The 72,089-nt window shown below is 41.9% G+C and overlaps 1 protein-coding gene across 1 annotated transcript; it reads right to left on the bottom strand.

Annotated features, from left to right (window-relative positions):
* Positions 1-38,677: 38,677 nt before the first annotated feature.
* On the bottom strand, positions 38,678-68,326 carry NREP (neuronal regeneration related protein). The gene is made up of 5 exons (XM_047778434.1): positions 68,198-68,326; positions 67,764-67,805; positions 66,391-66,459; positions 45,244-45,321; positions 38,678-40,466 (listed from the first exon to the last, which is right to left on the bottom strand). Exons 3-5 carry the CDS (start codon positions 66,391-66,393, stop codon positions 40,335-40,337), a joined length of 213 nt encoding a protein of 70 aa, XP_047634390.1. The 5' UTR covers positions 66,394-66,459; positions 67,764-67,805; positions 68,198-68,326; the 3' UTR covers positions 38,678-40,334.
* Positions 68,327-72,089: the final 3,763 nt, after the last annotated feature.

Genomic DNA, 72,089 nt, shown 5'->3' with positions numbered 1-72,089 from the left:
ATGCTAGGCAGGGAGCAGCTCCTCTCTTGGGGACTTAATGTCCCTGATTTGAGTCATAACTTCATCCAGAGACCAATCATGTTCACTGACCATCCAGTGCTCTCCTATACTTTCTGGGGGACTTTCACCTGCATCGGGGCCTTGTGACGGAGTTCTGGCAGTTAGGGACGAGAGCAGAAGTGATAGGCGACTTCTGACCCTGGGTTCCCAACAGTCATGTGTCTTCTGGATCCATCTCCTCCGCTGAAGGATGAACAGGGGGCCACTTCCTGAGATGCTACCAGCACCAGATGAAGAGAGTTGGGACCCTTGAGTCCCTGGATGACAGACAGCCCTGCCGACCCCCAGGGACTTCAAGTGAGCAAGAAATAAACTCTGGTGATGGTCCAGACCCTGAGATTTAGAGGTATGTGTGTTGCTGCCACTAGCAGAACTGCACTCTGACAGTGTTTACCCTTGAGCATCCCTAGTCTCTGCTAAGATGTGTCAGTGGTCCATAGCCATCATTCTCCTCTTTAGAGAACACAGCTTGGGGCTCCAGCTCAGAGCCCTTTGATGGATAAATGCTGGAGTCACACGCAAAAGGAATGGGCAACACGGCTGGAGGAAGCTATTGCTTTAATCAAGGTAGTTTATATTTCAAGGAAAATACCAATTTATTCTAAGACATAAAGACATTCATTCATGATGGAGTTCCCGTCGTGGTGCAGTGGTTAACGAATCTGACTAGGAACCATGAGGTTATGGGTTCGGTCCCTGCCCTTGCTCAGTGGGTTAACGATCCGGCGTTGCCGTGAGCTGTGGTGTAGGTTGCAGACGCGGCTCGGATCCTGCGTTGCTGTGGCTCTGGCGTAGGCCGGTGGCTACAGCTCCGATTCAACCCCTAGCCTGGGAACCTCCATATGCCACGGGAGCGGCCCAAGAAATAGCAACAACAACAACAACAACAATAACAACAACAAAAGACAAAAAAAAAAAAAAGACATTCATTCATGAAACTCAATACATCTCTTGGGTTTTCTCATAGAATATTCTTACATAGGGTAAGGGTTTGGACTAGATGCCAGCCAAGGTACAGTTCAGTTCTAAGCTGGAGAGCTGAAATCATAACATGAAGATTCGAGGAAATCTTAGAGTCCATCTAATTGGGCCAAATGCCAGACTTTAGTGATGAAGAAACTGTGCCCAAGAGAGGTTAAGATTTTTGTCCCAGACCCCATAGATTTTCTCAATTCCATTTTCACTGCTCTTTCAATATATTGCCTTAAAAGTATAGTACTTAAAAACACACAAACCAACAATAACAAAAAACCCTCCGGAGTCTTTTTGCTTTAAAGGTGAGCTGATTCTTTTCTCCTGGACCCCTCTCCTCAGGAGCAAAGAGGAGTAATAGAGAGCATGGCAGATGGAAGAAAGGAAAAGCACAGGAGCAGAACACCTGCCTTATACCAGGAGCTACAGGTACCTCTCTTGGCCCCAAGTCCCTGTCCCTTTTTTTCTTCAAGCCCTCTTCCTCCCACAAATAGATACGCTGCAAAATCAGCCTGGAACAGAGTCCTTATCTTTTTCTCATTCCAGTTTAAACTTAGTACAGTGATTTTTTTTTAGTCCAATTCAGCTATAAAAATTCTGCTTTTTAATTTCAACCTCAGAATATTCTTATTTTAAGGTTCTTTTCCTAGTCTCCACCATCTCGTTTTAACCATTGAGGGCAGAGCTGGGAAAGCGGAATCTGCCAGCTTAACAAAATAATGACTCCTAGATAGAGGGCATCCAGCAGCTCATGTCAATACTTGCCAAGCCTGAACCCGTGAGAGCCACTGGCCAGCTCCCCCAGGGACAATCAGGGCCCCCGAGGGTCCTCGCTCTGTTGGGGATCCCACTTCTCAGGACTATTTATCCCTCTCGCCTTGTACCTTCCCGGGGAACTAATGTTACTTCAATTTGAAATCCCATGCAACGACCCGTGGGTCCCCATATCCCCTTCTTCTGCAGAAGCCTAAAAATCTCATGATTGATCCTTGACTGGATTTCATGAGAAACTAGGGGAGTGAGCCTTGCCTTTTCACCTTCTCTGCCCTTCCCTAAAACCCTTTCCCACTGGTGGCCACTGGGGAGGAAGAAGATGCCAGGCTTCCCAGCTCCCATTTCACTAGGCAAGTCGTAGAAAACCTCGGGCTTTGGGAAAGTGGACCTGAGTTGACATGTACCTCCTTCCACATCGGGAGGAGCTACAGAAGGGACACTGACTGCTTCTGTAATAGTGAAATCTACCTATCACCTACTGTGTGCCTAGACTGTATTTCAAACACCCTACCCATTACCTCACTGAATCCTCACAAGGGCTCTAATGAGGTGGGAATTCTAAAGAAGGTGATGTCTTTTTCTTGTTGTGTAGACACTGAGATCGGAGTATGGGGAATCTGGTTTCATAACTTCTGCGGAAATGCCTTGTCTCTTGTCTTAACACCCCGGGGGGTGGGGGGTGGGGGTGTCTTTTGTCCTCAGTTTAGAGCTGTCTCCAAAATTACCCGTCCCTGCCAGTCAGCAGTCTTGAAGGAGCAGGAAAGTGTTTTGTTCAGTAAACCACAATTTGTGCTACAATTACCATGTTGCTTACAATAGAAATGTGAATGTATGTGTGTCTCTGTTTAGCCCTCTTCATTGTGTTTTTTTTGTTTTTTTTGTTTTTTTGTTTTTTTTTTGGTCTTTTTGCCATTTCTTGGGCCGCTCCCACGGCATATGGAGGTTCCCAGGCTAGGGGTCCAATCGGAGCTGTAGCCACCTGCCTATGCCAGAGCCACAGCAACGCGGGATCCGAGCCATGTCTGCGACCTACAACACAGCTCATGGCAACGCCGGATCGTTAACCCACTGAGCAAGGGCAGGGACCGAACCCACAACCTCATGGTTCCTAGTTAGATTCGTTAACCACTGCGCCACGACGGGAACTCCTCATTGTGCTTTTTAACTATGAGAGTAACAGAGACTATAGCAACAAATTCAAGCAACACAGAGATACAAGAAATAAAAACCAATTTCCTGTTAGTTAATTGCCTCATCCCCTGATGTTTAAATGCTTTCATTTGGAGTTCCCGTCGTGGCGCAGTGGTTAACGAATCTAACTAGGAACCATGAGGTTGCGGTTTTGATCCCTGCCCTTGCTCAGTGGGTTAACGATCCGGCATTGCCGTGAGCTGTGGCGTAGGTCGCAGACGCGGCTTGGATCCTTCGTTGCTGTGGCTCTGGCGTAGGCTGGCAGCTACAGCTCCGATTAGACCCCTAGCCTGGGAACCTCCATATGCCGTGGGAGCGGCCCAAGAAATGGCAAAAGGACAAAAAAAAAAAAAAATGCTTTCATTAGTTTGCAGCCTGTGTGTGTGTGTGTGTGTTTTCTACCTACATCCTTTTTTTTTACTGTATGTACAAACATAGATTACATATTTGTTTTTTATAAAAATGGGATTATACCATGTATGTCTCTCTATATGAACATATATACTATACATGTGTTTTACACATAAATATATAGACACACATACTATATGTAATAGATATTTGAGTCTTTTTTTCGTTTAACATAAAACTATGTCAGTACATTCAGATCCACAGCATCTTTTTGGTGGTCCTGTAATATTCTTTGGCATGAATGTTCTATGATTTATTTGTCCATTTCCCTCTTGACAGTCTTGAGTTTACCTCCAGTATTTTGCTGTTACAATGTGTACACACACACACACACACACATACCCCTTTCCCTCTAAAAATCAGAGCTTTTCTAAAACAGAATCCCATACATGGGATAGCTTGGTTGGAAAAAAGTGTTTATTTTAAATTTGATAAATTCTACCAAATTGTCTTTCAAAAAGGTCACAGCCATTAACAAAATATAAAGGGCTTTTCCTCCTTATCCTCCTTATCCTTATCCTATATGTCATCAAAAACTTACTCAATTTTTGCCAACTTAACCAAAAAAAAAAAAAACAAAAAAACAAAAAAACAAAAAAAACAACAAAAAACCTATAACCATTAGTGATTTGAGCATCTTTCAAATGTTACTGACCATCTGTAAATTCTTCTCTAAAACGTCTCTTATCATTTGCCCATTTTTCCCCTTTCATCTTTTTATATTGTTTTATAGGAGCAATTTAGTTATGATGGATGTTAACTCTTTGTCTCTTCTTTGTGTTGCAAATATTTTCCCACCGTCCTCATTTGACTCTTACATTTATTCATGTGAACTGACTTTGCCAAGTATTAGTTTTGGCTTCTTAATTATTCCAATCTGTCAACCTTTTCCTTTATGGCTTCTGGACCTCCGGTGGGCCTCAAAGGCTCTCTCCACTCCAGCTTTGTGAAAATATGGAGAGTGTGCTTACTTACCGCCCGAGATGGTCCAATTCAAAGAAGCAACAGCAAAAGAGTTGAGAGGATGCCAAGGAAAATCGCCCTGAGCCCTGTGAGGAATCTGCCTAGCCCCCACATTTCCCCTCCACTGTACTTTTCCAGCCTGTGGTTATTTGTTCTGCCTCTAGACAGCCCTGATATTCCACCAAGTTCGCCTCCTTTCTCTCTCATTCCTGTGCAGAGAGCTGTTTGGTTTTCTGTCTTTGCTCTTGATTTCACAGACTATTCTCTGCACTAAGTGGGGCTCCACTGACCTGTAGGTCTCCTACCCTAGGACTGAAGGCAACATTATTAACAATATTTGCCTCTTTCTGTTCCCTCTTCCTGCTGCCCCCATCTCCTTCCTGGAGTGAGCAAGCAAGGCAGCCGAAAGCAGGCGTTTGACACATCTGCCCTGGGTTGGCTCGATACCAATGGGAAAGTTTGATGTTGCAAGCTTTTAATAGCCACTCGCATTTCCCTGACTTACAATCGTGCAGGCTTCCTTGACTTCCTTCCAATTCAATAAGGACAAAGAAAGCAAGCTGAGTTTGCCGCTGCTAGCTGCTCCGGTCCTGGGAGAACCAGCCCCAGGCAGGCAGATGACATAAGAGCCTTTGTCTTGGGCCCCTTTCTCTGCCCCAGCTGCTCCTTCCTGCCCCCAGCTGCCCCTTCTCTCTTGGCTCACTGGGTACAAGCGCTGTCAAGTTTCTCTCCTGAATGGGGTCAACCACAAACCAATGTCAAGGGTTATCTTAGGAGGATTTTGCCCCACCACAGTCTCTGCCCATCCAACATCAGTTGTGTTCATTTCTTAAACATTCTATCTGAGTACACTTAGTATGCCTATGCACAAATGCAGCTTCAAGACAAGCTCCCCAGCTGCCCTTGCAAACACATTTCAGCCTGTTGTACCCGAATCCTGTGCAGACATCTGGCGCCCCACCCATCTCCCTAACTTTTCCAGGTGTTTGCGGGGGGAAGATAAGTGCAGGAGGTGGAGGATTGAGCCCAAGAACTCAGATTTCAGGTTTCAGTGAGCAAAACCTGGGAAGCACAGAGCGGGGGGTACCTCTGGACTCACTGCATGGGGAGGCTGCCACTTCCTGACCTCTGTCCTGGAAAAACACTGGTTCCCTGGAGCCTCTTCTGAGGAATACTGGAGAGCAAGAGACGGAGGGTGCTTTCAACACTTCCCTTTGTCTGGCTTATTTGTACTTCCTCATTTTTTCTCCCGTAAATTCTAAGTATTGTTTCTAATAATAAAAGATGGTTTTATCCTAAATTTTAAAAAATGTCATCCTCGGAGAAGCTCTCAAAACTCCCAGTAAGAGTTTAAAGGAAGCTATGTGGACATTTAAATGAGTTAATAAGTCCCCCAGCTCAGAAGCGCTGGCTGAATGTCAGTTGTTATCATTATCAGTATTATTAGTTCTACTATTATTCCGAAGAAGGAACATATTAAAGGTAAGAGTAGAGCTAGTGTTGAGTGAGGACCAGATAGCTGATTCTAGGATTAGAAGGTTCTTCTCATGAACTGTGGAATCGGCTCAGATTAGCCGCATTTATATTTGGCAGCTGTATGAGTTTTTCAACAACTAAGGTTCCCAGCAGCATGAAAGATGCTACATCTTGATGTTTCTCCCTGTGGTCTGGCTTATGGACAAAGAGTTCAGGGGTGGGAAAAATCTTTCTCAACATAAAATGCTAAAGCAACACTAGAAAAATCAAGAGATAACTAAGAAAAGACTAGAGAAGAATGACTTCCTAGCTGATCCGGAAGCAAAGAAAGATCACTGGTCTAGTGACTCCTGAGAGGCATACTCACCATCTGTAATTCCCACTTTAGATATTCTGTTCCTTTACCTCAACAAATACCATCAAGGGTTCTGATATTTACATTGGAAAATATGGCTACCACATGTCTCCTTAAGCACAGGAAAATTTCTAAAAGGATGCATGACTCCCTCTGTTCAATATGTGCTGGGAATCTCATATGCACAAAATATTTTGAAGTTGCCTTTCACCAAAAGGAGGAGAAAAGCAGCAGCTCGGTGGCACACACATTGTTGAAAATGCATTTCAACCAGAAGATGCCACCGCCTCGGTGGCTTCGTGCCTCAAGCTCACTCACAGGGCTTCCGCTGTTTGGGGTGCCAGGAACCCCACTAGGGATCCAAGTTTTCAAGGCTAATGAAGATGATTTAGATGTGACGTGTGGAAGGGCTGTGTGGCATAAAGACTTTGCTGTATGAAATCCTGGCACAGCTGCTCAGAGAAATGTGAGTGGGTAGGGAAGCTGGGGGTGTGAGAAGGCACGACGCCATCAGGCAGAGCTGGCCCTAAAGAAGGAGCTAGAGTCCAATTCCCTTTTTTGTCTTCACTTTTATCAATTTCATCTTAAAAAAAAAAAAACTCCATTAAAAAAACTTGGCAATTCATCCAATAAAGCGTGCCTCTAGGCCGAAGTAGTAATATTTACTTTTTAAAATGTGGGATTTAAGATAACAGGGTTAACAAGGGACAACATCATCACTAGAACAAATGACTGTTGATCACCTAGTTAACCAAATACACTTGAAGCTGGGGACAAAAATAGGCAGACTGGGACCCAGTCATTCCTTGTCTTCATGAAGCACCAGGAAAACGTGAATAATTCCAGAGGGAATATTCATTGGCCATGTGCTTAGTGTTAATATTCATGAGAAACCTAGAATGTTCCAACACAATAAAAGCAAGGAGGTTCTGATTGGGGGGAAAAAAAAGTGTGGGCTTTTACCTTTAATCTTTGCTCTTAAACCTAATTCTTCAACCCTGTTTGGAGACAGAAGCCCACTACAATGCCCAGTGCCTCTCCAGGCTCAGCCTTGTGGTTTGATAGCCTAACTTAACAGGTGACCTTCTCATGCTTCATGATTTCTTTAGGCTTCTTTCTGTAGAAGGAGCAGAGCCAAGGCTCTGCATGGAGCGTGGCTTCATGTCCCCTGCTATTGCCTCACCAGGTTCATTTCTAAGGTTAAAGCAGCAATTTTAAAAGTTGTATTTTTCCTGAAGATGTTATTAATGCTCTACACAATGTTAAAACAAGAATGATCTGAACTGATTTAAACCTTTGGGGGTTTGCTGCATTTCCAGGAAAGCCTGTAATGATGTGTTCAGGGTAGGAAGGGAGTCTTAGTATTCACGAAGAAGATGGGTAATGAGAGGTCCACTCATGTGTGTGTGTGTGTGTGTGTGTGTGTGTGTGTGTGTGTGTGTGTGTGTATTACTCCACTCCATCAACAAGGTATGAACCTTGATGGCACAGGAGAAAAATGCATCCTATTTTAAGGACCCCTGAGACAAAGGAAGAGTTTATACTTGGAGTTAGGTCCATAATTTCCTACTGCCATGGGTTAATACCATGTATTAATACCATGTATAAACGGAACTTTTCTAGATTTTTAATAAAATCTAATGTTTATAGGAACTGCTTTATTATGTGCTAAGTACTACTTATGCATTTTCTCTTTTCCTTCTCATAAACATTCCCTGGGGTCCGTTTTATTATTATCCTCATATTATGGATGAGTCAACGAGGCAAAGAGAAGTTAAGTAACTTGTCTGTGGTCACGTAGCAATAAATGGTAACAACGGGACTCAATCAAAGATAGCAAAGTCTGTGCTCCTTGGAGATTCTTTTTGGGGGGGCCTCTCACAAAGAACTTTCTCACACGTAATCTCAGGTATGCTTTGAAACAGCCTTGTGCATTAAGTATTATTGGCCTCATCTTATGAATGAAACCAGTAAGGCTACGGCATAGATTTAGGTCCATTAGTTTTTTAAGTAAAGCATTTTTTAAGCCAAACAGTTGTATGAACCATTAAAAACTCTTAAATATAATACTTTTAACACTGTCTATTTTAAATACTCATCACCTAAGAAAATGTTAATGTTCAATTTTAACACAAAATTTTGCCAACTCCCATTCTGGATAGGTTGCCAAACTTAACAAATAAAAATACAGAATGCCCAGTTCAATTTGAATTTCATATAAACAGCAAATGATTTGCATAGGTACACTTATACTAAAACAGTATTATTTATCTGAAATTCAAATTGAACTGGGCATTTTGAATTTTTATCTGGCAACCCTATTTCTGGAAGATATATTGAATGGGCAATAAATAAGGAAAGCTGAAGCCAATTGAGAAAGATTAGGAAATGATGCTTTTGTCATCAGCAACATTTGTACTAAGCACATATCTGTGGATGATGCCTGTCTAGCTACTGTACAACTGTGTGGTCTGGTTTCTTCCCTCCTGGACTTTACCAGTCCAATCATTATAATGTGAAAACAGTGATGATGACTCTTTCATATGTTTTTAGTTCTACCTACTAAAAATTAATAATAGGAATTGCCATTTGTATAGTTTTTGATGATTTGTACTAATTTAAGATTCACAAACTCTTATGAGGTCTGTGGGTATTCCCATTTCACAGAAAGAGAAAAAGACTAAAAAGTTACTTGTCTAAGGAAACAGATAATAAGAAGCAAAACTGGTTTTTGGTTTTTTTTCTCTTTAGGGCCACACCTGTGGCATATGAAAGTTCCCAGGCTAGGGGTCGAATCAGAGCTACAGTGGAATTCCCATAACCGGGGTTTAAGTCTCCTGATTCCAGACTCACTCATCTTTCTGCCACACTCTACAGGACCATGCTTCTCAAAACACCATGGAGGTGAGAGCACAGAGAAGGCGCTGCCAGACAGAAGTGAATACCCTGCCCTTCTGAGTACCTTTATGATGATGCCAGATCCTGAAGCCCCGGATGGCAGTAGAGGATGATGCATCTCCAAGGAAGAGTTTTCAGCTTGACCTCAAGCCCCTCAGACTCTGCTTAATGAAGCAGGCAGGACTGGCTTAGGTGAACAACCTGGAAGGCAAGTTTGTTGGGAGCCAAAGGTAAGTAATCCAGGAAAAGCTTGGTCCTATAGAGGTGGCCTGACCTCCATCTATGCCAGTTTTTCTAAGTGGATATGATAGTTAATTTCATATGTCAACTTGACTGGGTCACAGAGTTCCCAGATATTTGATCAGATGTTATTCTGGGTGTTTTTGTGAAGGCCATTTTGGATGTGTTCAATGTTTAAATCAACAGATTGAGTGAAGCAAACTGTCTTCCCCAGTGGATGGGCCTCATCAAATCAGGTGAAGGCCTGGATAGAAGAAAAGGCTGACACTATCCCGAAGAAGAAAGAATTTTCCTGTCTTTGGACTCAAAGTGAAACAGAGACTCTTTTGAGTCTCAACGCTATTGACATTGCACTTGAAATACACCATCAGCTCTCCTGGGGCTCCAGCTTGCTAACTGCAGATCTGGGGACTTATGAGCCTCCATAATCATATGAGCCAATTCCCTATTTTATGTAAGTATACATATATGCATACATACACATATATGTGTGTATTTGTGTCCTGTCCTGTTTCTCCATAACAAATGCAGTGGATGTCCATGCAATTTTCCTAAGTGAATATCCACATCACCTCTGCATCAAGAAAAGCGACTGGGGAGTTCCCATCGTGGCACAGTGGTTAACGAATCTGACTAAGAACCATGAGGTTGCCGGTTCGATCCCTGCCCTTGCTCAGTGGGTCAAGGTTCCGGCGTTGCTGTGAGCTGTGGTGTAGGTCGCAGATGTGGCTTGGATCCTGCGTTGCTGTGGCTCTGGCATAGGCCAGTGGCTACAGCTCTGATTGGACCCCTAGCCTGGGAACCTCCATATGCCGCGGGAGCGGCCCAAGAAATGGCAAAAAGACAAAAAAAAAGACAAAAAAAAAAAGAAAAGCAACTGGGTCTTCCCTTTCTTAAAAACCCAGCATGGCTTTATTCCAGAGTCACTCACCCTGTCCTTCCAGGCCTGTGGTTAAGAAAACCTACATTTCAGGATTATTCACGGAGCTATCAATCTATTCTTTGGGTCAGAGATTTTTAAACATTATTTTTATCGTCTATTATTTTAAGCTTACAAAGCCTCTCAATATTAAAGCAGACAAAAAGGGAATGAACTTGAATGAGGTTGGCAACTCTGGGGGTGGGTGGGGTGACCTAGAGGCCCTTCCAGTGCTGGCAGGTCCTTGCTCAGGGCCTCTGAAGGTTTTATTTTCATGGAATAGGACATTATTCTATATATTTCTTAGCATACTTTTCTTCTTGAAAAAGAAATGCACTGTACAAGTTACACAGGCTTACTGTAGAAAATACCGATGTGCCTTAATAAAAGCAAAAATTACACAGTATCCGAAAGTCTATCCACTGGAGAAAACAAATATTTTCATATTTCTGATTTTTTTATGGCTACCCCCCCATGAAATATGGACGTTCTGGGGCGAGGGATTGAACCCATGTCACAGAAGTAGTCCCCAACACAGCAGTGACAATTCTGGATCCTTAACCCACTGAGCCACCAGGGAACTCCTCATGCTTCTGAATTGTTAAAACACATTTCCACACACGTGCATATTCCCATTATAGTTGCATAACAGACATAGACCAAAGCCCTTCTTAAACAATTCCTTTCAGAACAATTAACCATACAGAACTGTAATGCATCCTTTCAACAGGAAGTAGCAGAATACAATTATCTTGACTGAGGAACAATTTTGTCTGTTTAAGCTTGCTTTTGATCACACAAACCAGAGCCTTTACCTACAAATAAATGAATGCTATCCTCTTCCTAACAGTTACCAACACTATAAATTCCAATAACGCTGATAGTATTTTTTTCAGATTGTCTAGAGTCTTTGGTACACTTCTCTGAATATTTCTAATTGCAGTAAGTCATGATTCTTTAGGAGTGAATCAAATGTCTGAAAATAGGAGTTCCCACTGTGGTGCAGCAGAAACGAATCTGACCAGTACCCATGAGAATGCGGGTTCAATCCCTGGCCTTGCTCAGTGGTTTAAGGATCTGGCGTTGCCCTGAGCTGTGATGTAGGTTTCAGAGGAGGCTCGGATCTGGCGTTGTTGTGGCTGTGGTGTAGGTTAGCGACTGCAACTCCAATTCAAACCCCTAGCCTGGGAACCTCCATATGCTGCAGCGGCAGCCCTAAGAAGCAAAAAAAAATAAAATAAAATAAAAATAAAAATAAAAAATAAAAAGTCAAAAATAGCCAAATATCCAGAAAATAAGTAGAGGGACTAAGTTGAATAGCATAGATGGACGGCCCATTTGTGGTTCCAAAGCCCATATGAAAAAGGATGAATCTGTTGGGGTTTTTTGATGTTGTTGTTTTTACTTTCTTTGAAGTCAAATATATAGAGAAAGACCAAAAATCTTTTCGCTGGCATCACTGTTATGATATACCTGTCACCTTCCAGGGACGCTCTGCGAGTGTATTGGGGGCCTTCAATTCCCTCCCTGGGGTACCTCTCCAGTCTTTCCTCCCACTTCTTGCCATTTCTGCTTCTCTCGCAGCCCGTCTGAATCTCATGAGTCCCTGCTCTTGACATCCACCCCTCCCCACCTGTAGAAAACACACTCATGTTGAACTAGTGTTTCTCAGACATCAGCGTGTATCAGAATCACCCTGTGAGCTTGTTAAAGCACAGCTCACAGGGCCCCACCCAGAGTTTCTGAAGCAGTAGGTCTGGAATGGGGCTGAGAATTTGCATTTCTAACACATTCCAGGTGATGCTTATCTGGGGGCCACACTTTGAGAACTACTGCTTTACCGTGCTTCTTGAACTTGGCTGCTACCATCACCCGAGGATCTTGTTAAATGCAGAGCCGGATTAGGTCTGGGGTGGACCCCGAGCTTCTGCTTCTCACAGGCTCGCAAGGACCCCACTTTGAGCAGCTTGTTTGTGAGGCTCTGCTCAGGATACCCCTAATTTTTAAGGAAGAGGGCCAGCCCTCTCCTCGGCATCAGTGATTCCCCAATTGTCGGCACACTGGAATCACGTAGACAGCTTCAAAAAATCCCGTTGCCCATGTCTCATCCCAGAGATGGGAACTGGTCTGAGGTACAGCCCAGACTTTGGGAGTTTTAAAAGATACTCAGGTGTGATTCTAATAATGCAAACATGCTGAGGAATCACTGCTCTAACAGCTCAAGCTAGCTCCCATCCTCCATTAGATTTTCTTTATAGCTATTGTCAGTTTGTTGGCTTATTTTGTCTTTGCTTCCAACCAATCTGCCCTGTGGGCTCTTAACCCCACTGAAGGCAGGGATGGAGTCTGTTGCCCTTACAGTGTTTGACACACATTAGCAGTGAATGAATGCTGAATGAACAAACAAGGGACCAAAATAGAAGTAAAAATGAATTTTTGTTGTTGTTGTTTTAGGGCTGCACCCACAGCATATGGAGGTTCCCAGGCTAGGTGTTGTGTTGGAGCTGTAGCCACCGGCCCACACCACAGCTCACAGCAACGAGGGGAGTTTTAATCCACTGAGCTAGGCCAGGGATGGAAGCCGTGTCCTCATGCATGCCAGTCAGATGCGTTTCCACTGAGCCATGACGGGAACTCTGAAAAATGAATTTTAAAAGCTATTACTCGGGTCACCAGTCTCCAGGAAAGCAGGGTGTCCTGAAAGACCCTTTACCTAAAATAACCTGTCAGATTTTTTCTTCAAAAACTTATAGGGACTACTGCCCTTTGCATGTTCAACTTTCTGACTCAGTTGCCCTGTTGAGTTCCATGAAGAAATTTCTCTGATCAGCTTTTATTTCACCCAGTTGACTTTTCACCTTCCCACCAAGCTTGCTAAGGAATCCAGCTCAGCCAGAATCCAGTCAAAAGCCTGTTTTCTCCTGGAGTTCCGAGAGAGCGGGAGCATGGCCCATCCCGAGTTCATGCACTGACCTTCTACTGCAGGGGAGGTCTGTCCTTCTGCACAGGATGTGAATCTTTCACCCTGTCGCTGAGGGGTCTTATCTAGCAGTCAAGTATCTCTGAAATGACGGGGGCAGGTCTCTTTCCCATCATCCTCCTTGCTCAGCCCTCTCAGCAGCTGCAAACATAGAGGCATCAGCTGAATGCACACACCTGAAGCCTGGTTCTCAAGGTCCCGTGACTCACCACAGAGCACAGGTTCCTGCAGGTTCGTTACAACAAGCATCACTTCTCAGGGTCCAGCGGCTTCATGGTCACCCCTGAAAAGGGCGAAATTCCTTCACTCTGTCTTTATTCTCAGAGAACCAGTAAGTCTTACGGTCAGGCCTTCTGCCACTAGCTATTCTATGCTTGTTTCCATGTCCTCAGGCTGCTTCCTTGGGTTTGGAACAGATTTGTGTAAAGTCCTGACTTCATACCTGAACCCAAAGAACAGTGCCTAGGCCCTGCAGCATCACAGGAGTTAGAGAAGGGAGCCACGTGTGTCAAAAAACCAAATCCCCACTAGCTTAAACAAGTAGGATTCACCTTTTTCCCCCTTCATCCAACAAGACTTTTGGCAAATGCTGCAACTCAAAATACCATTAGAGGCAAGAGCACTTCTATTTTTTGCTCTCCTGTCCTTAATTAGAAAACATCTGTGGAGTTCCAATTGTGGCTCAAGGGATTATGATCCTGACTAGTACCAATGAGGATGTGGGTTCCATCCCTGGCTTTACTCAGTGGGTTAAGGATCTGGTGTTGCCGTGAGCTATGGTGTAGGTCACAGACATGGTTCAGATCTTGCATTGCTGTGGCTGTGGCTGTGGCTGTGGCTGTGGCTGTGGCTAGCAGCTGCAACTCCAATTCGACCCCTTGCCTGGGATCTTCTATATGCTGCAGGCATGGCCCTAAAAAGCTAAAAATGAAAAAAAAAAAAAAAAGACATTAGCACCTCATGGTTACAAGATGGCTGCTGTATCTATGGGTTTCAGGCAGAAAGAATAAGGAAGAGGAGAGCCTCACCTCTTCCAGAATTTCCAAGAAACTCAGAGTTAATGTCATAAGGTTACCCTTAGCTGCAAAAGAGTCAGGTAAGGAGTATTTTCAGTTGGGCACAGGGCTTACCCACCATTAGCATAGTGCCTAGAGCCCTCCATACTTTTAGGAGCTTGCAAAAATGCCCTCATTTTAGTTTGTTTTAGAATCAAAAAGAAAAAAGAATACATTAAATCTGAGTGTATAACAGTGAATGTAGCCTGGATTGTATTTGCCTTTATACCAATGCAGTTGTAAAGATTAATTTTAGCTTTGAAATGGAGAAGAGGCCCACAAAGGTCAAAACATCTATGAGGGTTACAACATAGCCCTGACTGAGATGATCCCACTGGATTTGGAGCTGGAATAATGCCACACTAGCACATTACTGTCTTTTTTTCCTTCACTGCCAACCAGCCTTCATAAGATTTTGAGCATTAAGAAACATACAAATAATAGCATTGTTCCCACCAGTAGATATTGCCTTCTATAAGTATCTGCTAGTGATTATTAGTTTTTCTGAATGGTATATGAGTATTTTTTTTTCTCTCTTTTGAATAAGAGCCTGTTGTGCAATGCTAAATTTCTTGACATCATCTTCCAACCCAAGAAATGTTAGTAGCTTCTGATTGTTAGTTTTTCTGAATGGTATATGAGTATTTTTCTTCTCTTTGGAAATGATATTGTTGTGCAATGCTGAATTTCTTGACATCATTTTCCAACCCAAGAAATTTTAGTAGCCTCAACCTTTGGCTGCCCATGGTTTATCATTGTCCAATCTGCTAATCCCTTTCCTCAGTGTTTTGCCAGTAAATTGGGGATTACTCAGACCCGTGACCACCACAAGGTATGTGCTTTTTAATGACCTGAATACCTACACAGTCTGTCACCTTGGCCCTTCCCCAAAAGACTATTTGAGGAGTCATCAGGCTTTAGCAATTACTGTATTTTCATTTGTGTGTAGAAAAGAACAGGTTTTTCTCTTCCCCACAAGTATTTGGCCACCAACTGCCAAGAGTGTCGCTCAAGAGCCATTTGGAAGAGCTGCTGGTCCTTAATTGTTTCCAGATGACATTTCAAATGGATCAAGTGGTTGAATTCGATATCTATTCTCAGAGTACCAAGGATAAGCTTAGCATCCCAAAGTACCCTATTTGAAACATTTTACAGTGAGCATGTGCTATGTCCAGGGAACTCGTCCCTAAAGCAGAGGCTTTAGTGACATACTAATGCAAAATCCTTGAAGCAGGGCATCCTCTGGTTCAGCTTGGTACCCCTGTGGCATAGGGGTCATAGCCTTACAAGCCCCTCATGGAATCTTGGCCCAAGTGAATTAAATCACCACCTTAAATGAAGCTGACCTTAAAACCATTTTATGTTTCCAAAATCAATTCAAGATACTAGGTTTCCTTGGGAAAAACAAACTGCCATTATGTATGACCCTGGCCAAAAGGAATGCCAGTATCCAGTTAAGAAAAATATCATCAATACCATGTTCTCTTAGACGAAAAGATATGCCTGGAATCAGCTTAGGAAGAAAAAAGTACGTTAAAAAAAGAATGCTTTCTGAGACGTGAGATTAATGGGTAACTGGCTTCACATTCTAAACCCAGTTTCTCCATCCAGAAAATGGAGGTGCTATTGCCCACTTCAGAATAGGCTGTGGTGGAGACTAATCAAGATAATGTTTGTAAAGCCGGAAGGCAATGCCTTCATAGTCTAAGACCTAAGTAGATGGTGTCTGTGTTATTGTTACTCTCATAGTTGCTGCTGTTATTATGTTTACAGTGAAGCGCAGTTAGCAGTCTGTCTTATGGTTGTCATCATTACAGTAGGGATGTTAGAAGATGACAGCTGGGAAAGAAGAACATGAGAAAAGCATATACTTTTGAGTGATGTCTTTCCTTATCCCTAAATGTTCTTCTTTATGGGGAAAGATATTTTTTCTTATTTGTTCACAACTTTCAGCCACTATCAAGAAACCCTTTGGGAAAGCCATCTTCTGAGGCACAATTCTTTGGCTCACTACTAAATCCAAGAATGGAGTCTCTTATGCACCAGACATTTTATGATTTTTTCTTAAATTTTTTTTTTTTTTTTTTTTTTTTGCTTTTTAAGGCCATGCCTGCGACATATGGAAGTTCCCGGGCTAGGGGTCAAATCGGAGCTGCAGCTGCTGGCCTATGCCACAGCCACAGCAAGGCAGGATGCGAGCCGTATCTGCGACCTACACCACAGGTCACAGCAATGCTGGATCCTTAATGCACTAAGTGAGGCCAGGGATCTAACCTGTGTCCTCAGAGATACTACTTACGTTTGTAACCACTGAGCCACAATGGGAACTCCCTTTAATTAATTTTTAATTAATGAATCAAATAAATTCTTTCCAGTGGAACTACTCCCTTTCGTGACACAACTATGTGTCAGACTTTGAGAAATGAAGCACAGACTCGTGGGACTGCCTTGCTGCAGGGGAGTCATTCCTGTGAGTGGGTGCGGGGAGGTCCTCCAGAAGGTGGGACACACTTCTGCTAACCATATGGCCAGGACAGAAAGTAAGTCACACTGTGATCCCATCTTCATAAAGGAGGATTCTGCCCTTTCCTGGGGGCCGAGCTGAGGTTGGAGGTTAGATGACACCAAGTTCAGCCCCATGTGTAGCGTGCAGGGGGCTCCTTCACAGCAGGGTGTAGGGAGCTCAGGACTGAGACAGGCTGTGGAAGCCCCTAGGAGGAGATCCCAGGAAATAGCCTGTCTAGCAGCCTATTGTAAAACGTCTCTTTTTCCATTATGATTTGTCTCCTCTTCCACCTAATACGTCCATCGTTCTCGGTTACGAATTGCTGCAGCAGCTCTGGTACTTGCAGGAATTTTCCACATCCCTACAGGAGGGTCCAATGTCAATACTTCAGGAGGGAGCAAGCTATGAGATGGCAAAAGGTGCCAGTCTTTTGGTCTTGGTCAGAGCAAGGAAGCTGGCTGAGAGGTGCAGGGAAGACCAAGTCATTAAATGGATTAAAAATCATCCGAAGCAAATTCTTCAAAGTTCACTAGGGGTGGTGGGAAGGTAAAAAAGAACGTGAGAACACCACGTCTCTACCTGGCACGGGATAGGATTCCAGACTATCACTGTGTTTGTTTACTGTCATTGTCGTTTGAATTAAAAGGAAAAATTACCTCCAAAGCTGGGGAGCTTGCCAACTGGGCCTGTCTTTGTCTCCTGGGGCTACAATAACAAAAACTACAGACTATGTTACTTGAACAACTGCATTTTCTCACAGTCTGGAGGCTGGAAGTCTGAAATCAAGGTGTCAGCAGAACTGCTTTCTCCTGAGGCCTCTCTCCTTGGCTTGCAGACGGCCTCCTTCCCACTGTGTCCTCATGTCGCCCCTTCTCTGTGCCTGTACAGCCCAAGCGTCTCTCCTTCCTCTTATAAGGATACCAGTCCTATAAGGATGCCCTAACAACCTCACAAGCATCTCCTTAGAGACATGTATCTCCTAAACCAGTCACATTCGGAGGTCCTGGGAGCCAGGACCTCAACATATGAATTTGGGAGGAACACAGTTCAGGGGTTAATATAGACGTCAAAATGCGATAACATCTAGGCCTTAAAGTCTAGAAAAATGGAGGGAGAGGCAGGTGATAACGTCAGGTTAACAGCCTTCTCCTCTTTCTTCTGATCTTATCCCTGCAGATCTGCAAGGTCTGACATCATTTTTATTTATTTAAAAAAATTTTTTTTATTTTATTTTACTTTATTTTGCTTTTTAGTACTGCACCTGCAGCATATGGAACATCCCAGGCTAGGGGTTGAATCGGAGCTGTAGCCACTGGTCTACACCACAGCCACTGCAACATGGAATCTGATCTGTGTCTGCAACCTACACCACAGCACACAGCACCGCTGGATCCTTAACCCAGGGAGCAAGGCCAGGGATCGAACCTTCGTCATCATGGATGCTAGTCAGATTTGTTTCTGTTAAGCCATGATGGGAACTCCCATTTTTATTATTACTATTATTATTATTATTATTATTTTGTCTTTTTAGGGCCACACCCATGGCTTATGGAAATACCCAGGCCAGGGGTCAAATCGGAACTGTAGCTTCTGGCCACAGCTACAGCAACGCCAGATCTGAGCCACATCTGCGACCTACACCACAGCTCATGGCAATGACGAATCCTTAACCCACTGAGCAAGGCCAGGAATTGAACCTGCATCCTCATGGATGCTAGTTGGCTTCATTATAGCTGAGTCACAATGGGAACTCTCAGCTTGACATCATTTTTCTTTTTACTTCATTTTGAACTGACTGTGTTTCTGAAAACCCAAGGCTATTTCCTCAATGCTAACTTTCTGGAATATTTTAATAGAAAGGTCTCCATTAGGGGGTCAGCAGAACAGTGTGGTGGGAAGGACGGGGGGTTAAAATCAGGAAATGAAGGAAAACTTCAGTTACCAGGCCAAGGAGGAAAAGTGTGGCTAAGATTAACAGGTTTGCTGCACACAAATCTGCTTTCTGCACCCAACTTCCCAATCTCCTAGGCATCCAACACGTCATTCAAACACACTCAAGGCAAAGCCCTCCAACCATGCTGGGCATTTCTCTGGCAGGTTTCCTGTTCTTCTCATTAATAGTGGCCAAGAAAATTACACAAAGTATCCAGGATGTTGGCAAGCTATTTGTCTCACCATCCACTTCAAAGTCCCTCAGAGTTATCTACCTTTTTCTCTGGAACAAATATTTTTTGGGTTTTTTGTTTGTTTGTTTTTGCCATGCCCTTGGCATATAGAAGTTCCTGGGCCAGAGACTGAACCTGCGCCACAGCAGTGACAATGCCAGATCCTTAACCTCTAGGCCATCAGAGAACTCCAAGAACAAATATTCTTGATGAAAGCATCAAGTATGACCATGCAGTTATTATTAATGGCAGCCGAAAGCAAGTTCTGGATTTTTAGGTCAGAAGCAATCTATCTTTTAGCAATTAACAATTAATGGCTAAATACTAATAAGATGGTAGGCACAGGCTTATTTCTTCAATTTGCTGATACAGTAACAACAACTACATGTATTAAAAATGAACTTATTTCCACTGAGTGATGGCCCTTCACTCTTGTTCTTGTTCTTATGCTGTACCCTACCTGTTGCTGCCCCAGGTTCTCCTCCAGTTTCCTTGATTGAAGATGACATCAAAGGAGACCCATCTGATTCACCAAATCATAAATCTAGATGGGAGCACAAGAAATGGTTCCATTAAATCTACCAGGAAAACTCCAGTGCCACAAAACCATCAACATTTTCCAGGGTAGAAAGGCAGTGTTTCCTGTGTATTTTGCTGTCTGAAAGGTTTTCCTGTGTCACGTCACTCCCCTGACAGTGTCTGATCTTGAATAACTCTAAATCTTACCAACTCCCCTGCCCCATATCTAGTCTCAGGAAGAGGCCTGGTATGCCAACATTTTCCAGGAAAATACACAGACCGAACTCTGAATGGTGACCTTGGGTCCCCCTTGAAATCTTGATTTCCAGGGTTAGTCATGGCTACAGCTACAAGAGCACTTAACCTATGGCTGATTCAAAAATTCTTGCCTAATGGATGACTCATGTGATCAATCCCTTGACATCTGGAGATGAATGCTGGTCATAAATGGAAATTTCCCAGAGGAATCCTCTGCAATTTTTTTTTTCTGATGATATGTTAGAAACATGGCTGGTGGCTTATTTCAGGCTATTTGCCTATCACTTTGCTGTGCTTTTACATGGACTATCAAAGCACATTGCTGTGTTCCCCTCTTTCTGCAGTTTCCCATTCTGCTTTCCTTTTCTCAGTCATCACGTCTTTGAGAACACCATCCACCCAACAGTGCCCTCTGCCTCCCATCTGGCAACTTAGCAGGAGGATCAGTGGTGCTGGCTCTGGATTCCTGCCTTGTGCTATGGGCCACATAGGAAGGGAGATTTGCTCGGTGATGTGCTGTTTGCAAACAAAGAACCCAAGGCGTGATCACTGAGGGGCAAGGGCTTAGGAAGGACTTGGGCTGTCCCACGTGCAATAATGACGTGCATGTTAAAAGCACCTTCACTAGCCCAGAAACCCAGGGTTTCTGAGCAGAAGGTCAAGGTGGAAATGCGTCAGGAGTCATCAGCATAGCTGCACTGTGTCTCCCACTGCTGCCAGACATAGGCCAGCTCAGACCCTTATTTCACAGGTGAGGAAATTGAATCCCAGAGACAGAGGGTCATTTGCCCAAGTTCACATTGCTCATGGCTAGAAAGTTGAGTCTGTAACTCAGGTGCCCTGATTTCCACCTCAGGATTTCTATCACAGCAGCGTGGCTCTCAAGGGCTCCTCCACCATTCCACCCACCCCACAGGCCTACCCCAGCCTTCCAACCGTACACGTCAGCTCTCTGCAGGCCAAACAGAATAACAGGTCTGAGGATGTGAGCTGTGAAGCCAAAGAGCCTGAGGCGACTCTTCTCTCCCTGCCTCAAGAATTGTCCATTCCCCTCACCAGCCAGCCTGGAGCAGCTAAAAGGCACAGCGTGGCTTTGCATGCTCACTCCACAGGGAACAAAGGAATACAAATAACAACTTATATTATGCGTCTCCAAGTTGCCCTTACACTCCTTGGCCCAGCACTAGAGGCATCCCTTAGCCTGTCCCCTGTCTTCACCCAGCCTGTTCTTGTCAGTGCTGGCTTTTGCCTCTTGCTATCCTGGTGCCCTTGGCCTTCACCTAAAGCAGCCGAACAGCCAGACTCAAATTCTTTCCCCTTGCTGCAGAGGGACCCCCTCCACCTCCTCTCTGAGGTCATCTAAGGACTCCCTGAGTGCAGAGCATGTAAGGCCAGGGGTTGTTTCCTGTGTGTGTGTGTGGCTCCCAGACTCTCCTCCCCTAAAGTCTCCCAGGCTTTGTGTTTGTTTTTCATTCGTTAAAGTTTTATTGAAGTAGAGTTGACTTACAAGGTTGTGATCATTCCTGCTGTACAACAAAGTGATTCAGTTTATATATATACATGGACACACACATCCATTCTCTTTCAGATTCTTTTCCCACGCACAGATGATCACAGAATATTGGGTAGAGGTCTCTGTGCTAGACAGCAGGTCCCCACTGGCCAATCAGGCTTTTTAAACTCCATCAGACACATTTTGTACTTTGTCGCCTCTGTGCCTTCGCCCATGCTGTTCTCTGGCTCGGAATTCCATCTCTCATTTCTGCTTCTCAGAATCCTCCCCAAATATCAAAGCTCAGCTGAAATACGACCTTCCATTAAACTCTCTAATCCTCTTTATTCTAATGCTGTTGTAACAAACTACCACAAACTTAGTGGCTTAAAACAACACAAATTTATACTTTTATAATCCTGGAAGTCAGAAGTCTGAAATGGCTTTCATTAGGCTGCCATCCAAGGACTGGCAGGTCTGTGTTCCTTTTGCAGGTTCTACAGAAGAATCCATTTCCTTGCAACTTCCAGCTTCTAGAGGCCACACGCCCTCCCTGGCTTGTGCACCCCTTTTCATCTTCAAAGCCAGCAGGGTTGCATCTTTAAATCTCTCTCTGCTTCTGCCATCACTCTGCCTCCTCCCTGTCCCTCCGGCCTCCCTCTTTTAAGAATCCTGTGATTACGCTGGGGCCACCTGGATACTCCAAGAAAGCTCATCTCAAGCTCCTTACTTAATCACGTTTGCAAAATCCCTTTTACCATGTAAAATAACGTATTCATGGGTTCTGGAGGTCCCCCTAACAGAGAATCTAACTTTTTCATTTCTGTAACCTCATAACATTATATGTGAGTATCTGTATTACTGGCTTCATCAGAGAGTATCTGTCTCCTTATAGTAGGATAAAAACTTTTACTTTTTCTTTTTATGGCCACACCTGTGTCTTAAACCCTTTTTTTGTGTGTGTAAATTCTAATAAAACTTTATTTTCGGACACCGATATTTGAATTTCATGGTATTTTCAAATGTCGTGAAATAAGTTTTTTTTCTTTTTCTTTTTGTATTGAAGTTGATACATAGCATTAGATTAGTTTCAGGTGTACAACATAGTGATTCAACATTTATGTACATTATGAGTCGATCGACATGATAAGCCTAGTAACCAATCTGTCACCATAGAAAGTTATTACAACGTTATTGACTATATTTCCTATGTCGTTCATGACATCCTGATGACATATTTTATTTATTTATTTTTCTTTTCTTTTTTTTTTTTGTCTTTTTGCTATTTCTTTGGGCCGCTCCCGTGGCATATGGAGGTTCCCAGGCTAGGGGTCAAATCGGAGTGTAGCCCTCGGCCTACGCCAGAGCCACAGCAATGCAGGATCTGAGCCGTGTCTGCAACCTACACCACAGCTCACGGCAACGCCGGATCGTTAGCCCAGTGAGCAAGGGCAGGGACCGAACCCGCCACCTCATGGTTCCTAGTCGGATTCGTTAACCACTGCGCCACGACGGGAACTCCCTGATGACATATTTTATAGCTGAAGTTTGCACCTCTTAATCCCCTTCGCCTATTATGCCCTCTCTCATCTGGCAATCACTCTGTATCTGAATCTGTTTCTGCTTTCCTGTGTTTGTTTTGTTTTTTTAGATTCCCCATCTAGGTGAAATCATACAGTATTTGTCTTTCTCTCTCTGACTTATTTCACCTAGCATAATTCTTTCTAGGTCCTTCATGTTGTCACAAATGGCAAGATTTCATTCTTTTTATGGCTGAGTAATAGTCCATTATATATACTTCTCCCAACAATTTCATTTCTAGGAACAGTTTAACTTCCCTTCCCCACTGTAATCTCCACAAATAGACAAAAAGATAATTTACACAAGGATGACCATTGCAGAGATATCTATAGTAATGCATAATTGGAAACAACCTAAAAGCCTATCAATATGGCACTGGTTAAGTAATTTATGATTCAGTGAAAAACAGAATAGTAAGCAGATACACAAAATCAGAGGGAGATGCATAAACCAACATAGAAGAAGTTCACCGACATATCATTAAGGGGAAAAAAAGGAAGTTGTATGCAGTACCTCTAAAACAATTTGGTTTTTGAAAACAAATCATGGTATACATCTAGTAAGTTATACATACAAACAGAAGATCTAGAAGAGAAAGAGCTTATCACCTGCCTATGTTATTTTGGAACATTTTCATCCTTTTTGAACATTTGAACTTGATTTTACAGTTATGTTTTGCTTTTATAATTGGAAGAAGGGAGAGAAATCTATTCTGAAATTACAGCAACAGATGTTATGTGAATTCTGGGACCGAGGGAGGTCAAAAATGGGCATTAAATAAGAGACCAAAACACAAGACATTCTTTTTCAGACGAAACTGAAAGCCAAGAAGGAAGTGCTACCCCCTCGTTAACCTCTTTGAAGTCAACGGCTTTACATTTACTTTCTTTTCCAAAAAGTGACAGCAGGCACATAAAAACGTTTCTTAGTGATATTAGGATGTCAAGATTCCACGGCTCTCTACATCTGATGCTTTTCAGGTGCTTCTGCAGCTTGACAATAAGCTTAAGGAAATCTCCCAGAATTCCCAGGGTAAGGAGTGAGGAAAAAACACCCTTTTGGTTTTGAGTTGGATATAGGATTACAGGTAATATTAATAAAGGGATATTTTAAAAGTGGATTTAATTACACTGTGGTGAAAATTTCTCTCTCTCTCTTTTTTTTTTTTTTGGGTCTTTTTAGGGGCACACCCATGGCATATGGAAGTTCCCAGGCTAGGGATCAAAGTGGAGCCATAGCTGCTGCCCTACACCACAGCCACAGCAGTGCTGGATCCTAGCCACAACCACGACCTACCCACAGCTTGCAGCAACACCAGTTCCTTAACCCACTGAGTGAGGCCAAGGATCAAACCTGCATCTTCATAGATACTCATTGGTTTCTTAACCTGCTGAGCCACGACAGGAACCCCTAAATTTCGTTTTAAATGGCGGCATTGTGAATTTAGAAAGGCTTTTAAATGTCTTCTTTCTTTAAGTCTCTGGGTCACCGTATGTATACTTTTCTCCTATATTCTAGAATCTAATCAATTTAGAGTTCTTTACACATGATAATTCTTTGAATTGCGTTTGGCCACCAAAACAGTAAGATGCTATCAAATGTATTTTTGTATGTATGATTCCATATGTTTAAAAGTCAACATGCAAATATATGCAAAAATTCTAGAATTAAAAAAATAAATCTCCCTGAACTTAAAACCAGGCCTTATGGGTGGTTCCAGGTGTTCTGAAATTGGGTGGCTGTGTGTGTGGGTGGGCGGTGGGTGGTGAGCACCAACAACCTCACTTTCTTCCTTGAAGTTGCTGAAAACCAATTCTCCAGGAGACCAAGGAGATGCATTCAGTGAGTGCTCAATTATGATTTTCTAATTGACAATTTTTCACAGATATTCCTTTCTTTTTTTAGCTGCACCTGCAGCATTTGGAAGTTCCCAGGCCACAGCTGGGGTAATGCTGAATCTTTTAACCCACTGTGTCAGGCCAGGGATCGAACCCGTGCCTCCACAGTAACCCAAGCTACTACAGTCAGATTCTGCACTGCACCATGGAGGGAACTCCCATAGATATTTCTTAAATAAATATAATTCCATTTACTTTAGACAACAATACTGTCCCTTTTATCCCTGGAATAGAACCAGAAGATTTTACCTTTATACTCTACCTAGTATTGTGATTCCTCCCTTACAGAATAATAAATCTAATTATCTGTTTATTCAAAATTTTTAATTTAATTTGATACTATTCCAAAACACTGTTGTAGAATTTTCATATTATCTCTGACTTCAAGTCATGGGCAGACATCCAAAATTCAATTTCTTATTTGTAATACTAGAAGGTCAATGAAAAAGAACACAGGGATCTGGTCATGATCAAAGGTCTTTCAGCCTGGGCAGGAAGATGGTTATGTACAGATCTTATGAGACCAAAAAAATCAATCATGTGCTCACTTTGGCACATGAACAGCGAGTTGCAGATTTCTGAGTAGACACAGGAAGAAATAAACAATGCGTATGGCTTGAATCCAAAGATGTGGGTCACATGGCACACCTTTCTTGAAATTATGGAATCAAGTATAAATAAGGTGCGTTGCGTCTCATCAAGGTCTCACCAAAAACTGGTCATTAGTGAACCAGGATAGTACTGACCCTCCTTAGAAGGTAAGCATCTTTCAATCTCAGAATTGAAAATTGAATAGAGAAATATCATAGAAAACTAAAACTCAATAATGTTAGTATTTTTGCATCCAGAAAACTTGGAATTCAATATTTTACATACCTTGATATTTGGGAATTGTATTTGAATGATAGCTTTGTAACTTCAATGTAAAATGTCTACGTAATTGATTCAGACTTCTGGTTTGCAGGGGAATTCTTACTAACTGTATAGTACAATGTTGCAATGCTTAAGATAACTCAAGGTTCATGATATTTATAAACTTAATTTACCTAGATTTATATCAATTACTTAGTACCGGGGAAAGTTTGCCAATCAGGCAATCCAATTACTCTAAAAGGAAATAAAATATACTGAATTCATAAATGCAAAGTAAAATATGTGAAAGTGTTCAATTAACCAGTTTCGAATGTGATCAAGTATTGTTCAAAGGTCTTAGAGTAACTGCTAAAATTGCTAGGCATAACTAGAATAACAGGATTTGTAAATTGAACTTGAAGCCTAAGGAAGAATGAGGTTATTAAAAAGCCATGACTTTCATAAAGTATCTTTTTTTTTTTTTGCTATTTCTTGGGCCGCTTCCGCGGCATATGGAGGTTCCCAGGCTAGAGGTCGAATCGGAGCCGCAGCCACCAGTCTACGCCAGAGCCACAGCGTCTGCAACCTACACCACAGCTCACGGCAACACCGGATCGTTAACCCACTGAGCAAGGGCAGGGATTGAACCTGCAACCTCATGGTTCCTAGTCGGATTCGTTAACCACTGCGCCACGAGGGGAACTCCAAGTATCATTTTTGAAAACAAAATAAATACCTGGATAATCTTTTCTACACAGACAAGCTATCGCTGAGTGAACCAAAACCTCAAATCAATTTGTCCAAGGTTGGGATGGACCAGCAGCAAGTGTGAAAATGACAAAGCCTCGAGGTTGACTCTTTGAAGCTCTAACGGAGTGCTCAAAATTCAGAGCCTGCCAAGAGCCACTGCAATCTTAGACTGATCAGAGATGTTGGGTCCAGAGAGAAGAAACGTGTCACCTCCCTCCACTCTACAACGATCAGATCCCTCGGCATATTACGTTCACTCCTGGAAACCTGTCTTTAGGGTCAATTGTTGCTAATTGTCCTGAGGGAGACTGATCACTCACTGAGGTTCCTTTTAATTTGTTTTTGTGGATAATGGCAGATGCTTTGGTAGATAATAGAAATGGGCAAGATTAGTCACCTCCCCACAGTTACTACCAAGTTATAATGAAAGCAAGTCTCCAAACGAATTGTGCCCATGTCTATTAAACACATATCTATGAATAAGTAGGCACAAAACAGTTCATGCAATGTGAAATGCCAGCTCTCTGTCCTTTGATATAATCTGACCATAATTTTTATGCAGAAGTGTCTAGAGGCAGAAGTAACAATATTTTACAGGTAGAAATCTGTACCTCTTAGGGAGGAGCTGGCTTCCAAAACTTACAGGCCTCTTAACAAGGGGCCAGCCTTGGACCTGTGAGGCAGCTTAGCAAAACCTGAAAAAAAAAAAAAACTTAAGAACAAAAGCCTGTGTTAAATATTGGCTTGGGAATGTTATCATCTTGTTTACCTTCACTTTCTTCATATGTAACGCATAAGGCAAGGAGAATAAAAACTACATATTTTTAAGGTTGTCATGAGAACTCAAGGGAATAGTGCATATAAGGTACCTAGTGTCAAGGAGCCAGCACCTATTAAATACAAACTGTTGTTGTCATTGTTTCATGTGATTCCAGAGAGAGAACTGGACTTTTTGGGTGAGACACAGAAATAGGAAAATAGTGAGTCAATTCAAAAAAGAATTTTCTGGAAATTAGAGGATTACAAAAATAGGTGAAGCTATCTTTTGCTGAGATAAATTCCTCTCAAAGTCAGTATCCAGGATGAAGCTATCTATGGCCTTATTAGAAGTTTAGCTAAGGTTTCAGAGGACATTCCTGCTGAGGGCAGAATATTAGATGTAGAGAGTCTTTACTTCTTTCCATCCCTCAAGTTCTGTAATTTTGGCCCCTTTTCTTTCCTTGTAGGTGTAACTGAGACACGATTATGCATGTGTGGTCACAGGAAGAGGGTTCTCCAGCTTTGTTGTTTTTCAGATTGAGGAGCTTGGTCTACAGAGATCAATTTTTCTCCATCTCTAACCCTGTGTCTTTTTCCTGAAAAACAGAAGCTCTTCTGCTGCACCTTTATTCCTGTTATAAGCAGTGGAAATAATTTTCTGCTTTCACATTTTCTTTGAGGGGCATCCACATTCACCAGACTGACATTTCCCATCCCCTGGTTTACATCTGTGGTCACACACATCTTCAAACAGCCCTCACCCGATGTTTGCCTTACAGCATAGGTCTGTATCGAATCAACAGACCTTGTTTCTAGGATTAAATTTGTGCCCCAGGCAACCTCTCTAGTTTTCTGCCATTTGTATTTTTATGCCATTTGACTCTTGCACAATTTTTGTATGTTTACTCACCTCCTCATTCCTTTTCTCCTCTGGGAAAGGCTGCACCCAGCTCTTTATTTATGAAGCCCCTGATGCAATACTTCTGTCTGTACAGAAATCACTTCCTGACGTCCCCCAGGCTTGAATCATGCGTGGACCCCGCTTCTGACCTCACTCTGGTTATGTCTGCCCACTGTCTCCATTTCTTGGTTATATTTCACCTCAGGATTCCCCTAACACCCAAGCCTGTTACTTTTACTGTAACTTTTAACAAATTACAATCAATTTTTAACCAGCTCATAATGTTTCCTGTGCCCCTGCTTCATGCATGAAGTGTCAGAGGAATCCTTTGGTCCTGGATGAATAGACTAATCACAAAATGATATAAATAATTTATAAACATTTAAAAATGTTCATCCTCACTCATACCAAAAAAAGCCAATAGAGGCAATGAGGTTCTATTTTTCACTTACAAAATTAGCAGCTCGGAAACCAGGTGAGCGCCCAGGTCTGGTGAGGGGGTCCTTAGACAGGAATCTGTGCCTGCCCTATTGATAAGAGAGTAACTTGCCACATGCCTTCGGGAAAGCAGTTTGGCAAAATATAAGAGGAAACGTGACAGAGGCATATGTAGCTTTATGGGCGTGGAAGTTCATCATGGCATTGTTTAGAGAGTGAAACTAAGACAATAGATAAGAACATTTGCTGTAGTTGAATATTTTGCAGCCATTCAATATGTTTTTTTCTTCCTCCATTTTAAAAATTAAACTTACTATTTTGAGAACACTGTAGACTCACATGCAGCTGTAAGAACGAATCCGGGGGGATCCCATTTGCTCTTTACTCAGTTTTCCCAGTGATACCATCTTGTAAAAGTGCAGCACAGCATCACAATCAGAATGTTGACGTTGAGACAGTCAAGATGCAGAACATCTCCAGCCCTACAAGCCTCCTTCCTATTGCGTTTTTATTCACTTGTATTCCTATTCACTCGGTCCTTCCTGCACCCCCTGGTTGGCCCTTCCTCTGTTCTCTATGTTTATACTTTCATCATTTCAAAAAAGTGATGTAAATGGAAACATATCATATGTCAGCTTTTGAGATTGGCCCTTCACTCAGTGTAATTGTCCAGAGATTGACCTAGGTTGTTACGTGTATCAATCATTCATTTCTTTTCATTGCTGAGTGGTATCCCATGATATAGGCTTACACTGTTTCGCTAACTCAGTGAGGGACATCTGGGTTGTTTTGTTCCAAGCTGTCATCAATCAAGCTTCCCTAAATAGGCACGTTTGGAGTTTACATGAGCAGAACATTTCTCAGAGATAAATACCCAGATGTGCAATTGCTGGGTCATGTGTTACTGCCACACTGTTTTCCAAAAGGCTTACCTTTTTCCCTTCTGGCAGTGTATGAGTGATGCAGTTTTCCCTCATCCACATCAGCATCTGTTGTTGGCACTATTTTTTACTTTCATTATTCTGATAGGTATGTAATGGTATGTCATTGCAGTTTTCATTGGCAGTACCCTAATGGCTAATGATGTTGAATAATCTTCATGTGCTTATTTGCATATTTTTTACATTGAAATGTCTCTTCATCCTTTTTACCACTTTCTAATTGGATTGGTTGGCTTTTTACTGTTGAATTTTTTAAAAATTGAGATATAATTCATTATAAAAGTCATCCTTTTAATATGTACAAGTAGTTTTAAGTATATTCAAAAGATTGTGTAACCGTCACATTTTATGTAATTATAGAACATGATAACCACCCATTTCAATAGCAATCCCTCTCTATTCTCTCCTTCCTCAGTCCCTGGCAACTTCTAATCTACTTTTTATTTCTACAGATTTGCCTATTCTGGACATTTGATAGAAGTAAAATCATACAATCTATAAATTTTTGTGACCGGCTTTAGTGGGCATAAGGCTTTCAAGGTTCATCCATGTTACAGATCTATCAGGACTTCATTCTGTTTTTATTGCTGCAGAGTATTATATTGTGTGGATCTACCATGAGCTACCACCTCACACCAGTCAGAATGGCCATCATTAAGAAGCCCACAAATAACAAGTGCTGGAGGGGCTGTGGAGAAAAGGGAACCCTCCTGCACTGTTGGTGGGAATATAAACTGGTACAGCCACTATGGAGAACAGTTTGGAGATACCTTAGAAACCTATACACAGAACTTCCATATGACCCCGCAATCCCACCCTTGGGCATCTATCCAGACAAAACTCTACTTAAAAGAGACACGTGCACCCGCATGTTCATTGCAGCACTATTCACAATAGCCAGGACATGGAAACAACCCAAATGTCCATCGACAGAGGATTGGATTCGGAAGAGGTGGTCTATATACACAATGGAATACTATTCAGCCATAAAAAAGAATGACATCATGCCATTTGCAGCAACATGGATGGAACTAGAGACTCTCATCCTGAGTGAAATGAGCCAGAAAGACAAAGACAAATACCATATGATATCACTTATAACTGGAATCTAATATCCAGCACAAATGAACGTCTCCACAGAAAAGAAAATCATGGACTTGGAGAATAGACTTGTGGCTGCCTGATGGGAGAGGGAGGGAGTGGGAGGGATCGGGAGCTTGGGGTTATCAGACACAACTTAGAATAGATTTACAAAGAGATCCTGCTGAGTAGCATCGAGAACTATGTCTAGATACTCATATTGCAACAGAAGAAAGGGTGGGGGAAAAATGTATACATGTAAGAATAACTTGATCCCCATGCTGTACAGCGGGGAAAAAAAAACATTGTGTGGATCGATCACATTTTGTTTGGCTGTTCATCAACCAATGGACACTCAAATCCTTTCCACTTTTTGGCTAATATGAATAATGCCGCCACATTTGTCTTGGTGTGCACATATTCTTTGGCTGTACTCCTAGGCATGGAATTGCTGGGTAAGATGCTAACTCTCCGTTTATCACCATGTAACAAACATCCCTAACAGCCTTGTAGGAATGTATAGGAAATGTGAAGATGGAGGCTCTACCAGCTTAGACAAGATACTTCACTCTGGGCAACTAATTATCCCTCTGCTGAGCTAATGATTCTGACCTCGCATTGTTGCAGAAGGGCCATCTGTGAAGCGATAGATAAGTGACAGCCCCTCAAGTGTCCTACACAGACCACGAGCAAGCAGCTATTTTTCACACTCTTCCCAGGAGCCACTACTGCACTTGTTAAATGTCCCTCTGAGCGAATCCTCCTCCACAAGAATTCATATCAAACGCTCCCTCATTATCACATCTGACAAAGCAGATCCCAGCAGTTAACGACAAATTGGAGCAGCCCAGTTACCCCCCTCTCCTAGAAAGCAGCGCCCCTCAGCTCGGCAGGGCACAGTGGCTTTTCAGAAACCAGCTTTGAGATTCAAACAAGTGAGCCAGGGAGAAGAGGACTGAGGAGGCACCCATGCTTGCTCCCCTCTCCCAGGTATCTGGCATCTTGGGTACAAAAGGCCCCGGGAGAAGAGGGACAGAAGGATGTCTAGGGCCTCTGAGAAAAGATGGCACTGCCTCCCTCCCTCCTGGGGGCCCTGAGGGCACCGCTATGGTGAGGAGCATGTGCAGACGTGGCTCAGAACTGGGGCTGCCCCAGGTGTCAGGGAGCAGAGTGCAAGGGTTCCACACCAGCGAGGGTAAGGGGATCCTCACATCCTCAGCTTTGGTGTCACAGGACACCCTGATGGCCAGCACCATTTAATATGTTCCTCGTGGAAGAAAGCCTCCGCCCTGGATCCTTCTCAGACCTCCCTATGGTTTTTAAAAAGGAGCCGGGTCAGCCACAAACAAGGGTTCTTGGAAGAGGGCAATGGGGTGGTAAAAGCTCTGGAAAACAGATCACTGGGAAACTGGCTAAAGGAACTGAGTGAGGCAGCTGAGCCTGGAAGGGAAAAAGGCGAAAGGAAGCGGGAGGTGAAAAGAGGTTGTGTGGGAGAAAGAGCCCACTTAGTCTCTGTAGCTCTGAGAACTCAGCTAGGACCAAAGGCTGGATGGAAAGTAGTAGGAGCATTAGGCTCAGAAAGGTTCCAACTAATAATTAAACTGCCCAACTTGAAGGAATCAGCAAATTAATGCATTCTTAAAATTCTCTGCTCTATGAGGCTTTCACGTAGCCACATGGGTCTCAGTGAAATGGCTAAGCTGAGCGTTAATGGCACTGTGTATTGTGTGAAGGGAACAGATTAATTTCATGTTGCTTCCACGTAGCTGTGCTCAGAGGTAAGCCTCATGGACAAATGCAATTAAAGAAAAGATGACACACCCTCGCCCCCGCCTTTTCTGCCCTGATGCCCAAGCTGCCTGCTGCTCTATGGGCTTTTCTCCAGGGGTGCTGGATGTCAAGAACTCAAGGGTTGGGGCCTGTAGTATAACCCCCTTCTCTCACTGACCTGGGTCCCTTTCTTCCATGACCACTGACCCGGCCCTTTGGGATGTACTGGAAAGAGATTTAATGAAGTGTTTAAAAGAATCTGGAAGAAAAGCGGAGTTCCCGTGTGGCTCAGCGGAAACGAATCTGACTGGCATCCATGAGGATGCAGGTTCGATGCCTGGCCTTGCTCAGTGTGTTAAGGATCTGCCTTTGCCGAGATGTGTGGTGTACGTCACAGATGCAGCTCGGATCCCATGTCACTGGTAGCTATAGCTCCGATCTGAGCCTTAGCTTGGGAACCTCCATATGCCACGGGTATGGCCCTAAAAAGACCAAAAAAAAAAAAAAAAAATCTGCAAGTAAAGGATTAGCACTAAAGAGATCTGACCTTGTGAAAGAGAATGATGTAAAGACTCAGAGAGGAATTACCTCGAAGAGCAATTACCGACCTAACAAATTTGCAGCCCAAGCAGATCTCTGGGATCTTCCATCTGCCTTTTCCCTGCGCAGTCAGGGCCATGTGAACCATCCACTGACTGGCAGGCTGGATCTTGCTTTCCCTTCCCCACCAAAATTCACTACTGCTGTGTTTCCTGGGGGCCTTGTTCCCTGCAGTGCACTAAGTTCATGTCAGCAAACTTCAAGGCTTCTTCATTCAGAAGAATAATGGGGGAATTAAGGCATTGCGGCTGAGTGAGAACCATTTCTGGCCAAGGGGCAGTTCCTCTAGCTCAGAGATCTTAAAACATCTGTGTTCTTTAAAAAGAAGAAGCACCAGCTTACTAGAGTATTTCCATCATGTAATTTTTAAGGTTATAATCTGGAGCATATTGTAAATGTGTTCATTTTAAAATAAAAGTTGAATTTCTTTTGTAAATGTACACAATCAAATCTAAACCTCATGGCAATTAATAATCCATTATTTCATTTTTAAAAACAAATGATTCTTCAATTTGATGAAATTTAACTTTTTTTTTCATGGAACTTAAATTTTTACTCCAGCTCCCTCTAAGAATGTTTTGTTAAAAATTTTCATTTTCTGTGACCATAAAACTATAACCATTAAAAAAAAATCTGGGTGGTTGAATTAGCATTATTTTCAATACATTACTGGTTAAAGTTACATGAATATTTTATGCTAATTATTAAACACAAAAGTTGAAATTATAATGAAAATACACCTTAGTGAGATGATGAATTTTTTCAGTTAGTTCATGTATCTACAGATGAATACTATTTATTGCTAGAATGAGACAGGTGTTGTCATCAATTCCATTTCCTTTGTTTGTTTTTAAACTATAAATTGTAGGAATTGAAAATGTTTTATACAGCAACGCGATTCAACTCTCTGAACTCCTTCTGTGCTACATGTCAAAATTCATAAAATGATCTATTACTAAAAAATATTTTTAATCTTTCACCTGACAACTTGATTTGGTCCTTCTGCATTTTTCTTACAAGCAACAAATTGGAAAGCACCTGACTTGCAGAGAGATTTGTTCTCATTATTAGAATCTAATTCACTTTCTGGGAAGGAAGAGCTTTGCTGAGATTTATCAAATTATTGTTAATTATGTGGTAACACTTTCACCTGGACCCACCTTGTTAAATTTCATGTCTTCAGAAATGAAAAGAAAACCTGAATGTATTATTAATTTCATCACACTTTTGCCAAAATAATGCTTTTTGATAAAACACTTTGATCTTATTTTTGCCTTAACCCTATTACCGTTACTTCGGAATTGCAGATTTAGCTCATTTATGGAACATGTAGATCACAAACCTCCTTGACAGAGCAAATCTTCACTCTCAAACCAATTAGCCAAATCAGATATGCTTTGTGTCAGAAATCACTCTGACTTCATTTTTCAATTCAACTAGCTATTTTGAAGATTATTACAAACATCAATGAGAACTAAAAGCATATCTTCTGAAAGTGATCACTAAAACCAATCAGAATTAAAATGAGATAGATCTAATATAATTAATTATTCCATATTTAAATAAGTCATAAAAACCAATGATCCATACACTTTCTCCGTAAAGTAAGAAAAGCAATGAAAGGCATGATATATCTCCAGTAAAACTGTGTGAGGCTCTTGAAAGTTGCTGACTGGCTTTGGAGAGTAAAGAAGAACTCGTGTGAAAATCAGAAACACCACAAATCATAGAAAGATTCTAGGCTGCTAATCTAGTCTAGCTGCACATAATATTTTTTTTGTTATTATGAAAAAGATATTAAACATTTTTTAAGATAGACTATGATGAGAATGGACAATAATGGAAACAAATATTTCATGCTGTGGTTTGATACCATGGTTTTGACAACTCTATTAACCAATGCACATCAAGTCTAAAAGAACCCATATGAAAGTTTTTTATCCTTAAGTTTTAACCATTTTTTTTTGCAAAAATTGAGTATTTTCAAAGGGCATTCTAATTACATTAAAAATAATCAGCATTCAACATATATTGCTTTAGCTCTTCTAAGCTACTTTTTTCCCAATAAAGAAATATCCAAGGCATGGGTATAGAGAATAGTAGAAAAGAATTGCTTACAATGACACGAACAAGCCATTTCTGGTACTCCATGTCTCCTACTGCTCTTCTCTTTGCTTCATCCTCTCAGGATTCTCCCTCAAGGGCAAGGGGTTCTTGACCAACAGTCAGGAGGAGGAAGAGGAAAAAAAATCATTAAATAAAAAATTTGTCATCATTTCCATCACTCTACTTTACCAATATTATCTGCTTCTGTGAATCCATGAGTCCAAAAACCTCATTTCTTTGATTTCTAATAAACCACTTTGAATGTGTATATAAGAAAAAGTCCAAAGTACTATGGATTTATGATTAACCATTAAAGGAACGCTTCTGTCTGCCACATCTGGGTGTTTTTTGTTTGTTTTTGTTTTGCCTTTTTGCCATTTCTTGGGCTGCTCCCTCGGCATATGGAGGTTCCCAGGCAGGGGTCCAATTGGAGCTGTAGCCGCCGGCCTACGCCAGAGCCACAGCAACACGGGATCTGTGCCGAGTCTGCAACCTATACCACAGCTCACGGCAACGCCGGATCCTCAACCCACTGAGCGAGGCCAGGGATCGAACCCGAAACCTCATGGTTCCATTGCGCCACAACGGGAACTCCCATCTGGGGTTTTTATGTCATATTAAGGGCAACATGCTCTATTAAGAGTCGGGATGTGTGAGACCTTTTCATTTTTTATATTATGTGCATGGAGGACTATTATGAACACAGACTCATTCTCGGCAGAACAATCTTAGGAAAGACTCTACTATGCATAGAGGATCTAGATATGAGTTTCCTTAAAACTACCCATGACCATGTACTCCTTGGAAAGATTTCACAGACCCTGAGGAACACATACCCCAGTTTAAAACCCTTGCATTTATTAGACCCAATATGTTTCCTAACCTCACCCAGTCCAAGGATGTTTTTAGCCTGGGGAGCTCAGTCACTGGGGGAGGGTAACTGAAAATTGAGAAAGGGCTTGGAAGCGCAGATGGAACTGCCGCAGCCCCATTTGGGGACCAGCAATGAGGAACTTCTCTTTCTAGTCTGGCGTTCACAGACCTGCATATGCTCTAGCTATTGAACAAGAAGGTCTTCCAAGGTTCCCTGGTAATTTCTTGGTGCAAAAAAGCACTGTGGCATCCTCTGAAACTAGATTTGTGTTGCAAAGTCACATGCCAACAGAGGGAGGCAGGTGACATAGATGAACCTAAGCAGACAGGGTACAAGAAGATGAGTGATATGAAGACTGGATCATGGCGGGGCCCAGGCCTCACAGAGAGGGAGGCTGCTACTCAGCTCCCATCTTTCAAGGGAAACCAACCACCTGAATTGTCATGTGAACTCTCTCAATTTTTAAATGTTTGGCAATTAAACTAAATTTTAATAAAACCCACTGCAGGCAAAAGTAAACAAGTCTACAGGTCATACCTGGTGCTTGCTTAGCAATCTCTGCCCCAAGGCAACATGGTGGTGTTTTCACCTCTAGAGAAAGAACAAAGCACAGTCTTTAACCAAAATTTGTCTCCCACTCTGACTCTAGCCAGTGCTCCAATTTCTTAGCTCCACTTCAGCAGTTTATTATCCCTGAAGGAGTCCACAGCTGACATTCACACACAAGTCCTGCAAGTTTAGGGTAAAGTGCACGGTCAATTATCTAGTATTTCAAGCCTTCTGGGGACCAAGGGAGTTGTCATCAAACCCAAGCCATTGAGCCATTTATTCCAGCTTCTCTGTTTTTAGTTTCTAAGAACATTTTCTAAATATTCCTTTCAGAGCTAATGGCACTTGGATTAATAAATGGGGATTCTGCAATGCCAGTACTACCATTCTTGGATGCTCTCCTGATTTGCCTTCAGTCTCTGGAGCTCCAAGAGCTGTAAAAACTGCAATCAAAGAAGTAGCTATGAGTCTGCTATCAGGCCTTCGCACCTCCAGCACCTGGCCTACAATTACCCTGAACCTTTGACCTCAGATGGTGTGCTGGTTTTACAGCGTGTCCACACATTCTTTGATAATCCTCCCTCAGGAGACAGAGCTGAATTCCCTCCCTGTGAAGGTGAACTATACTTAGTGACTTGCTTGTAATGAATAGAATATGATGGATGATGGAGCCTTCTGAGAATAGGTCACAGGCATTATGGCTCACTCCCAGCTCTCTTGAATTACTCACTCTGGGAGAAGCCAGGGGTCATAAGGACACTTAAGAAGCCCTGTGGAGAGAGGCCCACGCATGAGGGGGAGTGAGTTCTCCTGCCTGCAGCCATGTGAGTGAGCCATACTCAGAGCAGAACCGCCAGCCCTGGTCAAGCCTTCAGATGACTGCAGCCTACTGATGCCAACCTCTCAACTGCAAACCCGGGAGAGATCCTGTGTCATAACCATCAGCTCAACTGCTGCTGAGTTCCTGACCAGAGGGATCTATGAGACAGGAAAAGCATCTTGTTTCAAGATGTCAAGTGTCATTGTAATTGATTACGTGACAAGAGATTAATTAATACAGAGGGGCGTAAAGCAGCCCAGGCTGCCACCCGCCCTGGCCTGGCCTCACCCCCTTTCTCTGTTCCCATGTTAACAAGGACAAGGAGGCATGGCTTGATCCCTCACAGCTCTGCTCACATGCAGGTGGATGACAGCCTCTGGAGTGAGGATAATAATGATTGTTTATAAGATGTATAATAATTAAATTTGAGGTGGACTGCTCTTAGATTCAGAAGTATTAATCTCTGGGTGGGATTACCAAAAGAAGTAGTGGGAGTTCCATTTTAAAATTTTCTTTTAGGTAGAACATTCTCATTACCTGGTAGGCAGCTTTACCCTAAGGCTCCTTTCTCCCAAAAGATTAAAAGTTGAGGGAAAATAAGACACTTAACCAAAATCTGAGATATGCATTAATTTCAAAAGCAATTCCCCAATTTCAAAGTCCTTCCTGACAAACACAGGCATCAAGAACCAAGATTTCTCAGAGAGCATCTGATCCCCACACTTCAAAGCCTGAATTCCCCCCACTTTGGGGCGATGCTACTTTTTGTTCCTCTCCCATCTCCGTCTGGCTTTTAGACTCTGTTCCTTGGCTTCTGTTCAGGTGAAACCCAAATATCTGAACCGTACCAGTCAATGTAACAGCTTGTCTGCAAACCCAGTTGAAGTTTTACTCTCATAATAGAAGAAGAGGGAGTAGTGGGTATTTTTCATGCACAAGGAGAGAACAAATTCCCTGAATTGTTGGGTTTCAGCATACAGGAGGCCTCTAGAAGGTTCTAGTGATGCTTGCCTTATCATCTGCTAGACTTTAGGTAGCTGGGTACACATGAATTCACAACTTAAAATCTGATCTCAAATTTTTATTCACTTACAAGGATAAACCTTTTGTCTTATACATTTATACGTCTGTGTGTGTGGTGCAAATAAGAGGCAAGGTCAGGTAGGCTTTGGCATGGGTAAAGAATACCAAAGAACAGAACTTCATGGAAAGGAAAAGGAAAGACTATTTTGAGGTGTGTGGGAGTGGCCTGAAAGAGAAAAATAAAAGTACAGAAATAAGAGCCTGGGGTTTAATTCTCCTTTGAATCCAGAGGCCGCTTTACAAATACCATCCTAATGAGGCACTGCCTAGCCCCTAATCTCATAAAACCCTCAGAAGGGAAAATGCATGAAAGGCAGAGCTAACTATATCCCTTTTGAGATTTGCTCTTGGGTCTACTGTTGGGGCTCTGAGAACACATGAATTAACACGAACCAGTGAAAGAATTCAAAAGTAGGCCTTTCCAATGACGAGCCAAGCCAGTTACCATACAGCTTGCATATTTATTGAACAAATACTACTAAAATAGCTAAAATACATTGGGTACTTGTCGTGAGTGCATCGGTAAAGATCACATTGTTACAAAAGCCTGCATATTCAGCAGTACACAACTGCAACTCTACGTAAATGCCACAGATGCAGAATACTGTTTTCTTGCTCTATTTACACAGCGGATATACCTATTCTAACAAAGGAGGGGCGGGGGATGCACAAGAAACTCAAGCCAATGGGGGAGCAAGAAGAGAACGAAGAAGTGCAGCGCATGCGTCGTCGATGTGTTAAGTCAGAAGCGGAACAGTTCAGAACGAAGCCTGCCCTGTCAAAGGAAGAGCTAAAAGACAGTTATATAAAAATTAAGGTGGGCTTTCAGACTGGCTAACACAACAACATTCCATGAGTAGATGGTATTGTCTGATTGTATTTTTGTTTATCCATTTCATTGGGAGCAAGGACAAAAATGTAAAATCTACACCTTGCTTATCAGAACTACCAAAAAAGAGTGCTCTGCCTTTTTTTTTTTTTTTTTGAATTTTGTCAAGACATTTTTTTCAACCTTATTTTTGGGAAAGGTGTAATTTTCATGTTTCTACGGAGACGTCAGTTTTTGGGTTTTTTTTTTTTTTTTTTCCAGAGGGCATTTATTAAAAACAAACAAACAAAAAAAAAACCAAACCAGTTTGCCCTTTTTTTCCCCAAATATTCTTTTAAACGAAAAGAACCAAAAGAGACACCTAAAAACGCCTGTCAAATTATTGCTTTTCATTCTCTAAGTTAGGCAGGCGAGGCGACCGAAAGGAAGAGATCTGGTAAGGAAATTACAGTTTTGTGATTGCTCCCGCTACAGGGACTGCGTGTCTGGGAGAGCCGGCCCCTGAGACGAGTGTCTGCTCTCAGAGGTGGCACTTACTCAACCTCCAACGCTGAAGAAGAAAGCCACACTGAAGACACAAGGAAAACAAGTCAATCCAGTCTAGAGAACAACATTCAGGGAAACAGAGTACCAACACCTTCTTAGAACATGAAAATAAAAAATAACTCCATCAGAGCTACCTCGCCAAGGAGCATGTTGAAAGTCCAAAATAGCACCATTCATCAGTGTCTCAGGTCCTGTGGCAGCATCTCGGTCACTTACCACAAGGAAACAATGAGTTTCAAACTACTTCTATACATCAAAAGAGTACATGGATAAAATATAGAGATATACAGACAATTGATGAACATAAACTACTAGGCTTGTTACATCTAAATGAAAAAAAAAAAAAAAAATGGGGACTCTCAGCCTCTGCAAGGAGCAGTCGGGAGCTGTGTGAGTGAAAAGGCAGAAGTGGACCGGTTGTGTGAGAGCAGTTGGGGGTTTGAGTTGTGGAAGACATCGTCGTAGCGAACCAGGCCTGAAGGCCCACCTGTAAGGGTTGTAAACGTGGATTCACAGTGTGAAATTCTGAGCGTTTTCACTTGAGTCAGAATGATTAAAAACTGGTTTGATGATACCTATTTGTCCACTGTAAATTCTCTAAAGCAAGGCTCAGAGTCCCATAGTTTCTTCTTATACTTGATGATTTACACAGAAAAAAATCCCATATATGATACCATGACCTCATCAATACCCATACACCATATGTAATACAAATGGAGGTGATTAAAAAGAGCGGAGGTAACTGATTCCTGGGGAGTGGAGTTCATTTTCATTGCTGCCGAGTGGAGTCAGGGAGGCAGCCTCGGTCTCGCCATCCTTCTTGCGGTTCACTTCCTTTGGGATGGGAAGTCTTCCCTGAAGGGCACACAAACAGGTGGACACACAAAAAAAGAGACACAGTGAGCCATGCTCCTGAAACCATTTGAACATTTTTACTTCTCTCTCGTGCCTTTTATCCTTGAACTCCCGATGTTGTGCAGAGTTTACATATTAAACACAGTTCACCTGAATGTAAATATTAGGACTGTGGGGGCATGAAGTAATTAAACACTAGGCGCCTTGGCTTCAGTAGAATCAAGTGTTTCTCTAATGGCTGGGCCCAGCCGTGTGGGAGGCGGCATTCCCCAGAGTCAGGTTTCTGAAGGCAGTCCCTAGGATCAAATAGGGCCCGACAGGAGGCTGGGTGAGAGGTGCTCCTAGGGGGGCTAACACATTTTTTTTTTAAGAGTTCAATGGCTGTGGTGGAAGAGGGATGACTGTCTGTTTCCTAATATGTAATAACACAATGAAAGCATATCACCACGGCACAAAGGCAATTTATGTATGGCTTATTCTAGAAGCAACTGGCATAGTCCCTATGGACTTAGGGAACCAGAAGTGGAAACCAAAGGCTGGGGAGCTTTTGGGAGGGAAATCACATGGGCTGGGCGCGGGTAGACAGCAGCTGCAGAAAAGAGGTGAATAGTGGGAGACCAAGGCCAGAAGAGAGTGAGATTCAGCTGGTGTGGACTGACCGCGACTGTTCTAGTGTCTCCTCACAATCCTGATGAGTGAGGTGTGTGGGTTTCTGACTAGGAGAATCCAAATGCATTGTGACTGATGATCCACTGAGCACCCACGGAAGCAGCTCTCCATCACCACCCAACAGCAAGAGACTGGACAAGGAAGCCCATCTGCCCAAGTGATGATACAAAATAGAGGTCTTATCACAAGCAGACCTTAGGCCCCACTCAGAAATGACAACAGTGAACACTGGACAAGAGTCTCTTTCAGCCAAACCACTAATTACTGGAGTTTTCTTGAAAAAATTATCCATTATGATTAAAAGATCTTTGTGGGGTTTTTTCCCCCCTTTTGGTTCAGGTCACATGTCTAATAGGGTAGTTATAATTAGCCAATATGTCTGGATGTAAGTGCCTGGGTTCAAGTGATGATCTTGCTTTGTGATCCGCAAATTACTGTATTTGGAGTCAGGAACTTTCCAAATTACCCGTTTTCAGCAGCCCCAGAGTGAACTAAATGTCACAGGTAATTCAACTTTAAGAAGTCTTATTTCCTGTAGAGACTTCTCATATTAAACATCTCGTGTGCCTCAATTTTTAAAAAAAAATCTGACTTGGAAAGCATGTAACATTTTTAGAATGTATATAAAATTCACTCAGTAGGTACTTTAAACCCAGTCCTAGCTTGTGATTTAGAGGTTGTTTTGGTATCATAAATACCAATGGGACCAAAGCATAAAATTAAAGTATAATTCGACCCTTATACACACTTTAGGATCTAGAAAAATTTTCAAAAGCATTAAACTGGGAATGAAGCTCCTTTCATTTCTGAAAATAAATTCCATTTTGAAATTTCAACATGAAATGCCACTATTTAAAAAAAGAAATCCAGGGAGTTTCCGTTGTAGCACATTGGAAACGAATCTGACTAGGAACCATGAGGTTGCGGGTTCGATCCCTGGCCTTGTTCAGTGGGTTAAGGATCCAGCATCGCCATGAGCTGCAGTGTAGGTCGCAGACATGGCTTGGATCCTGTATTGCTGTGGCTGTGGTATAGGCTAGCAGCTGCAACTCTGATTCAGCCCCTAGCCTGGGAACCTCCATATGCCATGGGTGTGGCCCTAAAAAGCAAAAAAAAAAAGAAATCTACTGTCAGAGGTCTAGAAAGGGAAATCAAAAGTTCATAAACATTTCACTCAACAGTTATATTCTTTGTGTGGCTGGCCTTAAAAGTGCCTACTTCAATGACCTACCCTTTTTTTTGGTAAGCACTTGGTTTAACTTTATTTACTTATTATTATTAGCATTACTGCTGTTGTTCGGCTGCAGTGTGCGGTGGCTTGATGTGGGATCTCAGTTTCCAGAATGAACCTGGGTTGCAGTGGTGAAAGTGCCAAATCCTAACCACTAGACCACCAGGGAACTCCACCCCAGACTTATTCTTAAGTGAATATGTAGAACATTAGTCGGTCTTTATACAGAGTCTCAGTCGTATTAATCTCTTTTCTCCATAAAAAAGCAAAACAAAAACATAACGAAATGAATCTGGGTAATGTGGAAAGAAGTCTCTCCAAATTAAAAAAAAAAAAAATGTGAAGAGGATTCTTTTGGATTTGAATTTATCAGTTTTGCCATTTTTTCTCTTTTTAGAGACGTCCAAACATTCATGCATGCATGTTTTCCCTTTGGTGTTCATGTTCTGAGTGCCCAATTCTACAGATTGAGCACTCTATTAGATTTTAAGTCCACGCAGATAAAAGCAGTCCCTGCCCAGCCTACCCTTAATCAACGTGCTTTATGGGAGACATCCAAGTAAGTGGGTAATGGTGAGGCAGTGGCAGTAAACCATGCAGGGAGATCTGCTATGAGGCACCCAGGGGAGCTCCTGGTGAGATAAAGTTCTGTACACCTTCCCTCTGGAGACTGTAATTTACTAGATTTCAGTCCCTACCTCCTGTTCCCCATTAAAAAAAAAAAAAAATCTTTCTGCCCCCGTAAGAAGAATTTTAAGCTTCTGCAGCAAGAAGAGGAGGTATTTTGAAGATGCGACACAAAGCTGTCTTCTTCTACACAAGTTAGGCCTTGCAAGAATTCATACAAAAATTGTCAGATTGTCCTCCATCATCCACCATATAATGGTCCCTCAAGGACTGAGAAACTCAAGTAACCACAGACCGTGGGCCCTGACGTCCCTCCAACTGAGCTATCTCAGGTTGAGTGGCCCTCTCTGTTGATAACTCTTGGCACACGAGTCCCCAGTTTACTCAATAATGTGCTTTGGGCCAAGCAAGCCAAGATTATTTCTCTTATGATTATGCCAAGATGTGCTTTTCCAGGAGGCAACAGCCAGAAAAATGGACAAAGAGATTATACTTAAAACACTATGCATATAGTTAGAGAGAAAGTAACTTAAAATAACAGAAGACCTGAATCCCAGGAGCCACTGTGCCAGCCATATCTCCATGCAGGCAAGGCCTAGGAGCCAGACGGGCCTTCCAAGAGGAAAGGGAGACACTGTTGACCTCAGGGAGGAACCTGCCCAGTCCTGCCCCTTTGGTGGATGCCACCAGCATCAAAGAGAAGACCTCTGGATGCCTGAAGGGGCAGGAGCTAAGGAAAAGACTACCCTCGCTCTCATCCCCTCTGTAATCACATCTTACCCTCAGGGGAGTTATGCTCTGAGGTGTCCCCACAGAGAATCTCTAGACTATACTTCAAGGGTTTGTGGTGAGGAGGTGGGGTGTGGGTGTATTTTAAGCAAAGCTCCAACATTTCAGCTCACTTCCAATCCAGCTCTGTAAGATCAGAACAAGTCTAGCTCAATCATTTTGTTCACCTATTTTCCTGCCAATGATTTTGGCCTTGACCTTCAGAAATTCTCTGAAAGATTAAAAGTGATTTAGAATTGTTTTCTTTCAGTGCAAACTGCCGGTTGGCACATAATCTCTTTAAGGTCTATCTGTCAGTAAAAGAAAGGAAGTTGCCTTTAAGGGGTAAGTAAGAGAGTTTCCCAAAATTGAAATGACCATAAGAGTCAGGGGCTCCTCTCCATTGGTCAGTTACATTTACGAAATTTTTAAATGGAAGTTTTATTTCCACTGGATTAGACTTTTTTTAAAATTAATTGCAAAATCAATAGGTCAGTGGTAAAAAGTACAATCCTCCTGCTTAAGGTCAAATTGATATTTACCCTAACAGGCAAAGTCCAAAGGTATCTACAGTAAAAACTGGTGTTTTTGTTGGTTTATTTATTTATTTTTTGAAATGCTGCTAAAATCAAAAATGCAGATTTTACAAAGTTTCTTACAGCAGAGCAGTGTCATACCTAAGACATCAGAACAATGAAAGCATGTTAATAGAAAATATTTTTAGGTCTAAAAGTTAGAAGGTAAAATATAATAGTTTTTTAAATGTTCTTTCTGTTTTGTTTCATGGGCAGACTTATCAGACATTCAGGCATTATTACCAGACAAAACTCATCATCTTATATTTTTAAGGTTATCTTTTAGTTAGATATCTTCATATTTGAGTTTATCTAACCGGGAACGGAACAAACAAATTAAAAACCTATAAAGTGTACATTTGATAAACTTGGTTTCATGATTCTTAAATGAAAATTTGCTTTGGACTTTGGACTTGTCAAGAAAGAAGATAACATGGACGGTAAGAGTCACAGGATTTTAGGATGTTCTTTTTCTTTTCTGTAGTATATGTTATTTCCAAGGTCATAATAGTATCAGGTTAATAGATTATTGTAGTATAATATAATAATGAGAAATTTTTTTTTTTTTTGGTCTTTTGTCCTTTTTAGGGCTGCACCCACGGCATATAGTTCCCAGGCTAGGGGTCCAACTGGAGCTGTTGCTGCTGGCCTACACCACAGCCACAGCAATGCCAGATCTCAGCGGCGTCTGCGGCCTACACAACAGCTCACGGCAATGCCGGATCTTTAACCCACTGAGGGAGACCAGGGATCGAACCCAAAACCTCATGGTTCCTAGCCAGATTCGTTCCCACTGCGCCACCACGGGAACTCTAATAATGAGAATTTAAATGAAAAGGAAGTAATTTTAAAAAATGGTGTCTAAATTGAAAAAAAACCTGAACAAAACGTCAGTTAGAGATCTTACCTTAGGAAGCCTTCCCTCCATTTCCTTGTTTGGAAATGGTTCTTGACTGACCCAGACAGAAAGCTCTGGGTAATAAACCTAGAGAGACATAAAAGCATACATATTCAGATTAAAAACAGGATCCACTCTGAAACTGTGTGGGGTCAGCTTAAGAAGCTCAAGTCTCCCCAGTGGTCACTTATTTCCCAGTTGCATCTTAGAGTGCTGGGGAAGCCCCGGAGCTCTTTCAGACTGTCAGCATGCTTCTGAATGTACGCTGCACTCAGGAGAGTGTAGCTCAATGTCTTCTGAGATGAAATCCAACAGAGCAGAGATATCCATCAATGTTATCATTAGCAAGCAAAGCGGTAGCATGAAGCTAACCACCGACCGGCTGAGCAAACTAAGGCACCGGGAGGCTTAATTTTCAAAGCAACCTGTGTTAAGTATCCTTGCAAAACTCCATGTTTATGAGATAAATGTACCATATCCCCACCAGACATTGTGAAGGGTTATCCTGATCATCTGCTAGAAGGCTCAAGATTATGCACAAAGCATATGGAGCAAAGGAACAAGCAGTCTGCAACCTCCCCAGATGCACATGTCCACCGACAAGACACTCTGCCCAGCTGCCTGGAAGTAGCAAAGTGTCTGAGAGAGGGGCAAGGCAGGGAGCTGGGGCAGCACGGCCAAGAATGATTCAAAGAATACTAGCTGATGAACATGGGGTGGGGGGCAGGAGCGGGGGGATGGAGAGACTGAGTCCAACTGAGTGACTCTTCTTTCAATATTAAAAAGGGTTATTATTCTAAGACCAGCTGTTCTCCATCTCTGGTAAAGACAAGAGGAAGGGGGGTAAGGACTTAAATTACAACTACAGATTTAGGTCAGCTATAAGGAAGAACTTGGCATAAGAACTGTTAAATTACTAAAAGAATTTAGAGGGGAAAACTGTGAAATCGTCCTTAAGAATTCAGAAACCAAATCCAACAACCATCTGTCAGGGCTAATTTACATTTGATACAGCCCTGCTTGAAGGGAGGGGAGAAAATTAGATAAGATTCCCTCCAGATCTGATTCTCTAAATGTTGTAAATAAATAATATTGAGAATCACAGCTTGGGATTCCTGCTGTGACCCAGCGGGTAAGGATCCACTGATATCCCTGTGGTGGTGTGGGTTCAATCTCTGCCCTGGGGCAGTGGGTTAAGGATCCAGCATTGCTGTAGCTGTGGCATAGGTTGCAGCTGTGGCTTGGATTCGATCCCTGGCCCCAAAACTTCCATAATACCATGGGGAAAGAAAAAAAAAAATCATAGCTCGTTAATAGGTTAACGAACAGATTTATATGTCTTTTTTTGTTTGTTGGTGGAAGCACTAGATATGGTCACCTAATCATCACGGGTAACTTAATGTTTTCAATGTCCCAATGGATCCATTTGGTCAGGGTGTCTGAGACAGGAGATGTGGATGGCCGTGCTGATCTGTGGGAGAGCCTAACAGAAATAGCTCCACTCCAGTAACACTTATGACACGTCCCAGTGTTCAAAGCAATTTTACACCCGTTACCTTATTTATCCTGATGATAAGCCTGTGACTAGGTCTTACTATTACACAGAAGAGGAAATTGAAACTCAGGAAGGTCATGTGACTTGCCCAATGTCACACAATGTAGGATAGGACTCAGATGCAAACCAGGTGTTCGGGTTCTAAATTTCAGTTCCTTCCACTATCCCAATGCTCCCAAATGATCCCAGAATGCAAACTGCCTACCACCTCTCTTTCAAAATTACAGGAGTCCACAGCTATCACACACAGTTAGGTCTTACATTTGAGAGCTCATCCTACAAGAACTGGTTCTGTCTTCTGACTCTGGACTGGTTCTGCTTTCTAGACCACTCCGTTTCCTCCACCCCAACCTCCTTCCTTTTGCTCAGCTTTCTGCTTCTCTGCCTAGAAGAATTCCACCATCTGCCTTGTTTGGGACAGAGAGCCATCCTTGACATTCCCTTTTAAGCAAGAATGGGCGAAGGAAATAAAATGGAATCTAAGAAACACAAGCATTTTTTTTTCTAAGGCTTAAAAGAAAGTCACAGCACACAAAATCCTATTTTGGGCAATTTTAGGAGACCCCGAATTGGGATCCACTATAAATTCAGTTAACATAAATAGATAAAAGATGTTAACATCTCTAAATGCTTTTCAAGGTATGCTTTAAATATAATTAAAAATATGACACTTATTAGTAAGAAATAAAATTACACTGTAAACCAAAAACACTGATAAAAATCTATGTAGAAACTCTGTAGGCACATGGACACAATGCAAAGCAAAATCAAGTAAATGTTGTATCTGCATTCCTAGATTTTTCCGTGATATCCTATTTTTAACAAAACTACATTACGTTAGCATTTAACTTCTAGGTTCAAAGCATCAATACTGAAGCCACCTAAGTCTGATATGTAGGCAAAAACAGTTTGCCTCTCAGAAATTATGCTTATTATTATAATGCTTATTCTCACAATTTTTTTCCCAAAACTTTTTTTTTTAAAGAAAAACAACCAATGAACTCAGAAACAGGATCTCCTAGCAAGTCCATGACTAAGGAAACTTTTTTCCCTACCTCAAATGTGTTCTTTTGAAAAACATATTGATTTAGCCAGAAATTGACAATGACAATTCTAATTAGGCTTTTTTTTTTAAGTATTTGAATTATAATCACTGTATACTTTAGGAAAAATAAATGTCACTTTAGTCTTGTGGTAAATTCATCTAGTTTCCTTCAGAGTTAGAATTTTAAGCCAACAATAGCAGGTATATTAGAATCTCTGTTATCTTCTTAACACCTGCCTGGCTAGTCGCTAAGAAGTCAGCATTATCTCTGGACACAGAATCTAAAGAGGAAGAATTAAACTTTTTGTGTTCTGTTTGGGGAAAAGGTATTGGAAGGACTGGAAACACATGCTACTTACATCACAGCTTTGTTCTTTCATATATATGGGGTGTCTTTAAGACTCTAATATGAAGGACTTAAGAGAAAAAAATCCTTGCCCTCAAATAACTCAGAATACCTTTGTCCATGCAGGCATTCACGACAAGTTTGAGAAATACCTTCAGCGTGTTGGACACGGTGAGACTCTGGACACCACAAGAAGAGAAATAGGGTTCCCACTTCCCAGGAGCTCAAGTCAAACAGGTGTGGGAGGCAGACAGCATGGGGACAGACCCTCCAAAAGATCATTTTAAAGCATTACTATGGGCTGAATTATGTCCCCCTCAAAATCCATACGTTGAAGTCCAAACCCCCAATACTTCAGAATGTGATGTATATTAGGGACAGGGTATACGAGGAGGTGATTAAGTTAAACTGAGGTCACATGGATGGGCCCTAATCCATTATGACTGGTGTATTTATAAGGGGAGGAAATTAGGACACACACACAATGGGAAGACTATGAGAAGACACAGGGAGAGAACAGCCATCTACAAACCATGGAGAGAGGCCTCAGAAAAAACCAACCTTGCTGACTCCTTGACCTCAGGCTTCGAGACTCCAGAACCTTGAGAAAATAAATGTCTGTTGTTTAGGCCACCTGGTCTGTGGTACTTGTTTTGATAGCCCCAGGAATCTAACGAAGTGTGCTTTAAGTGCAATTAAAAAAAATGTATAGGTTGTGTTAAATGTAATAGCTGTTGGAACACATATGAACAGATTAAAAAACAAACAAAACCAACACTGAGCAAGACATCCAGTAGTGCTGTCAACAGAGGAAATGGGGGAGACAGTGAGCAGACCTGAGAATGTGTGATGGCTGTGAGAGGCAAGCCAAAGAAGATACAAGATTATAAGGTTGAGGGGTAAGAGGGTAATGAGCTGAGCAGGGGGGTGGGGCATCTCCATGGCCAGATCTTCCTCTAGTTCTCAGGGACCACAACAGTAACAATACAAATGCCACCCCACACGCCGCTGTGCCTGCTTCTCGCCTAGTTCAGAATACACGAAGCTGACAAAGACTCTGTGACCGAGACTTGTGAGTGCTGATGATATATGTGCATCAGAAAAGAGGGTAAGTTGATCTGTCTTTCTGGAGTCCATCTGTTCTTGCTGGACCCCAAAGCCATTCATTCTTCTTGGCACTAGTTAACTGATGCTCTGAGAGTGGACAGATGGCTCAAATTGTATTCTGGATTTAAGTTTGTGTTTTTCATGAAGATCAATTAAACGAACTTTTTTAAACTCCATCAAGTTCTCTCTTGGTGGTGGTGGTGTGGGCATTTCAGAAATGTAAGCACATGGAAATACCTCACAAATGTTTCATTAAACAAGCATACCAAAGTTTGCCTTAATCTTCCCAAGGGAAGTGTGTATTCTTTTAAAACTGTCTTCCATATATAAAATAATTGCTTATTCTTGCTCAAGTAAAATCCTCAAAACCCTCTAGATTTCTGGTCTTCCACAGGCCAAGAATCAGAGAAGTAAGCTATAGCCTGAGCAATTAAGAAAACATGTTTGTGAAAATAAAAAGGAGATGGAATATTTTTGTTGTTTTATATAATGAGAATATTTTGCTTTAAATTAGAGAAGATGTAAAGATTCTGCTTGAATTCTGAAGAAGGTTGAGTATTTATGCTCATTGACTATGCTAGTCAATGTGCCTTTTTCTATAATGCTACATTTATCTCACTAATGACTAGGTTTAGAAACAACAGAACTGACATGAAGAATCACATTGGTTTAAATACACTAATCATGACAGATATGCATTTAGATACCCATCAGCAACTCTTAGGTAAAACCAATTTTTTTTTTTTGCTTTCAAGTATATTTAATATATTTTAACCCACTACAAGTTTAAATGTAGTTTTATGGAGAAAATGTACTATTTCTTTCTGATTCTTTGAAATGTATTTGATGGTTGGGCATTTAAGTTTTCAACTACCACTGCACACAAGTTGAGAAGAAAATGCTCATGGGTTTTGCCTTTTTATGTCTTTCCATCATCTTTCTTTCTTTCAAGGCTTGTTTTCTTCCCAAGGCAATGCATCATGAAAAATAACTTCATTTTTAAAGCCTATAAGGCAATGAGCTTACAATGATTATTACGTGGTATCCAAAATAGAAACATAGAATGTGGAGGAAATGAGAGGCCACTCCTGCAAGGTCTCTCCCCCAAAATGCCAACGAGATTATTAGCCAAATTCTTTTTTTTAATCTCTCGGGCTTTCATGTAAAAACTTTTATTTTCTAATAGTATGGCTCACACAATCAGTCTGAAACGCTTCCCATGACTTCTACCATATTGCATGTAAATTTTAATTTGTATCTTTTTACTACCTATTTCTAAATTCATATTTTCCTGTTCATTTACCGTCTGTATCAACATTTCTTTGAGGAGACCATTATATGAGAATGATCCTCAAAGGCAGAGTCATGGCTTTATCTGGAGCCTAAATATACCACAGGTATAGAAGCTGCTTACTTCATTGGTTAACATACCTTCTCAGAAGCCTGCTATGAAGATGTTGCATGGCTTAGTCCTTAGGACCATAATTATAGTATTATTTTGTACCCTTTGTGGGGTTCTATGTGCTTAAAGAAGGGCCCTTTTATGACTCACCAAGGATAGATGCCCACCTCCTGCAATTAGGAGAGCACACCAGAGCAGCAGGTGTTCAGTCTGCATAATTAATTCTTTGAGCAGCAAAGGAGTATATTTCATAATCTCTCTTCCAATTAAACTATGTGTGTGTGTGTGTCTGTGTGTGTGACCTGGTGCACATGGATACATGTTCTGTTCTGCCTAATTGGCTGATTGTGAAACCCAGTAGTGCAATAAAAGAATTGATGTGCACGTACATGCTCTTCACTTCTGCAAACACCCTTTGAGGTGGTGCTATTAAGAATCTCCCTCCAAAGCCAGTCTGCTCCCAGGTGTTGCTGGTCACATGAGAGGGCAGAATGAAAACTGAAACCATAAATGAGTTACAAGGATCATTTTTCTCTGAACAGCATTACATCAAAGATTAGATGGTGCCAAAAGATGATGCACTGAGCTATCCCTCTCGAGACCTAGGCTTAGAGATCTGCCTAACTCTGTGCATGCTGCTTGGAGATGAAGTACACAGTGGGGGAAATACACTGCAGCCAGAAGACAACAGACAATGGACGTGTACATCACTTCTGCACACTGGGGCAAGTAGAATAAAAGTGTTGGGGGTCCCTAAGTTGGCAAACATTCTGGTTTGGGAACTCAGTGAAACATGCAGGGACCTAATTTAAACACACACACACACACACTCACACACACACACGAGCTAGCCGTGTAACAATGCCTAACCACAGAGAAAGCATTACTCAACCATAAATGCCCTCCTGCCAGAAAGCAAAGGATGGACCTTTAGGGCGCTGCTGTATTACAACACTGGCTGACACTCGTGTGTTTTTTCCAGGGCCTGATAAGTTCTGAACCTACAGAAACAGGGGTGGGGGACACGGCTGAGGTTCAGAGCACAGAAGTTGGTACCTCCATTGGCAGTAGCTCTGCTTCGGGTACGTATGTTTACTACAGGCACAGAAAATGTCATTTATTAAAATTACGCAGCAGATTATGCTCCTGCCCAACAGGACATGTCAGCCAGCCGAAGGATTTCCACATCTGCACTTTGGGAGCTGGAGTGTCTGAAGCAAGCTCTGTAGAGTTTAACGGTGGAATCCTCCAGATTTACTCTGCTGGCTGGGAAGCCATCTTGAGAGGCTGCTGATGAATATGTGGGAACCTGACAGCTGTGGAATTTTATTTCCAGATTTCCACTAAGGGAGAGAAAGGAAAAGGAAGTCTCCTTGCTGGCAACAAAATGAAAGTGTTTACATGTGAAATTAATCGTTAGCACAAAGAGCTTTCACAGTCACTCTGTTCCACAGTATAATATTCTGCTTGTTTGGCTGCTGAGTCTTTGAAAATCTGATTTCTAAGAATAAGAGCACAGACTTAAAAGAGAAAGGAATCAAGACAGGAGCAAGCCACAAAAGGTTAACAACATATCCAACCTTGCTTGGTCACCACTCTTTGAAACTATTTGTTAGTTATGTACATTTGGGGGTTTGGATGGTGTGTGGTTCAAGGCAGGGTGCAGCAGCAGCTGCTGGCAAACGCACACAGTATGCTGAACCCCGAGGTCAGCTGCAAACGCTGGTGTTGCGCAAACTCCTCCTCTCATCCCAGCCTCATTCCTTTCCAATAGGAACATGCTTAGCACAAAGCAATCCACCTAAAGACTCCATAAATCCAAAAAAGGGAGTTTCTGATCGAGGAATTCTCAGATTTCTGCCAAGGCACCCTCCCCTGGGCTGGAGGTCAGCCTGGTACAGTGATCAGAGCCAAATTGCGGACTGGACTCAAGGAATTAAGTTCAACACTTCAAATCTCGACTTTTAATGGGCGATTTTTCTTTTCAGTGATGAAGACAAAACAAAGTACAAACAGCTGATAACGGCCCAAAGTAAACCAAGAGAAAAAATATAAGAATAAAGCTTGGAAAAACAAATCTCATAAGGGACATCTAAGAAGAGATTTTTTTTGAACAAAGAGAAAAATATAAAGCAGCTTTTAAAAACTCTGGTTTGAGATTAAGCAGTTTGTGAGTGAACAATGAGAAAGTAAAGGCCACAAAACAAGATATTCGCTCTTCTCAGCAGAAAAAAATACTGGCCTTTGTTAACTAGCAGGGGAAAAAAAAAAAAAAAGGCCCCTCAGGCATTTAAGCACAGCATAAGCTTTTCTGTGCCCCTTGACCTCAACAAATATGTTAATAAAATCTTTTACCTCCCTGGAGTGGAACCAGAGTAAATATTTACTTAACACATCTGAGTTCTAAGTCTGGACCACCTTATTCCCTTATATAAACTGGTTTTCATTTGGAACCAAGAAATTAGAAACACCACATCTTGCAAAGTTTCTCCTACTTTTAAAGTGAAAGAAAAGAAGGAGGAGGGAAATATAAAAGGGCAGGGAGGGAAGAGAGGAAGAAAGAAAGAGGCGAGTTCCCCGGTGGTCTAGTGGTTGGGATTCAGCACCTTCTCTGTTGGGGCCTGGGTTTAATCCCCGGTCTGGGAACTAAGATTTCACATCAAGGTGCTGCACACCAAGGTCAAAAGAGAGAGAGAGAGAGAGAGAGGACAAAACATGAAAAGACAGAAGAAGGAAGAAAGGAAAACCCTGAAAACCACCTAGGGCCCCAGTACACCAAACTGCAGTTGTGAATTTCTGAACTGCAGTCTCTGCCACAACAATAGTCATACTGTTGATATGCTTTCCAATACTAGACATCTGGAGCTAGCAGGACTTTTTCCAAGCGCATTCCAAGGTTAATAGGAAACATCTAGATTTGCTTTTATTAGCTGGTTTGAATAATACTAGTTATGCTGGGTTTCACCTTCAAATAATTATAAGAAATTTGGTTTCCGTTTGCCAAGAAGGCCAATTTTTCTTTCCTCTTGTCCTAAAGTGTATGGTGGCAGCCATGAAAATCTTATGAAAATTTTCACCAACAACTGGAAGAGGAAGTCCTCACAAATCAGATTTCTGTTGTTAAGAAAAGCTGTCAATCAAAGGCTAATGAAATAAGTATTTGTTTATCTGGACATAAGGATTTGGGGTTTTTTTGATCTGGGTGAATGATGAGATAGTTGCTTTTGAGACGTCTGTGGACATTTCAAAGCATTCCTATTGCTGGCATGTGCAAGACTGAGTTTTCCAGAAAGTGTGCATTTTCTCCCAAAATGCTCTTTCCAAAAGAAGTTATTCACTCTTTCCATCAATGCACCCTCTTCTGCTGGCAGCTACAAATGGCTCAACATTTAGCGAAAGTCATTCCACAGTTCAATGGTTGTCTTGCACTGTCTTGGTCATTTACAGACTGGCATCTCCTTCAACAGCAAAGAGCATTATTAACGGATCACCAAATGTGGAGGAAAAGTGGTTTCTATTGTGGAGAAGATGTAATTGAAATTAGTTTAAATCTAGTTGATTATTTTGTAAGAAGTTTGGTTTTTAAAAAAAAAAAAGGGAAAAGATAGCCAGGTCTGTACACGCACGTTCAGGTGACAAAGACGGCACTAAGAGGCTTCCAGTAACTTGTCATCTGTGAAGAGTGGCAAAAAACGAAAAGTCAAGAGGAAGAGGGGAAGAGTAAGGGTGGATGTGCCCCTGTGCACCACCTGGATTTTCAGCCCCACTGAGTACAGCACGGTCTGATGCAGTAGAAGGCCTGTCCCTAACTAAGGGTCAGTCAGGCAGCACCATGGAAGTGCAGAAGGCCTAAGGGGGCAGCCACCGACCCAAAGTGCTGTGTTTCAGGACTGGGAGCCACCCAACACACACCTCAAGGGTTATGAAGATAACTGTAGGGGAACGCCAAATTAGGAGGCTAAATTCCCTGGGCAAAGGATCACATATTCTAATTAACACGAAGAAGGCAGCATCAGAAACTGAGAACTTCGACCCAAGCCCTGACTGCATTCTGCAACCAAAGAATACACCGCCCTCATCTTTGGCATTTTTCCCTTCAGTCCTCCTTCCGCTGTAAACCAATCAGCAAAACTATTTCTCCAAAAAGAGAACTGGGAACAATACATGGGAACTGTTGGAACCCATACCAGCAGAAGGTGTCAACAGGGAGACCTCAGAGTTCATTACAATGCTGTTTTTTGGTTTTGTTTTGTTTGTTTTTTGTTTGTTTGCTTGTTTTTAGACATCTTTTCCAGGTGCATTCATTTAATCTTCAGGGTGCTGTTCCAAGGGTGAAATGCATCAATGTATGTTAAGCCACAGCAACAGGGTCCGGCACCTAAGCACTAAGTGGGTCTAGGTTAGCTGTCATCACCATCATTCTCACGGGTTTACAGATGAGAAGGCTGAGGGGGGAGCAGTCAGGGAGCCTGTCCAAGGTCACATACCCAAGAAACGGAGAAGACAGGATGCAAAGCAGCCTCTCTTCTCAGAGAACACATTCTGTCAATATCGATCTTCTGCTCTTTCCCCGCAGCCACCTGCAGTGATGCCAGGAGGCCCCTGAGAGCTCGGGCCTGTTTTCAATCCCCCAGGCAGGTGCTGCGCATCTTTACTTAGTGCCCCTGTGATGTTATTTAGATGAATTTCTGACACCTACTATCAGCAGTAGTTTTCTCAAAAATATTTGTTGCTCTGTTACCTGTGTTTCAGATAAACAGCTGCCCTTCAGAAATAACTTACCTAAAAAAAAAAAAAACAAACCTCAAACTCAGCACTGTTTGAGGACACAGAGGGTGTGTGCCCCACTCTCCACATGTTTCCTAAGTCTCGGGAAAGACTGTTCTTAGAGGAGCAAATCTGGCGTGGCTAAGTTCGGACTTTGGAGTGAATTAAACCCTCGCCACATTGGTCACCATGGTTTTGTCTTTTTTTCACTTTTCCCTAGAAGGAAATGTTCAGCACACTACAAATACCTAGCAAACACTGCAGCTAATTACAGAGGCCATTTGCTGAGAAACCAAACTGTCTTCATAGGACCCTCAAATGAAATCTCAAACAACTGCTTCTCTGATGGCCTGCAATGGACAATTTTAATACAGAATATCTTCCTTCCATCAAACGCATCTGAAAGCACGTTCACTGTAACTCTGCCTTTCAAAAATTCATTCCGTTTCAAAACAAACTGTTTAGTCAAAGGCGAATGAAACGCTTATCTTTATCAATAATATGCAGATGTACAAATCATACACTACCTATAGCTATCCATACACTACATATAAAATGATCCTCGTTGAAAAAAATGAACACCTATTAGACCAGAGAGGCAGTGTAGAAACCACCAGGAATGGTATTTCAGAAACAACCAATTTAACCTGATTCCACTTGGAAACTTTTAATTAATGTAGTAGAACTGCAGTCAGTTCTAAAGACAGAAAAATGGAGGTGAGCTAAGAAGCCAATTATTAGTTATTACGATGATGAAAGTAATAGCAAATAACAAGAACAAGGAGAATTTGATCCTCAGACTACATGCAGTCAGTCGGCTAAAGACATGGTGCCTCTCTGGTTTTGTCTGAAGAACAGCTGACTAATTTGGTAAAAATTCACATTCACTGTCAGAAGAATTGTTTCTATGATGTCCAAAAAACACACTTAATTGAATTTCTGATTGAATTGATTGTGACAGTGTAGACAGTTAATCCTATAATAATAAAATTAAAGTTTAAAAAGCAGTCCTCATGGAAAAAAAAAAAAAAAGAATAGACTTAATGAAGATAAAAGGAAAAGATGCAGAGACTTGGCTCCCAGACCTTGATAACAAGATCAGAACAATTAAGATTCTATTATCAAGAAGTAAGCAAAATATCCAAGGGCCAGAGGCATTCCATGATATATAATTAGACCCAAGTCTCCATAGAGCACCCTGAAATAGAGCCTCAGTTATGGTCCACAGCAGCCAGGCTTGGGAAACAGTCAAATCTAGGTAATTAAGGATAAAAATTATGACGAAAAGAAGAGTTCAGACAAGACGTGGGCACAATTTTTGATGCTATGTTAAGTGAACTGGTTGAGTATACATGTTGATTATCCAATCCATAAATCAAGAAATATTTACTAAGTACTTACTTTCTGTGAAATATTGAATAATTGGTAGATAGCTTTCAATCCTAGAGATTGCACATCTTATCAAAGCCCATTTGTTTGGGCTTGAAGTACCAAAGTACCAAAAAAAAAAAAAACAAACCCACTTTTTTTTTTTTTTTCAAAAAAAAGTTTTTAAGGGGAGGTTCCTGGTGATCTAGTGGTTAGGACACAGCACTTTCATTGCTGTGGCCCAGGTTTGATTCCCTGGTCTGGGAACTAAGATCGCACATCAAGTCACTGCACATGGCAGGGAAAAAAAAAGTTATTTAGGAAAGAAGAGGGCTAGTTAATTAATTCATCTTTTCAAATTCTAATTCTCTTAGCCAAACAACAACAGGACGTCCATGAGGACACATGTTTCAAAGAGTGGGCCCATTCCCTGCCCAGTTTTCATTCTTTGCGCCAGTGTTAACTGAGCCCCTACAATGTAGTAGGCATTAGGCTAAATGTTCAACCATGAGCTGCCAAACCCACATGGCACGATGATACATGGAGGTTTAGCAACGGCCGGGCAAACGTGCACAAGAACAGGCTTTCCCATCAAGGTCTCAATAAGCCTTTTGGTAACCTGCATTAGGATGACTTAATGAAGGGCATGAAACAGTACTTTTTGGAAAAGCACTTAATAACAATCCCTTACTTGGGTCATGTTTATAAGTATCTTGATCAATAAGTTTTATTCATCTAACTATAGCCTCTAGGTTTTCCTTGACAGTTCTCAGTGTTGGCTGCCAAACATGCACTATCTTCTCATTTCTACTCTTTCCTGTCCAAGAACAGGTTCTATATCCAACACTGCCTTTATCCAAGAAAAGTGACCTCAAAATGCCTGGACCCATTTTAAACACTGCAACTTTTGTAGACTTCTCCCGGTTCAGCCACCGGACTGCAGTACTTTTCCCTGCTGGAATTGTATCAAACACAGTTTAGACAGGAAGGCTGTTACCTGCCCCAGTAATCAAAGGACAGTGGTGTTTGATGGTGATCTGAGTAAGGGCTGCAGTGGAGAAGGAAGAAGAGCTAGAACTGGGCAACCACACCACAATCTCTGTGCCCATGATGAATCTCCCTCTTGTCTTAATTACTTATTGGGATGAGTCTTTGGCTCCTGTTTTCACTGGCAATGGCTGTTCAGCTATTCTCCCTTTCTTTCCAACAACGGCTCCAGTTCCCAAAGTTAAGTTAAAAGGAGCAAACAGACCTTCCTTTCACTGGCCACATTCTCTTAAATATCTTCCCCTTCTTCCTTCTGAACACGAGTTATGTTTCTATCTTAGTCTACAAGAGTGAGGATGAAGAGTGAACAAGCAAAGTGTAAAATCGAGGTTTAAAAATACCGCCAGCTAGATAATCCTAACACTTTGCAGGCACAACTCTTAGATGGGAAACTATGCTAAGGTAATCAGATGCAATAATTTTAACTCATGAAGATTTCACTACCTTGTGAAACTGGAGCAGATCACGCCCTACAATCACGACCGCCTCAGTCTGACTGCTGAGGGGCAACCTGTGGGACCGCTGGTAAACCACCACTGACAACCTGGAACACAACAGCACCGCAAAGTGAGCATCCTCTTCCAGCAGACCACACCACACCAAAGCAACCTCTGGACTCTCAGAGCCTCTTCCATGTAAAGAAGTGTGAAAGAAGGGAGTGCAGAAAGGAGGAGCAGTTTTTATACTGGGCTCAGATTTCACTTAACTCTCCTCTTCTACCTCTCTGACGCTGAGCCTTCTTTATTCAGTGAGAGGGGTTTTCAGCAGCAAATTCATCACCTGTGTGCAGTGATCTCATTTCCTGGGCCACACGTTTTATAATCGGAATGATCATAACACTGAAAACTGTTGCACTATTTTACTGGTTGTAAATCTCAAGGTGGGCCACTGGGTTCTGCCCCCAAAATAACAGCTCTCCATGCATCCCGGAGCTCTGACTCATTCATTTACTCCACAGACATTCACTGATTACCAAGCCCATACCAGTTCCAGCACAGGTATTGGACCAATGGTTCACAGGGGTGCAATCTACTCTAAGGTCCATGAAAGTTAGGGTTTCCTTCTACTTTGTAGGAAGAGATTACAATCAACTTTACTAGTTCTTCTAGCGTTCCCACTTGGTGATGAAACTTTTCCACATCTGACCCCACCATCCTGCTGGTAGAGGAAAAGGAAGAAAACGAGGCATCACAGCCTCAAGTGCTACCATAGAGGGCTGAGGCTTACTCACCAGTGGTCAGTGTTTGTGTTTCAAGTTTACAGTCTTGGAGGGAAGAAAGGCATGCAGAAATTAGCCAGCTACAAGTAGAATGTTGTGTGATGAGTGTACAAAGGAACAGATTATTCCTGCTGGATGTACTGGGGTGAGTCTCATGGAGCAGTCAGTTAAATTCACTCTGGAAGAAGAATTTTATTTTACCAGGAGGAGCATTCTTTCCAGGACTGAGCATGGAAAGGCACGGAGGGAGGGACTCCTGGGGCATGCTTAGAATAACAAGTGGCCTGGTCCCTCCAAGAAAATATATTCTATAGCAGCTAGAAATTAAAGATGAGTTCACATAGTTCCTGGCAAAGCTGCCCAGCCATAGAAATTTAGGAAGGGCTCAACATAGAAGTTGAAAAAAAAATATTTGAAAGTATAAGGTGGGGGAAGCATAAGGAATTCAAGGCACAGGGCTTACCTACATCCCTCAGTGAGAGACTTAGGGATGAGTCCAACCTCACTTGAAGGGGCCAAAAGAGCTGGTGAAACCATTTCATGTTAAAAACCTTGCATGTGATGCCTCCTAAGGTAGGAGTCTGTACGGTATGCAGAAGAGATTCCAGAACAATCCTTGTTGGTCTTGGCTTTCCCCGACTTGTGGGGATCATGTGATGATATCACTTAAGATGGTCACCGGACTACTGACTAAATTAGTAACAGCCAGTAGGCCTCAAATTGTAAACAATTTTGATGATGATGTAAGTGTTGGCTTGAATTGTGAGTATGTACGTCTGGCGGATCAGGAAGAAGGACAGAGAGAGAGAACCGGCTGGATGTGTGTGGTTGCCACTGATAAGTACATGGCTACACTCAGACTGGCAGGAGAGAAGCATAGGGCCTCTTTTCACATGGCTGGCTCAGCAGCAACACTTTCTCTGGCCAAGTGGACACTGGTGAACCTGCCGCTTTCTCTGAAGAAAAGAGGCTAATCGAGCTCCCTTCCCAATGCTTCCCAGTTAAGGGTCTTCCTTCTCTCCGGGCCAAGGAGAGTGAGAGGCAGCAATAAATTAGGCTCATAATCCATCAGAAGGTGTATGTGAGGGAGTGTGTGTGCTCTTTTCTGTTGAACACAAGATTATGGTCAATAGGGACCCGAGGCACAGCACAAGGAACTCTAATCAATACTCTATGATAACATATATGGGGGAAGAATCTGAAAAAGAATGGATGTGTGTATGTATAACTGAATCACTTTATCGTATAACAGAAATTAGCATACTATTATAAATCAATTATACTTCAATAAAACCTTTAAATATGTAAAAAAAAAAAAAGCAAAGAATCCGAAACAGGCTAGAACCTGAGTGAGGGCCTTGGGCCATGTTGAAGATGCCTGCCCTCTGGCTTGACACGTCTAGTCCTTGACTTCTAAGGACTGCCTTTGCGAGCACAGAGGCCCTCAACGGGCAGGACATCCCCTGCTGCAGTAAAAATGCATTATGTGCTCTCCTGTAAGCATGCCTTCCTAATGCATGCCTTTTTATCCAAAATATGCTTTTCTCACATCTATATCTACTCAAATATTCCCAATTTCTCATTCACTCAATATATTAAGGACTGGTGCTAAGCCCTAAAATTCTTCAGAAGGCATAGTACCTGCTCTCAGGGAGCAAAGAGTCCACTTCTAGGTTTCAAATGTTGTGCTGATTCCAATCAGTAGTTAACGGAACAATATGGTAAAGATTTTGAAACTATAATCAGGCTGAATACTAACAATGATTGTCAAGACACTGATTAGCCATGTCTGCCTGACACTGTTGGAAGCAGGAACCAGGGGCGGCATGTCATCTCTGGGTCTAGCTTAACATCTACCTTGTTAAAAAAAAGTCCCCAGTAATACCACTCTTCTGCATCTTACAATTCAGCGCTAGATTATATTGCAAGACACTGTTTAAGCTCATCGCGCATGTTAGTCTTCCTGCCAAAGCTAGAATACAAACCCACTGAGGGCACTGGCCAATTGCGCCCCTTCCAGAACTCAAAGACCTGGGCGTAAAGAAAATGCTCCCCCCTCCCCCCCAAAAAAACACCCAAAAACTTGTTCAGTTGATATGAGAATAATGCATAACCCTACTGTTAACTCTTTGTCATTTTCTTCAGTACTTTCAGACATGGCATCTTTGTTTTCTTGGAATCGTTTTCATAATATCACAGAATTAGATTATACTGGATATAAGGGAAGGCTTTAAAGTTCCAGTTCTGGGAGCAAAGCTCCTGGATCCCAGAGGGGATTTTTAGGGCTGCAAGAAAAGTTGCTTTGAATTTTGAGCTCCACAGCCTGATCAAACCCAGAGAGCTAGCACTGCACCAGGTTGTTCAGAGTGTGGCTCTAAAGGCTGGTAAAGGTGAGCAACTGCAAACCACACTTTTTTTGGGAAAGCTTAATCACAATTTTTTTCTCTGTTAATAAATAACGGAAAATAATTTGCTGCGGAAGCTAAAGTTACACTCACTTCAACGCTCTAGCTCTTTAGAAGAATATAAGGATACAAATTACTTCCACTTGACCAAAACTAAACTAATGACTAAAGATTAAGTCATTCAGGGTGAATTTTTTAAAAGTCCAACCTAATAAAGATTAGCGATTAGCATGTATAGACCAAATATTTATTGAACTTCTAACATATATTTAATACTTTATTACGCACTGTATACGAAGCTTATAAGCCCTCTAGGGGCCTAAAATCTAGCTGGTCAATGAAAGAAATGCATGTGATCCAACTAACAAATAATGCAGAAGAGTATAATCCAGTGTTATACTGGGTTAATACCATGCCATTGCTACTAATAACTGAATTGATAATTTAGAATTTAGTTGAAAACCATGCTAATGCTTAAATCCCAAACTATTAGAGCTGCTAATACTTGTCATGCACTAACAGATCAATTTCAGGATCACTGTTATTTTTTAAACCACTGAGATGAGAGATCTTGAAACTGTCTCTAGGTGCAAAATATGTCCAGAAGCATCCATTTCAGATAAATTCAGACCCAATAAATTGTATTTTTAGTAACCATAATTTCTACAGATGTGGGCTGAGATTTATGGTTAACTTGTTTCCCAATTCAAAGCAAAGCAGCAGTTTAAAATCAGAAATTTTTAACTGTATCTTGAGCAACTGAGGTAACACAGTCCAAGGCCAGTACATTCAATAAATTTTCCCCTGGTATATTCAAATTGGATTTGCTGGTAAGATATCCTTATCCCTTGTCTTTTCCTTTATAACAAGGGAATTATTCAGATAATTTAGGCAAATCCCTTCCCACTGCTACCTCACACCAGCATCATTTTGAATAACCAAGATGAATGAGACAAAAATTAAGGTTATTTTTTCTAATACATAACTATTCAGACGATTATTTCACCTCTCCATTTCACTTTGGTTGTGAGAATAAGGCTTTAGAAGACTTTCCAGCCAGAAACAGCACTGAAAGAAATATGTGCAGGAGCAAGGAAGCCGCAGTACTTCACTCCAAGGCTCCCAGTCAGTCCAATGTAAATGAACACAATGTATAAACCTCATAATCTGGAGGTTACTCATTTGGCTTAGTAAAGCGCCCATATTTTAGAAGTGTATTTTTCTATTTTAAAGCATTCATGTTAAGAGTTGAAAAAAAGTGAATTCCTTCAGTGTATTTATGAAGATATGATTTTCATGCCAGTTTTTAAGAACTACATCAGATTAAAATAGAATGATACTTTAAATAACTGTTTATTCTAAGATTTCTGCTCAAATACTTTTTCTTTCCTGAACTATCTATTTAGCTCAAGAGGAAGCAGGATTGGTGCTAAACCCAGACAGACCATTCCTCCTGTCCTAATTCCCTAAACAATTCCCAATTCTCCCCCTCACAATGTGCTAGAAGGCCTGGTGAAAGAGGTGATAATACCATCTAAAATTACCCTCCTAGGTACTCTTCATCATCTCCACAATCAAGACTGAGCAACTTGTAAATTTACATTCCAAAACCCAGGGGCACAGCTACCAATAGGACCTCATCCCTCCTCAATCTTTGTCTTTTTCTTTAAACAAGAAAACCTTATGTTAATGGGGAGATTATTGAAAGAGTCTCCTTGTAAGCTCATGAATGCCACTTCACAGACTTTACAGAAAGCAGAGCTCTATGAACGGTACAATGGAGTCAACTCATCTTTTTGAAAAGCTCAGCATCCGTCTTGGAGAAAATCTAAAATTGTTCCAATTCCTAGGTCTGTTAAAACATAATGAGCCCATGCTTATGTGAGTCTATGGCATATCCATACTTGGAGGCAAGTTTACAGCACAGAGGGTGGTCATGTTGAAAATCAGGACTAAACCTTGACATTGAATTAGATAATTTATTTTTTCAAATATTCAGTAAGATCATCAGCTCATTCTGAAGGATTTTCTTCTCATTGATGTATGTGAAGCAAGTACCTTTAAAACAAAACAGCTACGTAAACACCAAGGACCCACATAAAAATACAGTCATAGAAATTAAAATTTAACAAAAAGCCAAATATGAAGAAGTGCTGAAGATTTCTGCAGATTAACAGTATTTTGTTAATTACAAAAAAAAAAAAAGGAGGGGGAGTGGCTGGAAAAAGCTATGTTTACCAGAAAATTTTAAAAGCTGAGGAATGAGTTATTAAAAAGAACATTCTGGAAAACTAAAAGAAGGCAAACCACTCTCAGCATTAAAACTTTTCATCGTACTCCTAATATGCACAACTCCAGCAGCATTGTAATCGATGTAAATGGTGCCCCCTGGAGTTGTGCCCAAAGGATCCCATACACAGAATACAATGTGATTAGTACCTCATAGAGTTAACAAAGCAGCTGTACTTATTTGATAAAGCAAAAGGCAAGTCACATTAGGATACTTTAGTGTCTTCAAATTTATTGTCATGTAACATCATTTTAGGGTATGTCAAATGTCTAGATATTGAATCACACTGTTTTGAATACTGGAATCTACTAGTTAATTTCTTAATACTGGAATGAGCTGATTATAAATTTGTATTTGGAATAAGCCCTTCACTAAACAGGTCAAAGAGAGTTAAATTAGAATCTCTTTAGTGTTTTAAATTATGTAAATGGAAATATATGTTTAACAGAAAAGGCATTTTTATATATTTGCAAGAGGTGGCCAGGTGTTAAGTCTACTGCTTCTCTAGCACTAGTTTTGAGTGTACATGGGCTAAGTCTAAGTAAGCCAGTTGCAGAGATCAGCAAAGCAATTCCAGTTTTAATCAAGGAAAGAAAATAATTTCTTCTTTCCTTGATTAAAACTGGAACGTGCTGCCAAAAAGGAGAAAAGGAGATGTAAGATACCTTTAACAGCAGTTAAAAAAAAAAAAGTGAAACTTTTTTTTTTTAACACTAACATGTGAGGAGACTTTGAAGAGCTCAGACCTCCCGGAATAAGAGAATTGCTAGAAAGTTACTTGGAATCACCCACAGACAATAACTGTCGGTGGTTTCATTTCAGGCAATGGGCTTGTGCCAAAAGGGACTGACATCTTGATGAAAGGATCACCAAAAAGTTGTGAGAATTTTTTCCATGAGTAAGAATCCTTCCAAGAGCAACAAATGGTGATTTCTCATTTTGCCACCATACATAAACGACGAGTGTAAGAAATTAACAACATGTAACAATGATTCGAATTTGTTCTTCTGCATTCAAATCGTTCCAACTTTCATTCTTGGCTTTGGCACACACACTTGCCTTCCACAAAGCTCACTCCGCTCACTACTACGCAAACAGGATATTTATTCATTGAGCCTGATCTATATGGCTAGTTTTGGCAGAGTCAGTGATCAAATTGATGTTTAACCAAACTGGCCACCTGACATATTACAACAAACATGAATGTTCATGGTCTATCTATGGTGACACAGAGGGTAAGGTTCTGGGATAAATAGCTAGAAGACAAGGTGTTGTGGCCATTCACAGTAAAAGATAATTAAATAAACAAAAATACTTTGTAGCACTTTATTTTATTACCATCCTAGAAGTCTATGACAATGGCTAATTAGGAATTTAATGTAAAGTTAGGAACCATCTGCATGAAACCCATTGATTAGTTTAATTTTCTGTTCATCCCTCTTGCCTTCTACCTTAATTTCTTTAAATTGGTTGTTATCAACCTAAGACCAAGCAAGATCTATTTTATTTGGTGCTTGGACACGCACCTGCTGAAATGACAGGTGAGGGAAACACAAAAAATAAAGAGCTTCCTTCTTAACAGAATTCAGACTGAACTCATTTAATTTGTTCTGATTCATTTTTCTCCCTGGAAGCTTATACTTGGATTGTTCTCAAAGAAAACATCAAGTATATCAGATTCGATTTTGATTCATTAAATTCCACCCTCGTTTAAAAGAAAAAAGTGAAAACTAAATTTGGAAATCACACACTCTAAAGTGGCAGAGAGGTGTTTGAAAGAGCATAAACAACTGCAGTAGGACATGTTGTACCTAACTGAACATTTTCATGACATTTCTATTTTTTTTTCAGTTCAACTTTATTTCCATAGAGGAAATTTTTCATAGAGGATAAATATACTTATTCAACTGTTTTTAATGTGCATCTCATCTACTTCTTTAATCAGTCATCAAACACTAAACTCCCTCCTCTGTGGATCATAATGCTTGTCAGAAACAGTACCACTTTCATTTAGAGGATAACATGCTTATCTTCTAAAACTGAACAGATGTCTCTCATAAATGAGGGTATAAGTCAACAGCAACAACAAAACACTAATTATACTGGAGATACAATAGACAGTGTGAAATAATATACAAGTCCATGCTCTATGTATATATTGCTTTTAAGGATAACAGATCCTATAGCTGTTAGATTAGTTCCATACAGACTCCTACTTTGGGGATAAGTTCTTGGCTGTCTCTAATACAAGACCCATTGCTTTGTTTGAGCCCTACGGCTGCCACCTCTGCTGTGCATGTCACAACGCATCACTCTTCTTAAAGAACAGAAGGGCTTCTGTTGTTCGAATGAAAAATCTTCACTTCTGAAAGGGGAATTTCAGCTTTCTATTCAAAACGATTAAAAATCAAAATACCTAATTTCTAATTCACCACATGCAATTTGTATTGCAAAGCTCCCCATGCTGGAGATAGAACATTTGAAAGGTCAGATGGGGTAGAAACAATGAAGGGTTCAGGCGGGATGAAGGTGGGTGGTTGATATTTACATGGAATAAAGACTGATAAGAAGCACCTGAGAGTCTTCTCTGATGACCAGTTCTTACCATTTTGAGAATCCTTAACAGTCTTGGCCTTGTACCCTCCCTCTCTTCAGTCCAGGGAGACCAAGCAACCTGCAAAATATGTTTAAATACGGTAGACAAATTGCCTCACCACAGGTCAGCAAATGAGAAATGCCTGTTAGAGGTTACAGACAAATAACCATTTTCTGTGGTTAAGCTAAGTTACATGCAAATTATTGTAATCACTGGGGTTTCTGAAAGAGCTTTTCAATCAGTCTATAGGCTTACAGAGAGGACAAAGGGAGCCCTGGTACCCGGGTTTGCAGAGTCCTGGGCTACTCTTAAGTGTTGGGTTCATCTTTAAATTGCAGGAGTTCAAAAGGTTTAGCAACTTAAAAGTAGAACCAAGTGATAAAAATAGATTGTTTTCTGGCTGCTCTTTGTTCCCAGACATACTACTGGCAGTATATTTGCAATCAAGACAGCAGAATAGGAATCAGCCTTCCACCGTGTAGTGTAATGCCTCAGAGTGGATATTTTTGGAAATGGCACTGCATTACATAACCTTCCGTGTTTAAAAAAAAAAAAAAAACTACACTGGGGGGAAAAGTCGGGAATATACACCATTATGCCCTTCTCCCTAAACCAAATAAACATTAATGTAATGCTGCAGTGATTTTCCTCTCAATCTTTGTGTCATCAGAACACAATTCTTTTGTTAACATAAGTTATGACAAAAATTAGGATGAATGGAGAAAGTAAAAGTTCTCTAACAGGGTATCATAAGCTCCTTGAGTTTTCCTATAACAGTATTATAGATACATACAAATGCAAATCAGATTATCATCATCATCAAGCAAAAAGTAGTCATTTGTTTTTAAACCCTCCCTCCCCTAAAGTTCAACTGCTTTATAAGAAAATGCAGAAAAAAGTGCTGCAAGATCGAATGCATGGAAAGACCCTTGGAGGCGACAGCAGGTTTGAAAGAGTAATAAAGTCTAAGGACAGAGGGACACAAATTCTTTTTATAAAAGGGGAAGGGGGGGAGGGCTTGCATGCACCAAAGTGCATCTAATGCAAAGAAAGAAAACAGTTCCTAACAATGCTTCATGTCCAAGAACAAAAATTAACCACACCAACAAGCAAAAAACCCCACCCCTTTCCAAAAGAATTCTCCCTCTTAACTTGTGCATTAAAAAAAAAAAGAAAAAAAAAAGCCCAAGTTAAATTCTAGCCTTAATGCACCAGGACGAAAATGCCAGAATTCCTCCAAGCTACACGCTTCAGCTCTTTAAAATTTAGTGGGAAGAAGCATAAACTCTGCAGGGTTGAAGGGTCCAGCTAAGAGCAACGGCAAGAAATCGACACAAAAGAGAAAGCGCTCCCGGCCGGGGATGGGAATGGCATATACTTACAGACAAAAGCCCCGCTCCCTGTTCACTCTCTCCTCTCTACACCTGAAACACAAATGTGGATGAAAAAGGGTATCATGCTAGAAAGACAGCTGGGGGTGGGGGGAGGGGGCAGGGGGAGGGAAAAGGGGTGGAGGAAGAGGAGGGAGGAGGGGGAAGGGAAACAAAACCCAAACCGGCTTCACTTCCAAGAAGTGCAGCCTTGGAAAAAGAAGGAGGGGAAGGTCTCCCTGCCTCGCTCTCTCTCTCTCCCCAAGAGTGTGTGTCTCTTTCTCTAAGAGTCAGTTTCTTTCTCCCTCTCTCTCCCTCCCTCTCCCTCTCTCTGCTGCTGCTGCTAGTGTGCTAGTGAACAATGAGCTAATTCTGATGGGCTGGCGTGGCGCCAGCGCCCCAGCCTTCCTGCCACTGCGCTGCCTTGGCGGAGCCAGACTGCTTACTCGGCAGGAATCGGCGACTCCGGGCCCGGTCGGCGAGCAGCCAACGCGCGCGCGCCCCGGTCCCCGGCACCCCGGGTGCCCCGCGCACCGCCCCCACTGCGCCCGCCAGGGCCCGGGGGACAAAGGGGCCGGCAGATCAGCGCGCAGCCCTGGCCCCGCCCCGGGAGCGCGGCGCGCACACACCCCGGCCCAGCCTCTCCCGCCCCTGGCAGGCTTCTCCGCCTCGACGTGCGGTTGCTTTTCAGACAAATAAGGAGGCGGAGGAGGCGGTTTGGGGGCGCGCCAGGCGTGAAGGCGGCCAGGGCCCTCACAGCCCGGCAGCTGGCCAGGGCCGCGGGGAGAGGCGGCGCGGCCCGTACTGTAATAATAAACCTGCAGCAGAGGGCATCTGAGGGAAAGAGGACGGCGACGGGCGGCAGCCGCCTTCCCTTTTATGTGCCTGTCCCGAGCGGATCAGAAAATGGTGCCCGCGGTGGCGCGGAGCCGCACACAGACACACAAAGAGCAGGCTTTGCACGCGATTGCGCACGGCCCGGGTCTGCCCCGCCGGGGACGCGCGCCCTGCTCCCGGCCGCGAGGAGCGGCCCGAGCACCCCAGCTACCCTGTGGCTGCGCGCGCATACGTGTGCACACCCGCACACCTACACAGTCACACGCGTGCACTGGGACACATGCGTGCACAGACATCAGGAGCTGAAGAGCAGAGATCTGGGGTGATTAGCTCAAAGATACACTCCCCTGATGCTCCCTTCTTCCATAAAGGACTTGGCAGGTTCCCCACTCCCAGCCCCAAAGGAATTGTACTTTTTAAAACTGAAAATTGCTTTTTTTCAAAAGGTTTTTTTGCACTTCCGATTTTTTAAATCATTTTTCTTACTTAAAAGCTGATTATCTTTTCATAATAGTGTAAAAACTCAAAATATTGCTACAGATTTGAACCAAATGGTTTTGTTGCCAACCAAATAGGATCTAATTTTATGGTAAGTGTCAGATGTTTGAAGGGAAGAGCATTTCCTAATTAAATTGCTTTGCCAAGGGATAAACAAAAAGATATAAAGGATCATAATGTCTTAAGTTTGCCATCGACATTTTACTTCTTTTTTTTTTAATTTTTTTATTTTCCCACTGTACAGCAAGGGGATCAGGTTATCCTTACATGTATACATTACAATTACATTTTTTCCCCCACCCTTTCTTCTGTTGCAACATGAGTATCTAGACAAAGTTCTCAATGCTATTCAGCAGGATCTCCTTGTAAATCTATTCTAAGTTGTGTCTGATAAGTCCAAGCTCCCCATCCCTCCCACTCCCTCTCCCTCCCATCAGGCAGCCACAATCCTCTTCTCCAAGTCCATGATTTTCTTTTCTGAGGAGATGTTCATTTGTGCTGGATATGAGATTCCAGTTATAAGTGATATCATATGGTATTTGTCTTTGTCTTTCTGGCTCATTTCACTCAGGATGAGATTCTCTAGCTCCATCCATGTTGCTGCAAATGGCATGATGTCATTCTTTTTTATGGCTGAGTAGTATTCCATTGTGTATATAGACCACCTCTTCCGAATCCAATCCTCTGTCAATGGACATTTGGGTTGTTTCCATGTCCTGGCTATTGTGAATAGTGCTGCAATGAACATGCAGGGTGCATGTGTCTCTCTTAAGTAGAGTTTTGTCTGGATAGATGCCCAAGAGTCGGATTGCGGGGTCATATGGAAGTTCTATGTATAGATGTCTAAGGTATCTCCAAACTGTTCTCCATAGTGGCTGTACCAGTTGACATTCCCACCAACAGTGCAGGAGGGTTCCCTTTTCTCCACAGCCCCTCCAGCACTTGTTATTTGTGGGCTTCTTAATGATGGCCATTCTGATCTGGTGTGAGGTGATATCTCATGGTAGTTTTGATTTGCATTTCTCTTATAACCAGCGATGTTGAGCATTTTTTCATGTGTTTGTTGGCCATCTGTATATCTTCTTTGGAGAACAGTCTATTCAGGTCTTTGGCCCATTTTTCCATTGATTGATTGGCTTTTTTGCTGTTGGGTTGTATAAGTTGTTTATATATTCTAGAGATTAAGCCCTTGTCAGTTGCATCATTTGAAACTATTTTCTCCCATTCTGTAAGTTGTCTTTTTGTTTTCTTTTTTGTTTCCTTTGCTGTGCAAAAGCTTTTCAGTTTGATGAGGTCCCATGGGTTTATTTTTGCTCTAATTTCGATTGCTTTGGGAGACTGACCTGAGAAAATATTCATGATGTTGATGTCCGAGAGTGTTTTGCCTATGTTTTCTTCTAGGAGTCTGATGGTGTCCTGTCGTATATTTAAGTCTTTCAGCCATTTGGAGTTTATTTTTGTGCATGGTGTGAGGGTGTGTTCTAGTTTCATTGCTTTGCATGCAGCTGTCCAGGTTTCCCAGGAATGCTTGCTGAATAGACTTTCTTTTTCCCATTTGATGTTCTTGCCTCCCTTGTCAAAGATGAATTGACCATAGGTGTCAGGGTTTATTTCCGGGTTCTCTATTCTGTTCCATTGGTCTGTGTGTCTGTTTTGATACCAGTACCACACTGTTTTGATGACTGTGGCTTTGTAGTATTTCTTGAAGTCTGGGAGAGTTATGCCTCCTGCTTGGTTTTTGTTTCTCAGGATTGCTTTGGCGATTCTGGGTCTTTTGTTGTTCCATATAAATGTTTAGGATTGTTTGTTCTAGTTCTGTGAAAAACGACATTTTACTTCTAGTCACTGAAAGCAATGTTTTCCATTATAACAGTCAAAAAAAGGGGGGATGGATTTACAAAACTAAATTTGTAAACGTGTTTATAGAATGTCTTATTTTTTAGATTTAAGTATTTTTGAGTACACCTTAAAAGGCAATATTGTACAGTCTTAATTATAAAGAATAAATTCTCTATAAGCTTGTTGCCAGGACTATAGATCTCCTTTCACACTAAAAAAGCAGCAGTGCAATGTTTAAGGGGCCCACTAGGAGCTTCCCTGAATTAATCTAAAACATCACAGTCATTTTCCTGCCAAAGAAACTTACCTTGGAAACATTGCTAAGAACAAAGGGAAACAACAAGTCTCAGTGAACTTCCCTAATGCCTTTAGGGCCAGTGTTCACTGGCCAGGAAAATGATGGAAGGCAGGTCTGGGGACTAAGTGGGGCTGTGGGATAGGGCAGCAGCCTGGGAGCTGCCTCTGCAGGTCTAAAGCTCCAGCAAGGTGGTAAAGGGCACCTTGACATTGAGATCTTGGGCATTCACCTTAGAGTCAGACCTGAAACCCAAGAGGGTGTTGCCACATGGACCAAAAGTCTATCCCCGCAAAGTATGTTCAAAAGTTACTTCAATAAGAAAATATGTCTACACACACACACACACACACACATAGAAACATACAAACAAACCTCAGTGTTTATGCCAAACTTATCTAAGATGATGTCCTTTCAAAATATAGAGAAATTTGGAATTGATTATATGTTCATTTTTCTCTTTGTGTAACCACAGACATCCAGGTGACATAGATTTTTAAAGAAATAAGAACACTGGGTCAGAATCATAGCCTATTTACCGTGTTCCAGAAAATGGTTACAAAACAACTATTCAAGAAGCATGCTTGAGTCCCTCTGGGTGGAGGAGACTATGCTAACAACTAGGGACATAAAGGGACATCCGCCATGTCACCTCACTCAGGAAATGTAGCAGGAGCTGTCTCACGTGCTTCCTGGCTGTCATGCTCTGTCAGGCTCCCATCTATCCTGCGAGGGACCTGGAAGACCTGCTTTCCTAAAACACTTTGTAATCACGGTATTCCCTGCTCCATTACAAGACAAAGACCATACTTAGCCTTCCACTTAATGGCTGCCACAATGTGACCACAATCTAACCTACTAGCTTTATC

Source organism: Phacochoerus africanus, chromosome 4 (genome assembly GCF_016906955.1).
Source record: "Phacochoerus africanus isolate WHEZ1 chromosome 4, ROS_Pafr_v1, whole genome shotgun sequence".
NCBI classification, from domain to species: Eukaryota; Metazoa; Chordata; class Mammalia; order Artiodactyla; family Suidae; genus Phacochoerus; species Phacochoerus africanus.
This window is presented reverse-complemented; position numbering and strand designations above follow the sequence as displayed.

Coding starts and splice junctions, on each gene's coding strand:
- NREP (XM_047778434.1), bottom strand. Junction 40,467..45,243: donor TGGAGGGAAGGCTTCCTAAG/GTAAGATCTCTA, acceptor TGTGCCCTTCAG/GGAAGACTTCCCATCCCAAA.